The sequence below is a fragment of the Lepisma saccharinum genome, chromosome 29 (assembly GCF_977018435.1).
Source record: "Lepisma saccharinum chromosome 29, izLepSacc3.1, whole genome shotgun sequence".
In the NCBI taxonomy this organism is placed as follows: Eukaryota; Metazoa; Arthropoda; class Insecta; order Zygentoma; family Lepismatidae; genus Lepisma; species Lepisma saccharinum.
In genome coordinates, this window is record NC_139257.1 from 12,632,331 (window position 1) to 12,704,419 (window position 72,089).

The 72,089-nt window shown below is 36.9% G+C and overlaps 2 protein-coding genes across 4 annotated transcripts; both read left to right on the forward strand.

Moving 5' to 3' along the window:
* Positions 1-20,806: 20,806 nt before the first annotated feature.
* LOC145981357 (uncharacterized) lies at positions 20,807-55,719 on the forward strand. Of its 3 annotated transcripts, none has more exons than XM_083114587.1 (3): positions 20,807-21,045; positions 42,091-42,510; positions 55,151-55,719. In XM_083114587.1, the coding sequence occupies exons 2-3, from the start codon at positions 42,491-42,493 to the stop codon at positions 55,668-55,670; spliced, it is 540 nt and encodes a 179-aa protein (XP_082970713.1). In that variant the 5' UTR covers positions 20,807-21,045; positions 42,091-42,490; the 3' UTR covers positions 55,671-55,719. The 3 variants fall into 2 exon arrangements, with proteins under 3 accessions (XP_082970713.1, XP_082970714.1, XP_082970715.1); XM_083114589.1 differs by lacking the exon at positions 55,151-55,719 and adding an exon at positions 47,847-47,901.
* A 311-nt stretch (positions 55,720-56,030) lies between these two features.
* LOC145981356 (uncharacterized) lies at positions 56,031-57,646 on the forward strand. The gene has a single exon (XM_083114586.1). The coding sequence runs from the start codon at positions 56,167-56,169 to the stop codon at positions 57,469-57,471; it is 1,305 nt and encodes a 434-aa protein (XP_082970712.1). The 5' UTR covers positions 56,031-56,166; the 3' UTR covers positions 57,472-57,646.
* Positions 57,647-72,089: the final 14,443 nt, after the last annotated feature.

A 72,089-nucleotide genomic window follows, 5' to 3' on the forward strand; every position in this document is an offset into this window, starting at 1 on the left:
GCATCTCCCACTTCATCATTGTCTCCATGCTGATCTACACAAAGATCCTCCTCGACTAAGCATACCAGCTATAGGAATTGAGTACTAAAAGTGGTAAACGTTGTAAGTGCCAAAAGCGAAAGTGTTGGGAAATCGCATCGTTCCGCACATCAGCCCGTAAGAACGTGCACACTAGTGACCTCTTTACACGCCCTTTAAACTACTTAGAGGGCTACCAGCCACATTTCACGTTTACCACATTATAAAGCATGGCACATTTCACTGTTTAACATGGAAAACTGTGTTTGAGGCCTCTTCGATGGCGCAGTGGTAGCGTCGTCGCCTTGTAATCAAGGGGTCCCGGGTTCGATACCCGGTGGAGGTACATAGTGGTTCGGATCCCACTTTAAACTGTAGGTCCAGTCCCGATTAGCCTTACTGTGCATAAAGTGGACTTATAACACCAAATCAACAACAACAAACGGTGTTTTAATTTTTGTGGCACTTACAGCGTTTACCAATTTTAGTCTTCAATTTCCACTTCGAGCACTGTAGATCATAAAATAATAACACACTGGAAAAGAAGGAAATGTTCACAGAATTTCAATATGGAAGAAAAATGAACTTCACAAAATGCCCCCAAATAATGGTAACATTTAACCCATGCGCTGTGAAAGGAATAATTCGACTCTAAATGCTACTGAGTTTTGGGGCCACTTTGAAGTAACATGCAACAGGCGGAAACTATTTGAGAATTTTTTACAGCTCTTATTTTAATATAAAAAAGCTTAGAGCCATCTTAAAAATATTTGATGGGAAGTTACATTCAAATACCACACATAAATTTAAAATTAGTGATTTATCAAATTTAATTGTTTATATTGAGCAGCAACAAGGCAACGACTGGTTGAGTAACTGAATCTTTCCACGTGATTCATAACTGTAGACAATTTATGCATACGCTCACCACAAACGGTATAGCTACAAAGTTATGAAATAAGATATTTGTTTCCCTATAGATGTTCATCTGCGAGCAAGGAAGTTAATTTTGCATTTCGAAGGGGACTATGTCAAGTTACCCGAGCCGCTCTGGCCGAACCAGAACGCCCCTGCTTATTATCGAAGACGTCGTATGATATGTTGCTGGGAACCAGATTACTGTCTCGTAAATTCAATTATTTTGTAAGCGACACTGCCTGTTGAATTTCTAAGGTTTATAAAATTTAAGAAGCAGAGAGAGAAGAAGAACATTGCGGGGCTGGTTCTACACCTCGCCACACCCTGCATTGCCGGGCGGCCACTACGCCACTGTCTCTAATTATCATGATCAATTGAGCTTTCGTAGCTCACTTCAGTAGCTGTTATGTCAATCTTTGCAGGTTATAGTTTCAAATCTTCTGTGGAAAAATAGCGACACATTGGCTTCTAGGAGAGGGGCGGGGGTGTTACGACCAGCCAACCACCCATGGCCATGCCTTTTGTCTGTACTTTGCGCTTCACAGTCAAGTTTACGACCAGGGCCGGCGGAAGGGGGGGGGGCGAACCTTGCAGAGCGGCAAATTTTCAGGGCGGCAAAATTTGAAGAGAAAAATAAGCCTATTGAAAACACGAAAGTTATAATATTATATTATATTAGATAACTTGGAAGTCAATATATGCCAACCCACAGTTTTGAAGGAACATATCGGTAGTCACTTTAAAACCACTGAGTGCCACAATGCGGGAAAGCAGATTCGATACCTTAACTCCGTTGAGATGTCAAATGGGAGAGATCGATGGTGCGCTCCTGCAAATAATTGGCGACAATAAATCTGTCCAAATGGTCGCACATGAGGCTCAGTGTATTGCAACCCAGTTGTGTGACTTTACATTCCTTTGCTCACTAGTTATATGGTACGTATGACTTCTTATTCCACGTAATGTAATGGGCAAATGCCTTCAAAACATTAATCTACGATGTGTTAGATGCTGTTACATGATGTCTTGCAAACATATCGGCGTTTTGAAAAAAGCAGGAGTGCTGAAAATTTCACAGTTTCTTAGATGCCACTTGGCAGCCTAGCAGGGCCTCTCTCCCTCCACTCGTGGAGAAGTCGGGGTGGGGGCGGTTATGGCGCAGGCTGCGCCATAGAGATTTCCGGGGGGGGAATTTATCCCCTTCAAATAACATAAAATTCAACATTTATTGTTTTTCCAAAATATATGTAAAATTTTACATCTTAAATGCACCATATTTAATCCATTAAATGAAGAAAAGAAAGTGTTTAAGGGTATTATCGAAGGGAGGGGGTGGGAGAAATATCCACCTGAAAAATATTAGACCTTATTTTACACGCGGGTTCTGGGGGTGGGTGGATTCTGAATTAAACGTTGGGGGACAGTATCCAACTCTAGGTCTTGTCGACTCCCATGGCGGAGTGGTTAGCACATCGTGCTGCGACGCCAGCGGTCCCGGGTTCGAATCCTGGCCTGGGCATGAACGTTTGTGATGTCTATTCATCAATTTCATCATATCATCACTCATCCCCATCTTCGCAAATTAGCCAAAAGTGGCACATGAAGCAAAGTAAAATAAATCAAAATCTAGGTCTTGGATTATGGCGGGTATTATATTTAGAGGGAGATTGAGTATTAAATGTAAAGGGAGAGATAGGAAGATTTTGATATAGTGTTAAATCTTAGATTGTCAAGGGATTTCTGTAGAGGAGAGAGAGTTCGGACATTAAATTTTGGAGACTGTACTCGTATTTAGCGACGTTTTGACCCCAAACGTGCCAAAAGAATAGCTGGAAAAGACTAATTATCTCGGAATCCTAAGAGAGTATTGACACCTCATAAAATTAATATTCTTGAAAGCCTGCAAAGAGATGGATGTAAAAAATTTGTTGCCCGATTCTCTCGCAATATTATGTTGCAAGAATTCGTTTTGTTTGGCGCTTTACTGAGGTGAATGTGAAGTTTTATACTATAGCTGCATTACAAGACATAATCGATATTCTCGATATTCATTAATTAAGGCAGGTGCATCATTTGGGACAAAAATATATCGAATCCACATTTCTAACTTCTTGTCACAGGAAAATTTTACTTTAACAAGTTAAATTTGCATTGAACATAAAATCCACGTAATTATTGTTATGGGTTACTAAAATGATTATATTTACCACAAGAAATGGAGGAGGGTGAGTTCTTTGAAAGAGGATCCGTATTATATTATCGCCCTGAACTTTACTTTCTGGCGATTATTATATAGTTTGAGTGCGCCAATAATATAATTTGGGGGGGCGCATGACATGATTTTTGGGGGGATTGCGCCATTGGCCTTGGGGGTGATGGGCACCTCTGTGACTTTCATAGTGTTTCTGGACTCTTCTGATCAACCTTTGATGTTAGTCCTACGCTGAAATTGACGAGTGCCTGAAGTATTTAGCAGAAGAACCCATCTTTTTGAGAACAACTTTATTCTTCACTAACCGTTAATAAAACTCCCCGAGAAAGTTGCATCGAATATCAATATCTAACAAAAGAACGCGGGATTTGTCTTTTGAATTTCTGTCAATGGGGTCTCCCCGATGGCGCAGTGGTAGCATCGTCGCCTTGTAATCAAGGTGTCCCGGGTTCGATACCCGGTGGAGGAACAAGTGGTTCGGATCCCACTTTAAACTGTAGGTCCAGTCCCAATTAGCGTTACTGTGCATATAGTGGACTTAAAACAACAAATCAAATCAAATCAATTTCTGTCAAGACACAGCAATTAATTATTTTTAAGATGTCTCTCAAATTTAGACTATTATAAAACGGACAAATAGTCTTTTTTGTATAATATCGACGGGACGACCGGGACACACCTATGAAACGGGACTGCTCCGGTCAAAACGAGACAACTGGTTACAATATCTTAAAGAAATGATTTTATTTCGAGCAAAGTGAGACTAAATTAATAAATTTCACGTTATTCATTTCACTTTCATTTCTTGTGCGGCGGGCCCGATTAAAGATTGTTGCAGTCAAGAAATGATTGTTGGGCCGGTGCTATCGAATTCGCCGCCCCCAGTCTGGACTTCAGTTATGATTTATGGTCATTTTTTCTTTTTGCTCAGTGCTGTTGAGGGCCCTTATTTATTTGGAATTCCAGTGCAAATTGCTTGGTTAGGAGAATGAAGTTTCCCGCAGACGGGGAAGGGGCATTTTGCAACTATGCCAGAGTGCCAACAATTTTCAAGTCATTCTTGCTTGAGACAGTAGTGTATGCGAATGCGTAGAATTGGAATTATATGAAGAAATTAAATATTTAGGGAACGAAGGAAATTTCGTAAATTTGAATCAGAATTCCGAAAGGCTAGAAGATAAGGAAAGAAGAGAGATGTTTTAAAAAGTCAAACGGGTGTCTTCGAAAAACTGTTACTACTTTTAATAACGTTTCAGATTTCGTCACTACTGATAAATGAAAATAATGGCGATGCACTTGAAATCATGGGGTGCTAGTGATATGGTCGAAGATTTACTTTCAAGTAAATTTCAAGAATTTATTGGAATGTTTGTTATTCTGATTTAATGATACACGTTATGCAGAAAACACACACTGTAACTCGTTTCTTCAAAAGTGGTACTTAATGGAAATTTTCACAAGCGAAGTTGAAATATTTTTTTAAAGAACTAGATTTTTGAGAACTGAATTTGAAAATTCAGGCGCCAGTTGAAAATCCCTACATTTTACATTCCCAACTTCGCCTCCAAATAAACACTCGAAAGGCCACTTTACGTTCATGTAAAAGATTCTGAAGAACTTTGCGGTGGCGGAAACACATCAACCATCCCATCCCATCGAATCCCGCCCCACCCATATCAGCGGTGCTGGAAGGGAACCAGCGAAAAAGAAAACCTTGCCATTGGTAACAGCCTTGCTGGGATACAAGAGATCTGACCAATAAGGACGTTTTAAAACCCACATGACTGTCACCGAAAGAGCTCTCCTCCAATTTGTGCTTTTTTGTCAGTGGTGGGACATTAAAGCCCCTATCACACGGAACTGGATTTCTAGTAGGAATGCCCTAGTTGGCGCTGAACTAACTTTCTAGGTAGCAATCATGGCCGCCTGGCTGACTGCTCGACTGGTTTGGAGGAATAGGACATGTTCTAATTGCTACTAACTCTTCGACTAGATTCTCTGGAACAGCCAATCTGAGCAAAGTCTCGCCATGTGAAGATAATCTGTGAGTTTGCAAAGTAGCGTTTTTTGTCTGTGGTTTCCGAGTGCATACAGCACGAAAGGCATGTCGAGTACCCATAGACATACTACTACAAGATGTTACAGCTGTGGGTTAAAAATGGTTGACAGTATGGCGGCACTGGAAGGTCGTTTCCTCGCGACCACCGACGGCAGCACCGTCGGGTTAAAAACAGAAGATGAACGCTATGCGCAAGGACTCGCGGATTGCTCGAAACGACAAAACACTATCGTGTTCCGTACCATTCGCGTTCCGATTACTTTCTAAACGCGTACAGCCGATTTGCGCGTATAATAAATTATACGCGCAAATTGACTAAACGTAGTTACAAGTGGCGGAAATTAATTATATGCAATGCTTTCGTTTAATTACAAACTTTTCGCATTAAAATTGATTTCTATCAAACAAAAATAAAAGTATACGAAAATTATATGGAAAACGTACTATTACCAAAACTTCCTGAAATTGCATTATTACTTTGAGCGGAAATATATAATTTCCTCTAAAAGCATTTTTTTAAAAAAAATCTACATCATGCGAAAATGACAGTCTTAAAATAGGTAACGTTTTTTTTCTTGGGTGGAGAAATGGAATGAAATAAGTATACAAGAATTCAGAATGATTTATGTCATGTTAATCCATATTTGCAAAAAAAATATTTTCCTGATTGATCCTTCGGCTATACAGGATTGTATTGCAAGATTTTACACAGATGAATAAAAAATATTTTCTTTGCCACACATTAAAACGGAAAAAAATGACTGCATACAGCAACTACGCTCCATTCGATAATAAAAATTCCAATACTGTCAGGGATCAGATCCAGTGGCGTGACCAAGGGGGGGTTGGGGGTTGGTGGGGTAAAACCCCCCTTTGGCCCAGTATTCCTAAAAAAAAGAACATCAAATGCAGGTAAAAATGGCAAAATGAGTGCTGACTACTAAAAAATGTATACCTAACCCCCTCCTTTCGGAAATCCTGGGCACGCCACGGATCAGATCACATACCTTAAGACTCTTATTAGAAATAGGTTAGTCTGTACAGAAAAAATATAATAATTACTAAGAGAATGCTCGAAAGTTTTCTAAAAAATCAAATAAATAAGAAGTACCAGGTTGAATGCTACGAAAAGGTTCAGCCTTTAACACAAATTTACTGTAATGAGAATGACCACTAAGTTGAGGTGAAATTTCATACGTTATTGTAGCAAGTGCAGCAGCACCTACTATACATATATGCTTGAAAGAAAAGTATGGAAACATTTTGGAAACTTAATTGTTGTTCCTTGTAGACTTCTTTCAACATTTAAAGCAATTGAAAGAATGGAAACCTCTTATATTGAAAATTAATATTTCTACTTTAAAAATACTAAGAAAATATTAACAAAAATAATATCTACATATATATAAAATAATATCTACAATATCTCTTACATACAACAGATTATTTACAAACCAAATACTCATCATTTACTAAATAGCTGAACATGAATGAATAAATGTTGATTTATTTCCCTCGCCACGATGAACTTTGTGCCAGCTGATACGAGACTTAAACAGAGAAGTGCCATATTTATTACACTTCCCACGTCCAAGTCCCATACCGGACTTTGCATTTGTATGTCTTCTATCTTGATGTGTGCATAAAACACGCACCCAGTTGGATAATTCCTCGAAATTAAATAAATGCTCTATTATATTAAAAAAAATATATGAATTCCAGATACCTCATGCGTACAGCGGGTTACTTAAATATAAGGAGAAAAATTGGCTGGTAACAGTTTCATAGATCGGAGACACATTAATATCCGATATTTTGTGTTTGGCATGGTTCGTACTTACCAACTGTGTATTGCGAAACATAGTTCAAGGCGCCATTATGCTTCTTACATGAAAACAAACACAAGGCTTTTTGCATGAAAACAAACACAATTTTCCACATTCTGAGTGCTTTTTTTGTTATTCCTTTCTTCGCTTTCGGAACACACAATATGGAGGGCACTTCTTGACTCATGTTGTGGGTATGCAGTGTTGCAACCTTCTGCACCGAAAAATACCTACTATCGCGTTCGTCACCGGTGGAAATTATGCATTATGCACGGGTAGCTGACAGATAGCCCCACAAACCATTTTGCATGGTAGCTGACCGATAGCCCCACGAACCATTTCCGATAAGGTTAGGTTTGGTAACGTTAGGCAAGCATAGTAAAAAAAAGGGGGACTTGAAACACTGACAAGGGCTTACGTCATGAAACGTACGCAGCATCCGGTTGTCATACGGCAAGCAAATGAAAGCAGTGGCAATTTTGAGTCGGTGAGATATTTCTCTTGAAATACATCATTTCCTGGTCAAATATATTCCACCATGAACGTTGTAAACCTTGGAAAAACTCATTTCCGTAAGTAGTTTCTTGTGTAAAATTCAAGAAATGTGTCTCCGATGTATGAAACTGTTACCAAATTGGCCATTACCATCTTTCACCACTTTTTGTGTGCAAGTTAAGTGAAAGAAAACAATTGATACCTAATGCAACTACAGACACATATCAATAATTAACATTTCTTAAAACCAGATAGAATGCAAGATGTAAATGGGAGAAAATAAAGATGGGCACTGTATCTCCTTACACATTTCTCTACACAATAAAAATAGTATTATGTCATTGATCACAATTCAATATTTTCATACATTCTAATTACGTGTCAGGACCTCCGTGACTTATAGTGCTAAATTTCAAACATATTACAAACTTGCAAATTTTAAATTTACTTTTAGTTAGGTCCAAGTAAAAATTATATTCATTATCTTCAATTTTCATGTGCAAATAGAAGAAAAATGGCTTTACTGGCATTTGCCCAGGTGGCTAACCTGGTTTCCGAGGTACAGGTGACACTAACCCTTCAGTAGCCAACATGCAAGATTGCAAGGATGCTCACCACATAAAAAAAAAAAAAATCAACAGACTGAAGTTGTGGCATACACTTAATGTATTCAGAAATGGATCAATGTCTTCATTACCAAGTATTGCTGCTTAGAGTTGTTGTACCTCTTATTCTAAAAACACATGAGCACCTTTGCAAAACTGAAAGACTCATGCCGTACCTTGCCAGTTTGTACCTCATGTTAGTAATTGTTAGTATAACATGCACATGCAACAAATATCTATTCAAATGAAGTTTAACCACAATGACTGAAAAACTGGATCAATTAATGTTCAGTGTTTGAATTCAAGAAACTTTAGATCAAGATGTCAGCACTGTACTTGCTCATATTATTTACGTGTTGTGCCCTACCTAATAAAAGTAAAAAATAAAAGTTTTCATTATATCAGTGATAAACCTAATACATAACGTATAATTAACAAAATGTGCTATAATAATTCTTGAAGCTTTCCTGGCGGCGAATATTGAAAAGGTTTTCTCGGGCAATCAGCCAGGTGATTTCCGGAAAGGCTTCCGAGCTTTCGAGAGCTAACGTCACTCTCATCTTCAGGGAATGAAGTGCAGAGATGGGGCAATAAACCTTTTCCTTTTCTCGAGCAAGGCCTCACCTCCAGGAAGCTATTAACTCGGGGCAAGCCCCGGCACCTAGCGACCTGTTGAGTGAGATGAGTCAAGGCAAAATGGATAATAACCTTTTCCTGCTCCCACAAAAATAGGCAATAATTAGGCTGGAGAGTTCAATGAACTAACCGATCTCTAATTACGCACAGGTTTGTGTCGAAATGCAGAGATAAGTCAGGGTGACGTTATAGGGGAAAGTGGGGCAAAGCGAAATGATCGAATTGCCAAGCACACACGCAGCGCCATCTTTTGGTTTGCCGATGTATTGTCACCATCACGTACAGGTGCATCTCCCTCATAGGTGGCAGCACGCGACAGCTTTTCCTCCGGCTTCAGTAACAAAGAAAGTGTTTGGAGCACATGGTCTTGTAATATTGGCACCTTGCTTCGTTGCACACTGAGAGGTATGCATTTTGTTAACATTATTCTTTTGATATTTTTATCATTACAACTAATCAGCAATCCTGGACAGAGGAGTCTATGGCTCTAGCTGTAACAGCAGTAAAGGATAATATTATGAGTTTCCAGAAGGCTGCTGACTCATTCGCCGTTCCTGTTGCCACACTGTACCGTCGAGTAAAACGAGATGGTAAGATTGATTGATTGATTTCGTTTATTTTACTTCGCGTTTTGTGCCTCTTGGCTAATTTGCGAAGTTGGGGATGACTGATTAAATGATTAAATTGATGAATGGACATTCACAAACAACCAAGCCCGAGCGCGATGTGCTAACCACCTTTTTTAATTTTTTTAAAGGAATACCGCTATTCGGAAGTATCCCCGTCATTCACACATTTTTCACAATCTTTCACGCATGTCACTGTATTCACATTGGTTCTCATTATTCAGACAAACACAAACTTCCAAGCCCCAGCAGGATTCGAACCCGGGACCCCTAGCATTGCAGCGCGATGAGCTAACCACTCGGCCACAGGGTCCGGCGAGATGGTAAGAGTTTCAAATTGTATTATTTAATACATTTTATTTTTGTAGAACTACAGCTTATGGATATAGCCTAGTGCATTTTAGTGTGTAAGGTACTTAGTTTCTCATTGTTTAATTTAAATCAAATCGTATTGTAAATGAGCAGAAGGCCTAAATAGGCTAAAGCAATTATGAAGACATTTATCCTCACTGTGACACCAACTTGAAAACATTAAATGCGTGACCTAATTTGAAACAGTATTGGATTGAAATAGAAATAATTAATATATTAACTTTATTTTTATTACTTTATCTGCTATTAATGAACATTATTATACAAATTATTGATAAAAGGCCTACATGTGATGAATAATGTAGCTGATAAAACTTATATCCCCCCCCCCCATTTTTGACATCAGAAACCCACGGTGGGGACCGCACCCAGGACCATCGGATTTAGAGACTAGTTTCCTAACCACTGTGCCATGAAGCCTGCTGTGCAGCTCAAAAATCCCAGCTGATTGGGCTGTTAGTTTTTGATTAAAAATTAGCTCTTAACATTGTATAAATTGATTCATGAATGGTCAGTAGGCTACAAACATTCCATCCGTATTTGAAAGGACCTAGACGTGTAACACAGGATAATGTTTGAAAACTTTTCAATCTTGTGAAAATTGAATTGTTATGAGTGTAAAGAGAACTAAAGTAAACCAAAATAGACATATTTGAAGGTTCGAATGACAAACGTAATTACAAACAATAGGCTGTAACACCATTTTTTTTTCTTTATTGCAGTGGACGTTGACCAGTCATGTGAGAAACGACTAGGAAAATTCAGGACGATTTTCACAGAATCAGAGGAACATGTCATTCTTATGGAATCATGACTATTCGGACTCACGACGAAGGATCTTCGCTGCCTGGCATTTCAGTATGCTGAGTGTAATAATATTACACATCCATTCTCTAAGCAGTCTGAAATGGCTGGTGTAGACTGGCTAAATGGATTTTTGAAACGTCATCCTGCTTTAACACTTCGAACTCCAGAGTCTACTTCTCAAGCTAGAGCCTCATCTTTCGACATGGTAACTGTAGCTAAATTTTTCGATCTTCTTACAGCACTGATGGACACCCACAAGTTTTATCCTAGTCGCATTTATAATGTCGACGAGACAGGTATGAGCACTGTTCCCAATAAAACGTCCAAGGTTATCAGTTTAAAGGGTAGGAGACAAGTTGGACAAATTTCATCAGCAGAAAGAGGAACAACAACAACTGCTGTGATCTGCTTTAGTGCAGCAGGACACTACGTTCCACCTCTTCTAATTTTGCCACGTGTTACAAATAATCCAGCCTTTCCCCATGGAACACCTCCAGATAAGATTGCTCATTGCCACCCTTCAGGCTGGATGCAGACAGATATTTTTACAAAGTGGTTCGATCATTTCATCCATTGTACCAAACCTTCCGTTCATGATCCTGCACTCCTCATTCTCGATGGCCACGCGACCCACACAAAGAACCTTCAATTGGTCCTAAAGGCACGCGACAACCACGTGCATATCCTGTGCATCCCTCCTCACACGAGTCATAAACTCCAACCTCTAGATGTTGCCTTCATGGGCCCATTAAGCACATTTTATTCTCAGGAATGTGCAACGTGGCTACTAATCACCCAGGAAAGGTAGTCTCTATAACTGAAGTTGGTGAACTTTTTGGGAAAGCGTACATGAAGGCAGCCACCACAGTAAATGGATTCAGGTAAACTGGAATCTGTCCTTGTGACCCCAACATCTTTCCGGAAGAGGCTTTTGTGGCTGCAGAAACGACGAACAGACCACCTCCAGGTGAGGACGATGAAATTCCAAACCAATCGGCAGTTCCAGGAGAGGCATCAGCTGGTCCATCAGGAGTGCAAATAGTTCGCGATGAGCCAACAGTTCGTCCATTTGACGTCCTAACAGTACAGCCACAACCTAGCACTTCATCAAAAGTGTGTAAACAGGTGAGCCCTAAGGACATCTTGCCTTTGCCTGCAATGATAAGAGACAACAGTATCTGAAAAACATCGAGAAAGACAGGAGTGACAGCAGTTTTGCCTTCTAGTCCTTACTTGACAGAGCTGAAGGTTCATAACTCTTCAGCTACAGGAAACAGCAAAGATTCATCATGTAAGAACAGGCCAGCGCGTAAACAATTGTTTGGGGGTCGAGCTCTAAGCAAGGGTAAGAACAAAAAACCAAAACTACCAGTAGGCCTAGATGATGAATCTTCTGATGAGAGTGACGAAGAAGAGTGCATGTTTTGTAGTGAGCCCTTTTCAAGATCGAAGCCAGGTGAGGGATGGATCACGTGCTCCAAGTGCAAGAAATGGGCTCATGAGGAATGCACAACATTTGATAATGAGATTGATGATTCTACAGGATTTGGAAGTCTCTATTCACCCAGTGAAATTTTTGTTGATTTTGTAAAGCAATGTGAGTCAGAGTTGAGACATGAATTTGAAGGAAGTTTCTGTATGACAGGTCTTGGTCAAAGAATTTTACGTAGGATCAAGAGTAAAGTTTTAGTGCCTTTCACATGTTATTCTTTTCCAGTTGATTTCCTAATCTGGCTTTTTTTTCAGAGTGTGTGTATTTGCAAAGGTGAAGAAGAGAAATCACATTTTAACATCTGCCTCAAATGCTAGAAGCAAAGCAAAGAGACCTACAAACAAATTGTAATTACTTTTTCCAGTTGTGAAAAATTGAAAAAGTAATAATTGAATCAGTCACACAAACAACACAGTATCCAACATTGTGGCACAGAAATAGCACAACAGTGAACCATGTTGCTTTCTCTTATACATTTTTCCTCAGGCAGGAGGTACCATTGTGTAGAATACTCTTCTGTCTGTTCACAAAATATATCTATTCTATATTCTAGAAGCCATAAACATTTTTACTCCAATTTTACGTCTCGGCACAACTATTGGTTACAACATTATTCATGTGACCGATTCAATTATAAAACGCATGCTATTCTTATTTTGTAAATTTTTGTATTTCTTTATCAAAAATTATAACAGTACTGACACACTCAATAATTTTTTTCAGCTGATCGAAACATCTGATTCAATACCATGTAAATATAGCTCATACAGTACAGTAGCCACTGACGTACTACGTCATCTAGCCCATTAACTTTCATGAAAGTAAATGGACCAAAAGTTAGTTTTAAATGTTTTGTATTTTGGCCATGTCCACTGTGACTTGCTTCATTTTTATGTTTTTTAATGTGTAATATTTTGAGGTTATTCTCACATGTCTGTATGAAGTACATTTGAACATGGTATTCTTGTACTGCCATAACGATCAATAATTTGAACAATTTAATTTTTATGTGTGCATTGAATAATTATTAGTTTATATTTAATTTGTAGTTTGATACAATTATTGTATTGTTATTTGTGTTTACCATGGATGTGTAGGAGGGGGAGGGGCAAGTGGAAATGAATTTGAAACTAAAATTTATATTTCACACATATAATTTCATCTCACAGTAATTTATAAATTATTATAAGGCCATCTCAGGAACGTATGTTCTTTTGAGGGGGACAACGGTATTATGAGGCAAGGGCAGAATACCACCTGGAAAAAAAGATACTTTACTTGCCCCTCACCAGAAATCCAGCAGACTTCCATGGTCTTTACTATGGACAAAAGAAAATAATAAAAAAAAAATCCTTTTTGTTTGAGTTAAATAAGAATACACACTTTTAAGTTTAATTTACATCATCAGTGTTTGAATTGAACAGTGGAAGGGGAGCCCGGAAGAATCACTCTGTCTAGATTTTCTTTCCAAAGTTCTGAATTCAGTTGCAGTGTGGGAAGAAAACCTGTAATCGTTATTTTCTTATAATTCACAAGGAACTTCCAATGTCAGAACTATATTTATAGTATGGAATTGATAGTTGTGCTACATGCAGTTTGAACTTTGTTGATAATTTATGAATTTACAAATACTTTTTTCATGTCAAAGATAGCACATTTTGAAAAGTTTTTCTCGGGCAATCAGCCAGGTGATTTCCGGAAAGGCTTCCAAGCTTTCGAGAGCTAACGTCACTCTCATCTTCAGGGAATGAAGTGCAGAGATAAGTCAGGGTGACGTTATATGTATTTGGTGTGGGAGGGGTCCGGTGTAGGTGGCGGGCCAATCAGGTGGCGTTTCTCCGACGTCCGTGCTCCCATATATGGGGCAAAGTGAAACATTCTTCACATGGGTGTTTCTCTAAAACCTTCCTTAATAAGTAACCACATGTGTAGTGGAAAGCATTCTCATTGCAAACATCTGTTAATTCATTTTCTACACATGAGGTTTCAAATTCCTGAAAACTTGAAGGTATGGGAGACGAGGCAGTAGATGAAGATGGCTCTTGTCCTTAGCATGCTTCCTGTAGATGCTGCAGCTCTAAAAGAAAATTGCTGTCATCTGGTTCACAGTTTCCCTGCAAAGAAGGCTGGATTAAACTTCGAAAACACAAGGATTTTGCATTGGCCTGAAACTAAAATGGACTTGGATTAGTATTGCAGCCACCTCTGGCTCTTATGCAAGAAAAGAAATTCTCTGCTGGATCCTGATTCAATCTTCTCGTCTGTAAATGGGTTATGCCATACTGTTCTTTGAGATTTTTCCACAGTTCCAGAACTGCAGAAATTGTGATCAACAAGCCTGCAATAAAGCGCACAGTTACTCCTGTTACCTTCTGGCCACTTTCTTGGTTTAACAAGGTGAAAGATGAAATCCAAGGCTGGCACTTCTGGAGGAAATCCACATGCTTTGATTTGTTTGTAATGGGTCTTTTGAACTCATTGGTTTCGGAAAACGAAGAAGAATTCAAACAGTTGAACAATTTGTCAACTCTACCCACAAACTCTGCTGTCCCAGATGCTCCTGCACAAATAACCCCACATGAAACCTGTGTACAAATGCCTGCAGCCACAGAAGCACTGAGAACTTGGGTAGCTCGGGAAACCTTCATCTTGCTAAAGCTAGAGTTTAGAAGAAAGTGATGATCTTTTAGTGAAGGGGCTAATCTCCAAACCTGTAATTTATCTTTTTCATAAAACTTCACTATGTCTTGCCACCTAGCTACATAAACAGATCCATCTACAGTATGCTGGATGTTATACACTAATAAGTTATTCCTAATGCTCTTTATTAAATGAGGTGGATCAAACAAGTACACAACATTTTGTCCATCACAACTAAAGTATGGTCTTTGACGAGACACCTGCAAAAGAGAGAGAGCCAAACTATAGAAATTAGAACCTTGATCTGAAATAACTGCAACTGGAATTAGACCAGCACTTCTCATCTTCCGAATACACTCAAAAAGCAGCTGTTTTATTTTGTACTTGTTTCCTTGATTGGATACAAGGGCATATTTAATAACCTGTTTCCATCGACCACATAGAGACAGCAATAAAAACTAGTGCTGCATTAGCTGGTATGTTTGAACATTCTTCATCCCCATAATCCTGGAAACCTTCAACCTTGTCGGTCTTCGGACTATACTGGAAAGATGATTTCAGATGGATTTCATCAACACATATAGTGCACAACCTTTCTTTAACCTCTCTTCCTTTGAACCTTTTTTCCATAGCCTCCAGAACATGGTCTGAAATGCCTGGTTTAAATGGCAAGCTCTCCAGCCATCTCCATAAGCTGACCCTGGTGGGCAAAGCACATATTTTGGACCACATTCTGTACGATCTTGGACCCTGATGATAAAGGGACAGTGCTAACATCTTCTCTCTAGGAGACCATCTGCGACTATGAGGACTTTTAACAGAAAGTCGTAACTGTGCATGCAACAAGGACACGAACTGTGGAGACAAATAACTTGATGCTTCCTTGATGATAAATGTCTTTTTTCTCTTGTCTGAATTGAGCCTCAGGTAACAATATTTTTTCTTCAACTTACTTACATAGCTTGTCCTAGAATGCAATTTTCTCCGTAATTTAATCTTTCTTGGTGTATAGTTGCTGTTAATTCCTAAAATGTCAGATTTGGATGTTTTTGGTGTTCTTGGTGATGTCATTCTATCTTCACTTCTGGACGTTTTTGGTGTTCTTGGTGATCTCGTTCTACCTTCACTTCTGGACATGTTACCTGTAGAATGGGATTTATTACTACCTTCGGCTGATGTAGCATCTGAACATATGTCTACATCTACCTGCAATGGTAAAGCGTTTGTCTCTGAAAGAGAAACTTTGTTAGTAGGGAGAGGGTGATCTGCAAAAGAAACTTCACGGAAACATGAAGCATAATTGTGGTCAGTGGAACTTGTTTCATGCAATTCCTTAGTTCCTGACTTCATGGAATGTGTGGAAGTTGTACCTGTAAAAATGGTTGGCACAGCATTAGCTGAGAGTTTTATTCTTTTGTCAGTAGTGAGAATCATTGATTGTGCAAAGTGATTGGAACACATATAATACCTGCCATAACGATCATTATTATTTACCTGCAGCAGATCCTCTCGACCTGCATTTACCAACCACTGATCACACCTGGAAAATGCAGAAAGTATGTCAGAGGCATAACAACAAATGTGTTATAATATAATAATAATAATATATCTTTATTGAGCGGGCGAGGTTCAGCGTACGCTGTTCTCCCACCTAACCCTTGTCAGAATACAGTCTACAGTTACAAACGGTATATATATCCAATAAGAAAAAAAGAAAACAAAACAAAAAAAGAATAACAATAATAATAATAATAATAGTAAATAAGTAAGAAAGATGAGAAAAAAATGCATGGACAATTTGAAATCAAATAAGAACTGTAAAGATACAATTAATGAGTATATGTATACACAAAAAATACATAAAACTAAATTCTAAATACAATTTTAAGTATATATATATAGGCACACACACATGTACACATAAATGCATATTTGTTAATGTTTGATGGTGCAAGAATAGAAATATTTGACATGAAGTAATATCAAATTCTTACATTGACATTAATACATTGTGGGATGTATTTTTATTCGTGTGTGCTTCTAGATTCAAACTGTTTACATAGTAGATAGTCCTTTGCTGTGGATTTAAGAGCATGCAGTGTTGACTGGTTAGTTATTGTTATGAGCAATTTATTCCAGGTTGAAACTGCATTTACCGACAATGATGATTTGAAGGAGGCGGTACTGTGATGACATGTCAAAAGTTTGTTATGCCCTCGTGTGAAGTGTGAGTGTATTTGAGTGCCTACTTTAAGTTTTCTAAATAGATAATCTGGTTTACTTACTTTCAAAATTTTATTTATGAAGGTGATATAGTGCAGATGCCTTCTTCTGTCCATTGTTAATATTTTCTTTGTGTTCAAATGAGGCAGGATATGTTCATATTTTCTTATGTTCAATGCAAATCGTATACAAGAATTTTGCATCACCTGAATTTTCCTTTTATCTCTGACTGAGACCCCAGGACCATAAACTACATCACAGTAATCAAAGAGTGACCACAATAAGAGCTCAACGAGCTTCAGTTTAACTTTTTCTGTTAGATAATTTTGAGACCTATATAAATTTCTGAGAATGTAGAATGATTTTCTACACAGTCCATTGATGTGTTCTGTCCAAGTGAGAGAACTATCAATCAGCAAACCCAGGTTTTTAGATGTTGTTTTATGTGGTATGCACATCCTACGTATCTTCAAGACTATGTCTAGTGTCACTATAATAAGTCGCTTTAGTGGTAAAAATTTACTATCCTTCGGACACCCCTATTTTTTTCGTTTCGTCAATTTTTGACATTCTTACTCACCTATGTGCTTCGCGGAACATTCCTGAAGGTGTATTAACGTTGTTTTCATGAAATTAATTCCAATTTTTCACATTACCAGTACTTCTTGCTTCAGACACAATATGCCGAGTACACCTTCCTATATAATCACGCGTCGTGCTTGTCTTTTGTCAAATTTTTGACATTCGTACTTACGTACCTGCCTCGCGGAACATTCCTGAAGGTTTATTGACGTTGCTTTGATCAAACTAATAGCAATTTTTCACATTACGAGTACTTCTTTCTCCTACCTTTCCGCTTGCCTCACACACAATATGGCGCGGATACCGTCGTAAATAATGACGCGTCGGGATGACGCATCGGCCTTCTCTTTTCTCGATTTTCAATTGTTATGCAGTGTTTCAATCTTCGGAACCCAAGAAATGCCCGACAACAAATTTTAAGGAGCGATTTTACAATACCGGGAATTTCTTCATTTTGTTTGAAATTCTGTATACTCACCAATTTTGGCCCCGTAATCACGTATCTGCAGTTAAAATTTGGCGCTCACACGTGGAAATAGCAAATTAATCTCAATTAAGTTCTTATTTCCACACCCTCGATTTCCGAATTTCCCGCCGGTTCCGGGCTCCGCTCCTAGGGTAATCGACTTACCGCCCCCAACCGCTATCGCGGCCCCGCCTGTTTCTATAGACTCCCTGTTAAGGGCATGTTAGAAATTGGCCGGATTCACCTGCCCCCAAATAAGCGCCAGCAGTTAAAATTTGGCGCTCACACGTGCAAATAGCAAAATAATCTCAATTAAGTTCGTATTTCCACATCCTCGATTTCCGAATTTCCCGCCGGTTCCGGGCTCCACCCCTGGGGTAATCGACTTACCGCCCCCAACCGCTATCGCGGCCCCGCCTGTTTCTATAGACTCCCTGTTAAGGGCATGTTAGAAATTGGCCGGATTCACCTGCCCCCAAATAAACGCCAGCAGTTAAAATTTGGCGCTCACACGTGCAAATAGCAAAATAATCTCAATTAAGTTCGTATTTCCACATCCTCGATTTCCGAATTTCCCGCCGGTTCCGGGTTCCGCCCCTGGGGTAATCGACTTACCGCCCCCAACCGCTATCGCGGCCCCGCCTCCGCTCCGGCTACCCGCCTGTTTCTATAGACTCCCTGTTAAGGGCATGTTAGAAATTGGCCGGATTCACCTGCCCCCAAATAAACGCCAAATTTATACTTGAGCGCCAAATTTTAAGTGCAGATTCGTGATTAAGAGGCACAAAATCAGAAACTTCACGGAATCCTCCACACCCGGTACAAACTTAATCACACATCCAGCAAACGTCATTCTTCTACCTCCCGTTTCACGTTCTAACGCTAGTCGCAAACGCAGACAGTTCGAAACACTGCGTATCAACAAAACACAATCACGACCCGTCATGATAGTCACGACGGTGTACGAAGGTGATGTTGTACGAAGGTGTTGCCAAGTTGGCCCTTTTGGGGCCAGAACTGGCCCTTTTGAGTACGTACTCAGCCCCAAAATTTAGCAAAAGCCCCAAGGGGCTTTTTAGCCCTACAGAGAGAAATCTTGCTACAAATCTAGCCCTTTCAGTAATGAAATGTTTTTTGGTATTTTCAGTAAAGTAAACTCATATTTTCAACTTAATAAGAACCATTGCAACACTGCAAAGAAGAATTCACTTAACCGACCCTCCTCTGCACCTGCAAGCTTGTCCTGCGACCCCTCCTGGGGAGCAGCTAGCAAGTGCACATTGTCACATCCCCTTGTTTCTGGTTTTCGTATGCTGTGTAGCCCGAGGCGAATTACGGATAGCATCGATTCCAGTAAATGCGAATATTTGTTCAGTTGCATTGCATCTGGTTCTTGAAAGTTCACAGAAATGCGAAAACCCCTTTCAGGATTTGGCATCCTTTGCTTTGAGAATGTTGACGCTTCCTCACTCAAATGGAGATCTTGAAAGAATTTGTAGCGTCATGAATCAAGTTAAAAATAAGCAAAGAAACAGTATGCACAATGCAATGCTTTCGTCAGTGCTGACAATTCGATACGGGTTAAAAAGAAACGAAAAAACTTGTTACAGTTACATACTGCCTGAAAACGTTGTCTCTGCAATAGGAACGAAGGCGGCTTACCAGAAAAATGAAGAGACAAAATTTTCCGAAGTTATTTCTTCAAAGTGCAGTTGACTGGAGCTACTGGAAGGTCTTACTGAGGAGGATGCTTTTGTGTAATCTACTGCACCACAATTTACGGGGAGTGCAAGAGGACGAAATAAATTATTTAAGGTAAGAAAATTTAATTTAGTTGAGCGTATGCTCCTCATCTTGACAGTTGATTACTTGTGGTTCTTGAGTTTCAGAAATTTTGCACCAAAACACCCAAGAATTAAGAACCAGATTTTTTTCAGTACGCAGCCGCACCTTTGTAAATCTAGCCCCTTGGATGTGAATTTTAGCTCCATTTTGGGTGCGATTTAGCCCGTTTTTCTGTCGTGCTGTTGGCAACACTGACGAAGGTGTACGAACGTGATGGTGTCGGAAGATGTACGCGCCAAACGCTATCTCCGTCGCAGAATTAATTTTCATCGAACAACATAAATTTCAGCTCTGAAACATTCCCAAATCACACAAAACACCTTCCCGATGTTCGACAATGCTACAGGAACTTATTACGGTAAGTAGTTTCTTCTGTAAAAATAAATAAATGTGTCCGAAGGATAGTAAACTAGTACTCTATTGGATACGACGCGATATTCCTCTCGGTTGAATAGTTATCGTATTTTAAAAGTGTGAAGTGATACGTTGTTTACATCCCACGCAGCCGCCATTATGGGAACGAAAGACTATCGACAAGTACGGGGTTAGTACCGTGTGAGGCGAAAACTAGCAAATGGGTAGCCAGTCAAGCGTCAACTAGAGCATTCCTACTGGATATCCAGTTCCCGCTTAAGGTTATGAAGAAATTTGGGTTCTCAAAGAATTGTTTGTACTTTTATTCTGTTATGAATAGCTTTTATGCTTAAAAGAGTTACTATGCCATTGCTTAGCATGTAGTTTTCTTTTTTTTTTTAAAAAAAATGACCATTAAATTTATGATTAACAAATAGCATTTATTATACACGTAAAATACTTAAACGCAACTAGGGGGGGGGGGGGGTAAGGAATAGTCACGCACGCAAAGTGATAGTGTTTTGTCAACCTTGGCCAGTTGTGAGCAAATCGTTCATCTTTTGTCTACGATGGTGCTGCCATCTGTGGCTGCGATGAAACAACCCTACAGTGCGCCAGCCATTTGTTTTATCAACCGTTCTTAACACGGACTTAAACATCTTTACGTAGTAATAATCTGTGGGAACTGCTTGCGGAAGTGCATTCATCTTGATCTGCGCGTGAAAATGATCAACAAAGTAACACTCACAAAGTAGGGGAAATTACTGAACATTATGGAGGCGCTGAGGAAGGCAGGTTTAGAAATGGAAGCATATGAAGAGGAAATACTAAAAAGATATTCGACGAAATATACTTAAGTGCCACCAATTGTAAGTAATATTAGCATGTCTTCCAGAATAGAGTAAGGCCTAAGTTCGTTTTGTTTTATTGCGATTTCATCATGCTACGAATGCAATTTTTATATGGTTCGTTTTCGATGTACGTCTGTTAACACATACTGCGGAGGGTAACACTTTACTATACCGGAGACGGATTTCTTCAAATGTACAGGGGAAAGTACGGTAACAGTAGTATAAGTCGGATACGGATTTCTTAAAATTTACAGGAGAAAAGACGAGAAAGTACTTACGGAATTGTGTTCCTGAGGACTTTCTAAAGCCGGAGATATTATTTTTTTAGAATCGTGCTACGTATTTTGCCTGTAAATAAGGTATGGTACTATTATCGTATGGGTGAAACACCTACGAATCATATATTTCGGACTTCTTTACATTGCTAATGGGTTGCGGAACATTCCTTAAGGCGAAATAATGCATTTCTAACTAAGATAATGTTTATTTTCTCTATTTACGAGTACTTACTGTTACTTGTTGTTTCGAATCTGTAACACATTATGGCCGTGATAGCATACTGGTTTAGGGGGCGTTCTGAGAGTGTTTTGTCGGTTTATGCAGTGGTGCAACCTCGTTCACCGGAAAATATCTACTTTCGTGCCCCTATTTGAAATTATGCTAATACGTCGCATTTACGTGTAGAACTTGTAAAATAACCTTTCGATTTACCACGTTCATTGTCCATACACAGCAATTCGGAACCATCTTTCTTTCGCAATTCGGATCGGAACCATCTTTTTTTCGCAATTCGTTAATGGTCTTCCTTTACGCACAACTCTCTTGCAACCTTGAATATTGACGTCAGACGAGGAATGCCTACGTGGTTAGGTTAGGCCTGTTAGGTTAGGTTCCATTAGCATACATACAAAGAAAAAATAATATTTTCGCTAAGAGACGCGTTACCTTTGTATTGCCTAAGATGAAAAAGGTCTCTCCTGTGACGTCAGAACACAATGTTGCTAGAGTGTTGTGCGATAAGTGACACCTATTCGGGTCGGAACCATCTTTCTTTCGAAATTGGTTAATGCTCTTCCTTTACGCACGACCATCTTGCAACCTTGAATATTGACGTCAGACGAGGAATGCCTACGTGGTTAGGTTAGGCCTGTTGGGTTAGGTTCCATTAGCATAGATACAAAGAAAAAGTATTATTTTCGCTAAGAGACGCGTTAGCTTGTATTGCCTAACATGAAAAAGATCTTCCCTGTTACGTCAGAACACAATGTTGCTACAGTGTTGTGCGATAAGTGACACCCATTTGGGTCGGAACCACCTTTCTTTCGTAATTCGTTAATTCTCTTCCTTGCAACCTTGAATATTGACATCAGACGAGGAATGCCTACGTGGTTAGGTTAGGCCTGTTAGGTTAGGTTCCATTAGCATAAATACAAAGAAAAATTGTAAAAACAGCTCTCTCCTGTGACGTCGGAACACAATGTTGTGCGATAAGTGACACCCATTCGGGAAAAATGGCTTGTTCCGAACTCGACAGGTGGTTCTAGTGAAAACACGGCGAGGCTGAAACACTGGCTACGGGGTTGCATCGTCTTAACACACGGAACATTGCACTCTCATGCAAAAAGCAAATGGCGTGAGCAGAAACAGCGTGTCGGACAGAGATTTTCGCAGAAAACAACACGCATTCACATTAAAATGGATCAAATCTACATTCAGGAACTTCCAAAACGCTCAAGAAAATGATTTCCGTAAGTACTTTCTCCTGTAAATTTGAAGGAAATTTGAAGGAATCCGTTTTACCCATACGATAATGTTACCTAAAGTATTTTTCGTCAATCATGCATCTCCGTTGTGCGATAGCTCGTGCCGTCATTACCGTTGACTACGTGAATCAAATGTTCGGTGCGTTTGGTTATGTAACCGCCTCACAGTGTAGCAACCACGCGGAAGACAAGATGACGTGTGAGCTGTTTTTTTTTCCAATAAAAGGTAAGACTCTAGTTTACGTCCTTTTCCTAAGGAATACGTGTCATATATCGTTGGAAAGCTTATTTTATAAGGAATTCAACAACGTAAATCCCAAAGCGAGCAAAAATTTCCTGAAGGAGTAAATCGAGAAAAACCGATGTTGTCCGGATATGCGCAATTGAACGTACTGAGGTATTTTTTAGATGTTTAGGGGTGAAATGAGTGCTAATGGAACCTAACCTAACAGGCCTAACCTAACCTCGTAGGCATACCTCGACCCCGTGAATGGATAGTGGGGCTATCGTGAACAGAAAGTGTAAAAAGAAAAAGGTACACGTACCACGAACGCAAAGAAGCAATCACCATGCATATAAGGACGTAAAGTAGAGTCTAGCCTCAATTTTCGCTTAAAAACCTTTTGTGAATAGTGTGTGCGCCATTTAACGGTTCATAAGTTTGGAAACACTGCACATCAGCTGACGATAGACAACGTGACTCAAAATTTGCCCACCGAATTAGCAACGACCAATAAATGATTATAATGTTAAAAGTAACGTGTTTTTCCGCTATGCATATGAGGTAAGTAGCAATGATTTTTATTTGAAAACAACCGAGTTTAATGTGTCTCTGGCTTATACTACTGTTACCGAAAGTACTTACGCAAATCATTTTCTGTAGCGTTGTTGATATTCGGGAATGTAGTTTTGATCCATTTTAATGCGAATGCATGTGGTTTTCTACGAAAATCTATTTCCGACGCGCTATTGCTGCTGCTGCCATTTGCTTTCTCACGAGAGCACAATACGCTCTCGTATTGTCCTTATATGCTAAATTGAAAGAAAGGAGTGCTAATGGAACGTAACCTAACAGGCCTAACCTGACCTAGTAGGCATACCTCGCCCCCATGATGGTTCGTGGGGCTATCGTGAATTTTTGGGCTAACGTCAATGGTTTTTGGGGCTACCCGTGTGTGGTTTGTGGGAAATAAGGAACAACAGTAAGTTCTCGCTAATGTAAGAAGTAGAGGTAACACTTTACTATACCTGAGACGGATTCCTTCAAATTTACAGGAGAAAGTACTTACGGAATTCATTTTCTGGAGTGTTGTTGATGTTCCGGAATGTAGTTTTGGTCCATTTTAATGCGAATCCATGTGGTTTTATACGAAAATCTCTCTCCAACGTGCTATTTCTGCTCCCGCCATTTGCTTTTTACGAGAGCACAATATGCGATATTGCTGCTGCTACAAGCCGATGTTGTCCGTATATGCTAAATTGAACGAAAGGAGTGCTAATGGAACCTAACCTAACAGGCCTAACCTAACCTAGTAGGCATACCTCGTTCCCGTAAGTAAGTAAAAAAGTCAATTTAAAATTCCTAAAGTGTTATTAATTTTTTAAAAATTATTTCCGACGCGCTATTGCGATCAATGGTAAGCTACCACCATGTTGTGTGTGGAAATAAACAAGAACAGTAAGTACTCGTAAATGTAAGAAATATAAATTATTATCGTTACGAATTCCATTATTTCACCTAAATAAGTGTTCCGGAATGCAGAATAGTACGTTAGCAATGTAAAAAAGTGCGAAAGGAATCTCATTTCAAGGTGTCTCAGGTATAGTAAAGTAGTACCGAAGTAGACATTATTTTCGTTAGAAATTCATTATTTTACCTAGAGAAATGTTCCGCAATGCAGAATAGTACCTAAGCAATGTAAAAAATTGCGAAATAAATCATTGATAGGTGTCTCCGGTATAGTAAAGTGTACCCTGCGGAGTTTTAGCGATTACTTAAGGTTTTGTTCAATGTATGCTTTTGTGGTTAGGTTATCTTGTTAGGTTTGGTTCCCTTAGCATTAAAATAAAGTCCCTAAATGCATTCTACTAAGGTTCCGATTTACTTCTACAGTCATTCCCACACTTCTAGAATATTTACTGACTGTCACTTGTCGACAGGGAATATCTTGTCCATGAGAAGTGCAGTGCGTAAGGTAATTTGGGAGAGTTCAAATTTCGTGTGACAATGATTTCCAAAATTCTACGATAATTAGTCTTTGTGCTAGGAGAAATCATAAAACAATCTGAACCGGTACCGGGACACTGGTTTTCGTGGATTTGTATGCAATGGTCGAATAGGATTCTGTGCTCGAGACCAGATATTACGTGATCAGTTGTTTAGCAAGTTCTCTGCTGGGGTGATTTCACCAATTTTACCTCCTGCGCCAAAGGGTTTATTGTTTCACAAATTCGAAAATTTTGCTTTTTATCATGTAAAAAACAGCACTTGACTCCCACACCTTGTCGGTCATGCCTTATGCACAGCATTGTTATACTCAAGACCAAGGGCACCCTAGGAACAACAAAGTGAAGCAACATGTGGTTGTAATGACCAATATGACGTGATTTGTATGTGCGCCATTTTGGCCAGATGTCGGAAGTAGCATGCTTCTTGAATCAGCGCTACATTTTGAAAATTGTAGCTGTAGCAAATTCTACAAAATTTCTGTAGTTCTAGCGAAAAATTCTCTACAGTTACATTTCTTCTCATCATTTTGAGGTAAATTTTGAATGTGGCAACAGTGAACCAAAAAAAAAAAAACTTTTGCTGGAGGTTCATAAAGACAAAGTCTATTACGTGGAAAATAGGATAATCTAGAGTATAAATATCTTGATATCACAGATTGTAGTTATCCACGGAATTTTTATTTCATTAGGATCTGAAAAATTATAATATCCAGATAACTAACCGACATATATGAATATATTCCAGCTAACAGCTTCATTTTATTGAGCTGCATCACTATTTTGGTGAGAGACATGCCTCGTTTCAGAGACCCCTGAAATAAATGCTAGTGTTCACCACCTCCAAAACAAATCCTGTGGATATCTATGGTGCAAGGGAGCAAAATGTCCTTAATTACTGTGTAAAACACAACTTGCAGTGCGCCTGACCCTGTGGCTGAGTGGTTATCACATCGTGCTGCGATGCCAAGGGTCCCGGGTTTGAATCCCGCTTGGGCATGGTTGTTTGTGAATGTCCATTCATCAATTTCTTCATTTCATTACTTGTCCCCATCTTCGCAAATTAGCCAAGTCGCACAAAATGCGAAGTAAAATAAAATAAATGAAATAAAAAATTTTGCAGTGTGAAAACGAGTGATTAATTTTCCACTACAATGAGAAAGCAATCAATGGCTCAGTATATTAACATCATTGATTATTGTCAGTATATAGGATCTCACCAGCAAGAAATTTATGATATACATATACTTTCTAAAATTACAATTATTTTCGTCATAATATTTGTTCACATTTCAAAATTTCAATATGCTCGGGTTTACACATCGGTTTCCTCTATATATTTTATGAGATTGTAAAAAGCACATACGAGTTATTGACTATCCTGCAAAAATGATAATTTTCTTTAGTTAATATACAGCTTCCAAATTTGTTTTTTGCCTACTTTTACGTCAATTTTCTGTAACTGTTGCTAATCAAGACAATAAGGGTGAATGGTTTATTTAGTAATTCTCTTATCTACAGTCGCTTTGTGCCACTTTTGGCTAATTGTGAGAATAGTGAATGATGATGAACAGTGTGGGGAATGGAGGCGCAGGAGGATTCCATCCTTCCAACTAGGCATCTTTCCTAGTTTTTGTTTTGAGTCCACTTTATGCACAGATAAGCTAATTGAGACTGGATCTGAACCACCATGTGCCTCTGCTGAGTATGAAACATAGGGACATTTTACCAGAAGTAACCCCCAGCTTTCCACAAAGTTTGAGCAACCCGCCCCCAACTAATATTCGGTTTTTAAGGGCCAAGAAGATAAAATTCATAAAAATCACATTCTTATGTTGTTTACCTTCTTGCAAAGCATGTTAGAGTTAATTTTGATGCATATGATAAATTCCAAATTTTTAAGAAGTACTCAGTGACAGAAATATTTTTGGTATGGCTTAATAAAAACACGCAAACGTACAAGACCTAGTTTCATTAATCTTCCACTTAGGAAGCACGAATGTTTAATAAGAAAAATGATCATTACCCTCCAGTTATTGCTCTTTCTTCCATTATTTCATTATTTAAATCTGCACAAATCATAAAACTGCCCCACATGTTGTCCCTCCATAGACATAGTAAAATGGGCACTTGAGGAGCAGATGATAAAGCAGATAGGAACCAGTAATATATCAACATGATGGACTAGGTTTTGAGGGTGTCGCTGGTCTTGCAACTTTGGATGTCTGGTTTTTTACCTTAAATTGAATGGACAGAAATGCGAGAATGGGCAGGGGTAATGTTTCTATGGTGTAGTTTTAAAATTGTTGTTTAGTGGAAATGTAAATTTTTGAAGAATTGTTATGTCCATGATGGATATCAGTCATAATTATAGGGGCTATCCACGAGTAAACAAAAACATATCAAACGGCACAATCGATTGTCGAACTGTAGCACAACAACTTCCGGTTCACGGCGGCTGGGTAATTCAAGCACGTACTTGTGGCATTTCTTCTCGTTTTGTATAACCGGATGAAATGGATCATATAAAAGCACTTGACGACGAGGAGAATAAGAGATATCAGGGCAAAGTAGAGGCCTTTGCATATCAATTGGATAACCAACTAGGAAGTAATACGGCATTATTCCAAGATGAGATCCATTTGCTGATCGTCGTTTCATTGGCGATATTTGTAGCCTACATATTAAATAGAAAGTAATTTTTCCTACAGAGCGAGAGTGCTTAAATGCATACATTTATGTTTTAAGTGAAAAAGTGCGAGATGTACGAACATATAAAAAACGGAGAAAGGAGCTTCTTTTCTTCTTTCTTCAGTCAGGACGAGTCAGAGGGATGCGATAATGCACACTTGCTGGTTTCGTTCTTGTTTGAACGCAGAAATACAAAACGCTCATTGTTATTTTAAGTCAATTTTCTGCTATTTGTGTTAAACATGACGATGAAGATGAATAATAAACTGGAAAAATTAATGATGGGACAAACACAATGACACACCATTGCCTCACCATGGTGTTCAAACCTAGGACCTCCTCTCCATCAATGTTGATTTGATTGATTGAGTTGGTGTTTTAAGTCCACTTTGTGCACAGTAAGGCTAATCGGGTCTGGACCTACAGTTTAAATTGGGATCCGAACCATATATATGCCTCCACCGGGAATCGAACCTGGAACCACTTGATTACAAGGCGACGAGCCTACCACTGCGCCATCGGGGAGGCACTCTATCAATCAATGTTGAAAAGATTTCCATTGCAAAAGACGAAAATTAATAATAGTACCCGCACTTAATTTTCTGGCTACACAAAAAAATATTTCCTCTGGTTACACACACAAAAAAAATCTGGTTACACAAAAATTTCATACAGTTCGTGTGTACTTCAAGAACTTAACGTGTAACCTATCTGGCCATGACCAATCATCTTTTGAAAGGAAAAGTAATATTTTTGGTCATATCACTAAAACAGAGAAAATCGAGATTTGAATGATTTCTCTTCTACCTTTAATGGAGTGCAAGGGGTGCAGGACGCAAAATTTTTGGTAGGGAAGGAAACAGGACGGGGTATTTTTAAAGTCCTGACGTTCAAAACGGGAAAATTAATGTTATTTCCCGACTAAATTGGGAGATTATAGGAGCAGAAAATATTCAACATTACCCGACACTAAAAAAAAATGTTAATTATACACAAAATTTTACCCTCGGGTGATGATTTATTTTGCATTTCTGGAATAAAAACTGCTAATTTCAATAAATTTCGGACATTTAGTAAAAAAAAAATGTAGGGAATAAACTACTTTTAAACTATCATTTTTTCCGAAGTCTGGATCGGAATGGGATTTTTTTTTTTTTTTGAGGTCCCGACTTTTTGGGTTTTTGCACATCCGTTGTCATTACTGCGCAGTCTACTCCTGCTAATAGTCTTCCAATTTTCACGCCTGACAGCTTGAATGCAATAATTTGGTGCCTAGATCTCGAGGAAATGGATGAAGAGAGATCCGTGAAAGATTATTTAGCCGTGATCGTAGTTTACATCCTCCTTGTACACACTCATTCGTTCCTTTCATACATGACACAATCTCAGCTCCCTTTAGCGGCATGTTGTGACCTAATGAACTGGAAGTTGTTGTGCTACAAGTATGGCATCCGCGCGAAGGCACTTCCTTCCGGTGGATAGCCCCTATATTCAGAAAACTGGGTATCTAGCATGTTCACAGCAATTATCATCCTTGAAAGAATCAATGAAATATATTTTTCATATTAGTTTATTAAAAATGAAATATTTATTCGCAAGAAAAATATGTTGATACATAAACATAAATAATCCTACAAAATTGTATTTGTGTATATATGGTCATTCCATGCCAAATGAACAATTTTTAAAATAATTGGTTGCATGACCATTTTAGAAAAGTTTCATTTTTAGTACATACGTTTGTACATGTTTATAGATATGAAAACCAATGTTAAAGAAATAGTATTGTTTTTAGTTCTACTGGGGCAGCCATTTTTCCAACATGGCGCATGGCTTTCTTTGCTAAATCAGCACTTTTCAGAAACCTCAATATCTCAAAAACCATTAGAGCTAGAGACTTGAAACAAAATTCATTTTGTATCTAATGAAGTATACTGTCTATGATATAAGTATGTTTTGCTTAAAGTTGCATCGTAAGTACAAAAATTGTGGTATCGATAGTTAAAAAATTGGATTTTTAAACCCGATATTTTCAATGAAGAGGTCTAGTCTAAGGCATTATATTTTTTTGATATGTACACCTGCCTACAGGGTGACAGTATATAAAATATCAGTGCTTAGAAATTCAACCCTTTTTTACAGCATGGGCTCAAACATGACCGTTCATTGAATTTTGACAGTTTTCGGGGTTAAATATCTCAGATGGGTCCTTTTAAGAAATACTGAATTTTGGCATAAAGGAAGCCCTGCATGAACCTAACTCACAGCAAGAATCTCAACTTTTAGATTCAACTCGTTTTTTATCAATATGAGGTAACGTGTATCACCTAATTTCTGACATTGCAAAGTAAGGTTAAACTACATTCCATACTTAATTAATAATGAAGTATTTTATTTCTCTTTTTTAAATTTGGTTTAAATAAAGCCTCAAAAAATATAGTAACATAAGGTTTTAATACTTGACTTACCAGAAATTGAAATTAGAAGGTATGATAATTGAAAATCTGCGAAATCTCATTGCAAAAAATTTGACTTATTAGGTACCAATGACCAGATGGTACCTAAAAAACTGAGCTTCCCCCCACATTTTTTTAAAGTAGCAGTATATGCAGCTTAAGATAGACAGTGGCATGCTTAGGAATTTCGAAACGGAGGGCATGGGGGTTACATATTGGTCATTCCACATCAAATCAATGCAAAGAAAACTACGATTTTGACACCCACCAACTCCGATTTCGATGAAATTTGGTATACACCCTTCCATTATGGTTGAAAGAAACCCCCTATTTTTGTTCACTCTCTCTCAAACGGTTTTCATTTTAGAGCACTTTGAAATGTCATCAAATCAGTGTTGTCTGTCACTCTTGAGACCCTCGACACAAGATACCCTTGCTTACATTTTATTTCTTTTCTCCTTAACCAATCATCAGATCCCTTTGAAATTTTACACAAAGTTCAATGAAATAATGAGGATTTCAGAAAAAGTACATTAGCACTCAAAAAATTTTACAAATGCCTATAAAAAGACTAATAATGGATTTGCAGCCTACTTTTTGTGATGAGAAAACTAGGTTACAAAAATCTGAATTTTCATCATGTGGGTATGATGGAACCTAAAACATTTGATGTTGGAAATCATTGCAAAGACATGCTCTTTCTCTACAAATTTTTTTTTGGTTTTTTTATTCCTTCTAATGAAAATTTTACGTTTCTTGGAAATTGCCTAAAATTTCAGGGTCAATCTGTACCAAATGGTCCAACTTGGACCAATTTTAAATTTTTTTTATTTGTTTGTCGTTCTAACCCCTGAACAAGGGTAGCTCAAAACAGGCATTATTTTTCTAAAACTAGACTTTGCTTGAAAATGGTGGCCATTTTTGTTTCATGACTTGCAACATTTTTGGCCTATGCAAACAGTTGCGAAAATTATGATAACTCAGCTAAGAAATAATATAGAAATCTGGAGTAAAAAACATTGTTTTCACTACATTTCAGGCTACATTTTATGTTCCATATCTTTTTTCACCACATCTAACGCAAATGGCTGAAATTTAGGGTCAAAAGTGGAACATAAAATGTCGCAACTGTCTGCATAGGCCAAAATGTTGCAAGTCATGAAACAAAAATGGCCGCCATTTTAAAACAAAGTGTAGTTTTAGAAAAATAATGCCTATTTTGAACTACCCTTGTACAGCGGTTAGAACGACAAACAAATCAAAAAATTTAAAATGGTCGAGCGACCAGTGTTGGACCATTTGGTACGGATTGACCCTGAAATTTTAGGAAATTTCCAAGAAACTTAAAATTTTCATTACAAGGAATAACAACATCAAAAGTTGTTTTGGTTCCATCATACCCACATGCTGAAATTTCAGATTTTCGTAACCTAGTTTTCCTACCACAAAAATTAGGCTGCAAATCCATTATTAGTCTTTTTATAGGAATTTGTAAAATTTTTTGAGTGCTGATGTATTTTCTTCTAAAATCCACATTATTTTATTGAACTTTGTGTAAAATTTCAAAGGGATCTGATGATTGGTTAAGGAGAAAAGAAATAAAATGTAAGCAAGGGTATCTTGTGTCGGAGTCTCAAGAGTGACAGACAACACTGATTTGATGACACTTCAAAGTGCTGCAAAATAAGAACCGTTTGAGACAGAGTGAAAAAAAATGTAGGGGTTTTCCTTCAACCATAATGGAAGGATGTATACCAAATTTCATTGAAATCTGAGTTGGTCGGTGTCATGACCTTGTTGAAATGGCATGGAATGACCCATATACTTTTTCAGAATAAAGCCCTGTTTTTGCCACATTATCCTGCCTTTGACGTAATTGTTTATGGAATACTAGGCTAAAGGTATTGGATTATGACCCGCAACCAACCCCTCCTTGGGCACTCCACTGAAAGTGGGCTATTTATTTTGAGGGTCAAAGCTGGTAGATATATATATATATATTCCTCAAGAAAAGACATTCATTGAAGTAGATGTGAGTCATGCATAGCAGAAGATTCAGAGACATGTTTTGATAGGATGTGAGGCAAGCCTGAAACTGATCTGTGCTTGGACAATCTCTGCTGTCATTCTTCCTTTGCCTAATGTGCCGAGAGTAGTGACTTGTGAATGATCGTTTTCTGTGACTGGAAATGGAGTGTTCTGTAGAATTTTTAACTGGAGAGGACTGTCACAAATCCACTTTTGGTAAGGTTCCCAAAGACCTAATTAATCTTAACGAACTCAGTGATAATGATAAAACACTTCTTAGGTCAAGACTACAGGTGGATGGCTTAGAGACAATATGCAAATACCATTGAAAATAGATTTTTATATGGTAAAGTATGTTGTGCCTACCACTTAAAGAAAAAGTGAAGTAAAGAAATTTTTAAAATCAATTTGCATCATATGGTAAGGCAAAAAAGTGTCAGGTATGCCTTATACCAGTTAAATCAATATGCCTGACATGTTGGAGTAAAATTTTCATATCTGGAGAAAGTGACTCACTTAAATGCCAGAATGGAAAGTCATTGTGCCAACACAAGAAAAACTAAAGGAAATGCATGAAGTCTGTTCTGTGTTTGGTGTGTCTCCTGTTTCAAAACTGAGGAGGCTGATTGCAGAAAAACAATGAAGTGCTCTTGCTCGAAAAACTATTCACATCATACAAGGAGTGGAAAGGAAACTGGAAAGTTGTTTTTCACAAAGTATTAGAACTGAAGAAAAGGAAGGCAAGTGTGATAATCCTTTGCATGGCTAGTACAATCATACAATTCAAATTATAAGAAGAAAAATGTAAATTAGCAAAAACTAATGTTGAAAAGGTCAGAATCATCAGTTTGATTGCTACCACTTGGTCAAGAATTCTGATAATTTACTTAGGAACTTAATGAAAGAACAAAGAATTCTGCCTGATTTAACAAAGAGAATGAATAGGAAACTGGAGCTGACAACACCAACTGACCATTGGTACCTAATAAATCAAACCTTTTGCAATGAGATTTCGCAGATGTTCAATTGTCATACCTTGTAATTTCAATTTCTGCTAAGTCAAGTATTAAAACCTTATGTTACTATATTTTCTGAGGCTTCATTTAACCCAAATTTAAAGAAGAGAAAGAAAAGACTTCATTATTGTAAGTATGGAATGTAGTTTAACCTTACTTAGCAATGTCAGAAATTAGGTGACATACGTTACCTCATATTGACCAAAACGAGTTGAATCTAAAAGTTGAGATTTTTACTGTGAGTTAGGTTCATGCAGGGATTCCTTTGTGCCAAAATTCAGAATTTTTCAAGAGGACCCATCTGAGATATTTAACCCCGAAAACTCAAAATTCAATGAAGGGCCATGTTTGAACCCATGCTGTAAAAAAAGGTTGAATTTCTAAGCACTGATATTTTATTTACAGACACCCTGTAGGCAGGTCTACACAGGAAAAGAAAAATCAAGCCTAAGACTAAACCCCTTCATTGAAAAAATCTGGTTTAAAAATCCAATTTTTTAAATACCGTTACTACAATTTCCACCATAATTTTCGTACTTACAATGCAATTTTAAGCAAAACATACTTGAATATCTTAGAAAGTATACTTCATTGGATACAAAATGAATTTTGTTTCAAGTCTCTAGCTCTAATGGTTTTTGAGATATTGAGGTTTCTGAAAAGTGCTGATTTAGCAAAGAAAGCCATGCGCAATGTTGGAAAAATGGCTGCCCCAGTAGAACTAAAAACAATATTTTTTTCTTTGAACATTGGTTTTGATATCTAGACACATGTACAAATGTATGTACTAAAAATGATTTTTTTCTAAAATTGTCATGCAACCACCTTTGGATTGTTTTACATGGAATGACCCTGTAATGTAAATCACCAACCCTGAGACCTTCTGTAAACAAGCCGTCTCACTGATTCGATGTATCACTCTGCGTCAGCTGATTACTGGTTTCTCAGGATACCACTGACAGAACGTTACATAAATATTAAATAGAATCTGTTTCTCGCCCCTTTTCAAAGGCTGTTCTTGCTGGTGCTTTGAAAACAAGCTCAGAGAACACGGAGACCTTCCTGCAAGCGTAGAAATCACCATGTTGAAAGTGGCACTACTTCCTTGCTCTTCACATGATTATTTTTAGAAAATAACCAATGTTATAAAATATCATTATGTACACAAATCTCTTAAGCTCATTGAAAGTTACAATGCATATTCCTACAAAATGTTCACACTTATCTTGCCTTGCCATGTCACCAAGTTATTTTATGAAGTGCACTATATTTGCAGAACAAAAATTGTTATGTGATGCGTGTCAAAGTTTCCAACTGCAATAAATTTACGAACTTTCTTTGTCTTGTTTTGATCATCATCATCAATATACTTACTGGACTTACAGCATTGCATAAGGCTGTTTATACCCATTATATATTTTATTTACATAAGATACAATTTACATAACATCTAAAAACAAATTTCAAATACACACCTATCTATATCAAACCTTAGAAATATACATTACCATGTTATATCATTTTGTCTAAAAAAAATGGAAGTAAAATATATTCAATTTGCTTGCAAGAAAGAAGCCAAATTTATGGGAAATGATTACTGGTGCAAAGAGTTAACCTTAAAGGTGAAGCAATAAGTACAAAAGAAAGAGCATTGGGTTTAAAGTGAGACGTCAATTGTATCCCATACTACAAATTGGCCATTGTTTTACCTTACGTAATGAATCCTGTAACAAGGCTGGATTTTCATGTGGATTATTTTACTTCTATGAGTTTGCAATGCTTTTTGCATGCACATGGTTTTGTTTACAGAACAAACATCCTTCCTCAGGGTTGGTGATTTGAACTCTAGTTGTAATTAATTTGGATAACACCGTAATTGCAATACTCACATATCAAATTTGAATTGATATGCCATTTACATAGCTACGTTATTCTCAAAAACTATAGCTAAAATAAGTAACTGAAGTAACACTGCTATCAGAATTATCGAATGACTGGAATCATGATAAGAAATAAGAGAATCTATTTTTCAGTAAGTACAACTATCAGACTAGGGGCTTCTTAGAATATCCATGTGGTTGTTTTAAGATTTTTATGCAGAAGTAATGCAAAAAGTATCGAAGTAGTAAGTAGCATAGCGAACTAGTTTTTTGCAAATGTAGCTGTAGCTGTAGTGAAGCTACATTTTGGAAGAGAAGCTGTAGGTGGAGCGAAGCTACTTTTAAAATGTAGCGTTCGAATCACTGGTTTTGGTCATTATGAGTGATGTTGCAGTTAACATGTTAAAGCATTCAGGGTGTTATTTAAATTCTAAGAGCCCTAAACGTATCCTGCCTAACCTAACAATGAAAGCATTTAGAGACCAAATACCCCTTTGCACCCCACACACGTAAAGTATATAGCATACTCCAGAAAATACAAAGTAAGTGTTCACTAACACTGTGAAGTATGTGTTAACAGACATAATTATAAATTGAAATATGTAAAAAATGCCTCTGCAGTCTCATAATTTTGGAATTAAGCAATCGGAACTTTTGTCAACACACCTGTCTAATGTACTCAAGAATGCATTTTGGATGTAGAAGGCTATTTTAGCGAAGTAAAATAAAGCAAATCAAATCAAATCTTACATATTTCAGCACAAAAGTCATTATTTTTTGAAGATTGTTTATGTAGCTATCTCACGCCCTCACCTTCACTAACAGATAATTAAAAATTGAACTGTTTTTTTTTCCACATATTTTTGAAAATAGAGAAACCTGTTGATATATATGTTTTGCACTAGTACTTGTATTTATGATATAGAGAATAACAACAATTTATTTGAATTTGATTTCAAAATTTTAGTAACAGCTGCAAATTCCTTTTTCATGCATATTGTACACTTGCATCCTATAGGAAAATTATGATGTGAATATGGCAATTTGTGATATTCCAATATGAGAGCACATAACAAATTCGGAAGGAAAGATTTTAAACCTTTTTTTTTAATGTTTTCTACCATTGCCAACTGTCATACCTAACAACAAGCATTGCAAAACAATTTTTATGTTTGATTCTAGTTTTTTATGTATTTTATGCATAAATTACGTGTCATGTAGAAACTTTTTTTTTTACACGTAATTACACAACCCTGACTCACCTACCTTTACTTACTGCCCAAAATTCACAAACCTGGCAATGCTGGCAGATACATCGTGTCCACCCACCAGAAGAATTTCAGCCTTTGTGGACTTCCACCTCCAGTCCCTAGTGAAATCTGCCCTCCTAGCTTAGTGGCATCAACCACTTCTTCCAGTAACTCAACATCCTTCCTCCATTGCCCCCAGACACCATCCTTGCTACCATCTTCCCTTTACACCAACACACCACCACTGCCTCTGCTCCATGTAGTTCCTCAGCAGCAGACTGAAAGCACCACAACCCCAGAACTAACTTTCAGATCCACCTATCCCACCTTGTCCTCACATGCAACAATTTTACCATTTGAAGACCAACATGATTACGTGTTCATGGGAAAACTCTAACATATGTTCTTGCAGACCCAACCCCTAGAACCCCTCCTCTGCTTCCTTTTTATAGACATCTTCATGATGTGGATAAATGGAGAACCATCCATATCCACTTTCCTGGACCAACTGAACCACTTTTGCTCCCCGAAGTTCACCTGAACCCACTGCACCATCCAAATCTCATACCTTGATGTACACATTCAGAAAGGTCAAAGGTAATTTGAAGACATCTATTCATGCCAAACCCATGAACCACATACAATACCTAAACTTCTCCAACTCCCACCCATTCCACACCAAGGAAGGAATCACATTATTTCTGGCCTTCAGGGGACAACACTTCACATACCTCCTGACAGAAATACAACCTGCACCTACACCAAGCCCTGGCCATCCACCCTCATCACCAATCAAATATCCGGAACTGCATTATACACCCCCACCAAGAAACTTGCCACCAACTCCCCTGTACTTGTCACACCCAATATCACCCCCATCTCAACAAGAGAGACACACCCTAAGCTCCCTGCTTCCCATTCTTCACAAGGATCCTTAAACCAGAAACATCTTTCCTGACACTGTTTTCCAACAAATACACTCCAACCTCCAAAATATCTTCATCAACAGCACCTCCTTCACCACACAACCAATATCTCTCCATTCAAAAATACAAGCATTCAACATGCCAAAACCTGCCCCATTGCCATCACTTCTCACACCTCTACTGGCAAATTTACCCTCTACATTTAAAACCTTACACTGGCCAACACTCATTTTGCTGCCTCAAATGATAGACCTGTTTCTGGGTATATTTGTACTGCTGATTCCAAAAATTGCACCAGTTTTCCACTATCAGCTCTAGGTTTTGAGATGCAGAACATATTCCTCATACCACTTTTCACTCTGCTCGCCTATAAAAAATACAAGGGTCAAATCATAAATATTGCACAAACTGGCAATACTGCGGAATGGTTTATACAATCAGAGTAAACATTATGCCACTTGCAGTTGAAGGCTTCTGGAAACAGCTTGTGTGTTCATCACTTCCTTGCTGTCAGATTGAAAGTTCTAGATACTAGAGTTTGGACTCCAATTAAAATTTAACCAGTAAACCTACATAAAAATTTAGCTTATTAATTATTTGTAAATTTATACTAACCATTTTTTTAATATGCCTTCTATTTTATATCATGAGAACAAAATATAAACAGCTGCTGCTTTTTGTTTTTGTAAAAGATCGCTCCTTTTGACATTCAATAAATAAATAGAGTTGATCAAACGTGATGAAATTTTAGTATGGTGCAGTCAGAATGGCTTTAAATACAATTCTTAATTTTCACATTTCTTAAAAAATTGTGAAATAATCATTCTTATAAATTCTGTGAAACAATTTTTTCTTAGTACTGGATAGTCCTAAAAATACAATATTGGTCTTGTTTTGAAGCTCTTTGAATCTGTTTTTAAAATCTATTGTCATTGTTAATTCACATTGCGAAACCGATTTTATGCAGATTTTATTCAAGAGAGCAAAGATGTATGTGGAACATGTCAACACCATACACACTGACTCGCAGTGACTACCCAGATTTTCAAAGGTTCAACGGACATCGATGTGTGTGGTGTTGCCACGTTCAACATCCATCTTTAGCCTGTAGAATAAAATAAGCTGTGTAGAATCAGTTTTGTAATGTGATTGACAATGATGAATTTTAAAAATTGTTTCAGGGAGCTTCAAACAAGACCAATATTGCATTTGTAGGGTTACCCAATCCAAAGAGAAACATATTTTAAGAATTGTATTTTAAACATTTCTGCCAGCACTGTACTAACATTTCATTACGATCAGACAACCCGTTTCTTATTTATAGAATTTGAAAGAGGGCCATCATTTGCAAAACTAAAAAAAAATCACTTTTCTCTTCTCATGACGATAAACAATAGAAGACATACTTGAAACAAAAAATAATCAGCATAGATTAATTCAGAATTGAATGAGTTAAATTTTGATGTAACTCGTTTATATGTAGTTAAATTTTCATTGGAGTCCAAACCCGAGTAAATATAATCATTTTTCTGACAGTAGTCAATGCCAATTGAAAGTGACGAGTGTTCGCAGAGGCATCTGCAGGCACCTTGGGTATTATGATGGTTTAAGACCAAAGAAAATTGAATGTTTACATGGCAAACACTCGACAGAAACTCAGTTCTTTGTTTGAAGTTTGTGATAAGCAAACAGTGGACATTCCCAACATCCCCACAACCAAGAAATTCAACAAACACAAGCTAAGGGTGAAGCAAATTATTGCCTTTGCCTATGATCACCAAGAAATTATAATGACTGATAAGAGTTTCATGTGAAACTAGTCATAGCAGCATTTTATCATGTCTGGATTCATAAATTACACAGAAAAATGCACAGAAGATAGGACCTGGGTTATTCGGGATGAGTCACTCATTTCGCATGCCCGCACCTTAGGAAGGTTGTGAGCAATTTGCTGAGCAATTGTGAGTAGAAAGTATTGAGTCACCAGACATACAGTCCAGACATGAGTCCACCAGACTTTGATTTCTTCCACAAGTTGAAAGAGCCCATGCGTGTACAAGGTTTTACCTCCCTGGAAGAGTTTGCTATGTTCCCCATTCATCTGCAGACTGAACAACAGTGGTTACCTAACTGGCACATCAAATCTTCTGAGACATTGAGATACGGTTATTGAGAAGCCAGGAGACTACACTGAAGGAATGTAAATAGACACTCGTTAACATACAATGAACATATTAGAAAAAAAATAGTGTGCATTATTCATAAAATGGCCCTCGTTCATAAATAATCAGGATATGTTAATGTAGTGTTTAAATTAATGTATTTTAAGTATGAAGGAATCATTTAAAACCTTTTTATTTCATAACAGAAGCATAGATTTATGATACAAATTTCCCAATCATTCGACATGCAAGAAGCTCCTTCTGTAAGATTTCCTAGAGTGGGAAGTGCCAGGAAAATCCTGCATATGATTCCAACAATGCCATAATGTGTGCATCCCATCTTCCTTGGTATCTGGCTTCCATTTTTTTATGTCCTGGCGATACCTTTCACCTTATTCTTCCCTCAAGTCCAAGGTTCTCTGGAAACCGATCTGTGACTGTGCAGATAATGGAGTTTAACACTCATGTTACTGCCAAGCCTGTTGATAGAGCATATCCTCTATTAATTGTGTGTAGTTGTCTGCCTTCTTGTTGCCAAGAAAGTTTTTCACAACATAAACAAATGAAGAACAGACATATGATTTTATTTCATTCATTGATGGGTGTAAGTTTTAAGTTGTGTGATCTGTGGACCATCGAAAACGCCTGCTTTCAGTTTCAACATGGTAAGTCCAGGTAAATTATGTGTTATGTATTCAATGCACCTTTCTTCAAAAACTTTACAGATTATTTCATCAGTGTGTGTGTAGTGGTGACAGTATGATTTTATCTCATGCAACCAAATATTCATTGATTACATTTTGTCCTCCAACCACCATAAACTCCCTCGAAGGTCAATCTTTTATTGCCCAATGTTGATGTTTGGCTGTACTATTCCAAAAATATAAGAAGCAAACATAACTTCAAGTCTACACAAATCACCCATTGATGTTCTTGGTACTGTATCTCTTCCGAGACTAAAGAGATGACCTTGTACTCTTCTTTCATCCTGGTGGAGTGACCAATTGGAACAGAAGAGTTGCCGTTATTTAAAAGAACACATTTCAAACTATGTTTTGAACTGTCAGTGAAAAAACGCTGCTCACTTGGGTTACATTCTGAAAGACCAATTTTCTTCAGAAGGTTTCTGATGTCATTGCAGAATACTAAGTTGTTGTGTTCGGTAAAGAATGACAGCAAATCCATTTTTATCGTTTGATAAAATGTAATTCTTGTCCCTGGCTAAACTACTTTCTTTTCCTGTAATCTGGAGGCAAGCAATTCTAAACACTACTTGTATAGATTTAAGTCCTTGATCAGATCACTCAATTTATTCTGGTCAGAAGGTTCATTATGTGAAGTTGTTTGTAAATGAGTCACACTGCCCCACTTTCTTTACTTTGTGCAATATCAGACATGCAAGACTCATCCTCTGAGAACTGTTGTAGTTCACGGAAGGATGGAATGGGTAGTGTGGAAGAGGTCTCCTGGCTGAAGGTAGCTCAGGGTAAGACCACTTGTCACGATTATGTCGATTGATGCCTGTGATAGCAGTACAAAAATAAGTCTTTGAAATGCTTTTTTTGATTCCCTCAAAACCATTGGTACTCCAAATTTCAGGAAGCTTATCTTTCAATTTTTCCATTGGCACAAATGCTCTTCTGTACAAGATTTTCATACAGTTTCAGCAGCCCATGGCTTATCCTGATCTCCAAGCTTCACACCAAAATTAGCTACATATGATATTTTTGAAAACTCAGAAATAGGTTTCCTAATTGCTTTCAGTGTGTACTCCCCACAAATATAGCAAAATATGTCGTGATGATTCAAGCAGCTCCATCTTGAAGTAGCCATATCCTCGATTGAGTTTGATCTGCAGAAATGAAATGATATGAGTGGGAATAGTTGTGAAACAAAAGTCAATTATAAAAAAAAATTGGCTAATTTAAATACATAAATTGCCTAATCAATTAGCAAAGCTTGATATGATATCCCTATTTTGCAGATATTTTTTAAAGAATGGACTAAAATTTTATGCATTCCTATATATCGTATCATATCTGTATCTATGAAATTGGAACTGGTGCAATCTATCAGATGCAATTTTCTGAATCAGCCCTCAAAACCCCCAGGAACAGGCCTAAAAACCAAGAGACACATACAAACAAAAAGTTGAGCAGTTTTATCTATATCTTCACCTGCAACATCTTGGGGGGGGGGGGGTCATCAGCATCTACCGCAGGATCAACAACAACTCCTCCTCCAACCACAACCTGGATTAAATCATTTCCTTCACTACCAACCATCAAAATATTCCTTTGATTGATTGCTTCTTAGTAGAGATCACCCACTCCTTACCCCAATCTGCTAACACCTCGGTACGAAAAAGATGGGAGATTGCCTGCATATCAGCCATGAATACAACCAACCCCTGGCCTGAAAAAGACCACCCAGTAACTTTCCCAGTTAACCCATCACCACCGCAAAACCCTCCCTAACCATCACTTTACAACTTTACACAGCATCTTTTTCTACCACTGGAGATGCAGCTGCGGCAATTTGAATTTTTCCAGTGTGTCGTGAGTGTTTCCCTTTCCCTTTTTACTTGTTACACACTCACAGGTATCTTGTCTTTTGTCTTCTGTTTGAGCACAATCTTATGTTCGTGTGTAAAATGTCTTTTCAGATTGCAAGTGCCTCACCCTCATCAACACAGATGAAGTTTCAGGATGGCTCTCTGCCCAACCTACTGAAGGAAGAACCTGACCTCATGAGTTGTTCAATCAAGAGTGAACCAAATGAAGAGTCAACCAAAAACACTTGGCAGCAAGCATCTTCATCATCAGTTATTAAATCTGAACCAAAGTTGGAACAAATGAAAGTCAAAGAGCCAGGGGATGTTGCCTTTCACATATACTTGAAGTCTGGTGCTGGGATGAATGAATTTTTACAGGAGGATATTAAAGATTTGGATGCGATTGCACAGTTTGGTGCTCTTGCATGCACAATTGATGACAGTGTCAATGTTAATGTAGAGCTTGAAGATGTAAAGAAGTTGTAAAGAGTGAACTCACAATTGAAGATGAATGTCTGCAGAGACAGAAAGGTGAGTGCATGAAGTATTTTCACATTGATAAAACGGAGTACCATAATACTTTGATCATACAAATGTAAAGTGCTCCCCTGTGCATAGCACCATGCCATGGAGTCGTATAGGGAGTGTGTGGGTAACGCCCCACACTTTCAGGTATCTTGTCTTTTGTCTTCAGTCCACATGGTAGCTACTGTTTTTTTAATACAACATTTTAATGCAACTAAATATTAACATTAACAACTATGTGTTAAGTGAGAAACAAAACTGATTCATCCACATAGTATTCAATTTTAAAAATGTTTTAAACACTTGTAGAAAAACAGCCAGGTGTTTTGAACGTCGCCGACGGGTATTCATCATGATGTGTTTCTTTGTTAATTCAATGTACATTTTCAGCCATTGAACAGATATAGATACACAATAAACAAAATGACATGGATTGAATGAAAAGTTGAAGTTATAAAAATGCAAATAACCACAAACTTTCAAATATCGAGTATCAAAATATGTTTTAAACCAGACTGAAAAAACATGTTTAAAACACTTTTTTATTATTTTTAATATATTTTTTTTGTTATACTATTTATCATGTCATGACATCATTGTCAACTCCTTGTGATGTGTTCTGCATGTGGAGGATAACTTATTATACACAGGGCAAAATTTTGTCAATAGATGCTAGCAGCATGTGCCTAAATATTTACCATATATTTACAAGAAAGTCACAATTCATAATTTTGCATGAAAATGTGACTTAATTTAAAAATTCAGTGCACCTGGCAACTCTGTTTTGTTGCCACATTCCAGCTAAAATACTTCTTCTGAGGTACATTCCAAAAGTCACAACCAAACACACAAATCTAAATGTTAGTGGCCTCCTGAACCTGGTGAATGTGGGTTTTGTTTGGAATATTTAAGAATGGCAGACAATGGGAAGGCTGCAATATTAGCAACTCCCACCCCCCCCCCCCCGACCTGGGAAATTGATGTATTACACATATTACATTTAGTGTCAGCCACAGTAATTTTGTTAATATTTGGAAGGGTGTTGCAGGAACCTTATATTTTCAGTCTGAAAAAGTGTTTTTTTCAAGAGGCTACACTATTATGTGGGGAAGGGAAATATGCCTTATTTGCCCCTCCCTAAAAAAATCATGCAAATGGCCATGCCACTATACAAATAATATATAAACTGCACACCTTTGTACACCCAGATTTCAAGCACCTCGTAAATTCATGCTTTTTAAAGAAATCATAAATTTTCATTCTTTACTTGAATATTTGTGCGAATTTCACTAGCTCCTGTCCACAAGTTTCAGATGCTTTGCTCTGGCCAAGAACCTGCTATGCGTGTCTACAATACTACCTACGAAAATCATCAAAAATTATTGTTGTTTATTGTGCATGCTGTTGGCAATTTTCCTACGAGATTTGAAGAATTAGATAAACAATGCCTGTGCTATGTGCATTTTGCCACAAAATTTCCTGCTTTGGCATCTATCTTTGGTAATCTACCATCTCTTTCTACAAGAAAGAGAAGAAGTAAAATAAAAATTGTGATACTTGCTGAAAGAACTAGCATACTGAATAATTTACTTTTCTTTCTAATTACACACTTATACATCACACATTTCACCCATGCTCATCATCCTAACAGCCCAGCACTTTCTGCAGCTTGCAGAGGCTTTTGGTCTGTGTTTGTTTGGTTCAGCACATGTTTTCCTGCCTTTCTGCAACAAGCAGACGATTTTAACAAAACTAACTTGCCTCAGAGCTCGTATGTTTTTTGAAGTTCTTTCTCATCTGAAATATGGGAAAGCACTTATGGAATGGCCAGTTGTCATAACTCCTTCACGTGTTAAACTCATGCAACTTTTGGAACATGCCCATGAAATCGAAATATGATGTGTCTACTAGACTGTATATTCCTTTTAATCCAAATGCAAAGATATGCAGAAATTTAGGAAACTTTATTCCAACCACAATGCTGTTCTTCTCTCATTCTCTTCTTTTTATTTAAGTGTTGGTCAACTTTAGTGAATTGTATTTACATGTTCCTACTATGAGACGGGATCGTTATTTCTTCGTTATTTCTTGTTTGTGTCAATTAGGCAACGGGAGCATGTACCCAATTTCCTAATTTTGAATTTTTTTTCCAAAATGTGGGGACATAAGTAACATGTTGTCAGATACTTCTTTTATCCTGATTACCTCCTAAAGGTTAACCTAATTGCATCCTTTCATCCCATTGCAGAGCCCAATATAAAAATAAACAATGAACACCTTCCAATGCCTGCATCTGTTGACAAAATTTCGGCCTGCTATTGTTGCCAGCTAAGGAATTATTGCCTTAAAATTGCACTTTTTCACTTAACACGCTTAATCATCAAAACCCCAAAACCATCAAATTCTGCTCCCCATGCAGCATGCAAATATCCAGAAGATATCTAATGTATATCTTCAGGATATTTGTGCCAAAATTCTAGTTATCCAGGAATGTACAGTAGACATCCATTGAATATCCTCTGAATATCCATAAGTCCAACTAAGCGATATCCAGGAAGGTCATGTTTGGACATTCTATGGATGGTTTCTGCTTGTTTTAGGGATTCTGTGGATCATTTTTAGACTTTCTGTGTGCCATTGTTGGATATGCTTTGGACATTGTATGCATGACTTTTGGACACATTTCGGATATCAATGTCAATTGCTTCCCGTGATTGGGACATTATCTGCATGTTTCTATTTAATTTTGTGCAAGGATATATCTGGACTACAACTGCACTTAATCTGGAAATTATCCTGATATTTTTCACACGTACTTTGGATATGAAAAGAACATTCCTGGACTAGATTTATGTATATCGAAGGCCTTGTCTACTCGTTTGATAATAACAAGAAATTCTCTCTCTCTCACACACACACACAAATATGCAGATGGACACAACAAATTCATATTCTTCACTACCAGGAGCAAGCACACTGCAATGAGGGTTGGCATGTTTGACACAAATTTTTTTACATCAACTTCCTTTAAGCATTTAATAAACACAGCTTTGTGTTTCACAAATGTTTAAAACGATAAAGACAAAGTGCTTTCAACATGTTTTTTTAGACTTGTTCAAAAAACACTTTGATACTCGATGTTTGATAGTCTGTGCAGGTTTTGTTAAATTTGTCTTTGTTTTCATTCAGTGTTATTTTGTTTACTGTGCACAGAAATCTGTTCAGTGGCTGAAAAAATATATATATCCAGTTAAGAAAGCAACATGCATTGAGAAATACTCATGTTTTCTATTTAAAGCACTTGACTACATTTGTTGTACAAGTGTTTCAAACATTTTTTAAATTGAATATTATATGGATTAAACAGATTTGTTCCTCACTTAATACACTGGACATAGTTGTTAATCTCAATATTTTGTTGCATTCACAAAGAAATGTATTTCAGAAAACAGAGAAGTCCTGTGAGAGTAGCTACCATGTGAATAGAATTGCGCCTGGTAACTGCATTAGTTGAAGATTCTTGAATAGCCTTCATGTGAGATTTAAGATTAACAGAAATAAGTATTTTAAGAAGTTAGTCAAACGTTTACTTCATAACTAGGAACATAGTCCTTCCTTGGCATTATTAACAGATTCCTTATTAATCATTTTTCTTAGAAAATAAGTCTTCTTGGAATTATGTTTTAGATGTTTTATTTGTTTAAAACGTGCTTTTTCGGATCTTTATTAAAACAGTGTTTAAAATGTTTAAAAAAATGTCTAAAACAAGAAAACTGTTTTTTTTTACCAAAAATAAAGAACAACAAATTTTGCCAACCCTGACTGCAACTATGCCCTCAATACAACCAACCATGCTTGGTGGGTGAGGCAGGTGAGCCCAAGGCTGAATCTCGCTCTGTAGTAAATAAAAAGACTTTTCAATTCAATTCAATCCAATTCAACTCCAGGAACATTCTCCTGGCCTTGTGCATATGCATGACTAGCTTGGTCAAATAATAACCTATGTACAGGGCAATCGCTTTGTGCAATGTTTGCGAGTTACGAATTACGAGTTACTAGATCACAGAATTTGAGTCCTAACATAACTAAATTGAGACTAGACACTATCAATGAATCTTTCCACTGGTATCAACGCGTTTACATATTTTTTTTAATAGCATGTAGACATAATACTGAATATCCTATAGATTTTTTTCGATAAAAAGTCAGCTTTTCTGAAGAAAAAGACCCGGAAATTTTGGCAGACAAAAACACATATTGGCCATTTTTTCTGCAGGGTGTTCGAAAAGTCACACAACCAAGACTTAGAACGTTTGTAACTTTTTGTACAAAAAGCTCACAAGAGAACAAGGGCTCAAATCACATTTTAAGCTGTAGGTCCAACCAGAATGAGAATATCTAAGCATAAAGTGCACTTAAACAAGATTTTACTGTCAGAACCAGATTAAATAATAATAATGTACTTTATTTTTGGCGAATGTATTTCAGTTTCTGCCTCAGTTTTAGGGCCATGGTGTACTAGGGCACTTTTTCCCAACTGCCAGGCTGTGACCCGGTAGTTTTATATTTGTCAACAAGCCTAGACAAATACCATGTGGCATAATTTATTTTATTAATATTTAATTTGAAGGGTGCATATTGACATACAAAGCAGTAAGAGCATGGCATTAACTTTATAAAATGAATTTACCACTCTTTGGCCTCATAATGGTTGAGAACCACTAATCAAGGTTTGCTTCATTTGCAGATTTAGCAGCTTTTACATCAAATTATACATGATACACTTGAAAGCCAGAATACACAAAATACAAAAAAGAATACAAAAAAAGGTATTACTGAGGGGACAATTGATAAGTGTGTTAAAAGATGTATCAATAGTTTCTTTGTCTTCTTTTCTTTTTGCTCTATGCACATATTCGTATGCCAGATATAAACATTGAAAATTATATTTATATATTATTAGATTTTATTTACAAAATATATACAAAACTATAAGTTATGTGGGTGTGTATATACTATGTAGATATATTTGATAAGCCTACTGAAATATGAAGTTAACACTTGGTTAAAACCTTGCATTCAAAGAAGCCAGAATTTTTGCAACTACTGCTCATGTCTAGCTGTGAATTCCAAGTTGAAAGTTGTTCTTTAAATTTAGATATGAGTGTTTTTCATAGTAGAGAGATAAATGAAAGCTGTGGAACAAGAAAGTGTAGTAAAGTAATGTAATTTCATAGATAAGAAACAGTTTTTTCCCAAACACTTACAACTCTAGGTAGTAGTGCACTTTCTCTGATACATCCTGTCCTAAGTTGTCTTTAATAATGCATATCTTCTTCCAGGTTATTACTGGTATATGGGTGAGTCACCTAAGATTGCCACAGCAAATATTTCGTGAACAAAAATGAATTTTGGAAAACTACTTTCGCAGATATAAAAGTATGCGAGAGGCTCATCAAATTAGTAGACACAATACGTTCAAATACGTAAGGAAGTACGATTTTCGTTTTTTTAATGGAAACCACATATTCTTTTAGTGCAATTGAAAGTAGGGAAAAAAATCATTAAAATGGCATTTGTTACATTGTAATACGTCAATTAGTTCTCAAGTTATTGTAAACTGAAGTTGATGCTTGAAACAAACATCTCAGAAGTAGGGCTATGTGATATATCGATGTAGAGTCGATATTTTTAAAATACCAATGAGTCGATATAAATAATATCAATGTCGATAATATCGATATTATTATTTATTATCTCAATAGGGTTATAATTAAGCCATACAACATTTCATTTAGAACAATATTAATACAAATAATGACTTGAAGCCCTATGTTGTAAAAAGAAATATATATACAAATGCTACATCTAAGGAAGATGACATTAATTTACATGAGCATGTAGAGTGTTACATAGTAACAATGAAATAGGGAAAGTTTGAGTATTATTTAAAAAAAGAAGGTGTCTGGGTTTGGATATGAGTGTGTATGGAATTACTGTTTGAAAAGGATAGGGATCAAAATATAAATCATATGTAGGGGGGATTAAGCACTGAAAATAATATTACTGTGAGTTATAATTTATAGGCATGACAGAACTGAGCTTTGCTGGTACTGAGTTTGACCTTTGTCGCTAGTGAATTCCAGGATACCGCTGCTAGGTTACGAGAAGGACTTCTGACCAAATCTGCTTTTGTTAGGTTTGGGTATTACTAGGTCTGTATGTAAGGAAGATCTTGCGTTTCGGGTGCTGAACTCAGAGTGGAGCTTAAACCTATTATGCAATTGAGATGATTTGTTATGAATACTATGGAATACCTTATTCAGGTAGATGCAATGTATTCTCGAAGTTACTGTGGATATGTTGTAAAACTTGTCCAATTGTTGGGAATTATTTTGTTGGGGGTGCATGTGAATGGTTCTTGAGCAATTGTTTTGGATAGATTCAAGTTTCTTCAGATGAGTTATGTTACCGCCAAAAATAAGACTAGCACCTTATTCAAATACGGAAGGAATAAAGAGAAGGTATAAATGTCTACTAAGATTTCTATTCAGATATTTATGAAGTTTTCGATATATATAAATATGGTGATAGATTTTACGAATATAGTTATTTATTTGGAGGTTAAAATTTAGCTGTGGGTCGATAATGATTCAAGATACTTTAAATGATTGCTCAAAGGTACTCTGGTGTCATTAAGGTTAATAACTGTTGTGTTAGCTGGGATTCCCTTACCATGGCATTTGTCTTTGCAACATTAAGCTTCAGGTTCTTGTTGTTATACCAATTTAGTACTTTGGGGAATGAGTTTTCCATTTGCTCCTTTACATCCTGGTATGTTTCTCCAACATGGACTAGAAGGCAATCATCATCTGCATACAGAGTAATCGATACATCTCAATTTATTAGTGTGATATTGTCAATAAATAGGCTGAATAATTATGGCCAGGTATAGAGCTTGTCTTGTGTTGTAGTCGTGCTGTCAAGTACGTGTGTCTGTTTTGTGTAGTAGTTGTGCTGTCTAATTTGTTTATGTTTGTCTTGTGTAGTAGTTGTGGTGTGTAGTGTGTTTGTGTTTATATTGTGTAGTAGTTGTGGTGTGTTTGTGTTTATATTGTGTTATAGTTTTGATGTGTTTGTGTATGTCTTGTGTAGTAGTTGTGCTGTCTAATGTGTTTGTGTTTGTCTTGTGTAGTAGTTCCTCCATTCATATTGGGGGTTAGGCGTAGAGCTGACAACTCTGCACTGTAAAAAGACATGTCAAGAAACAGCAATATAAGGCCATGGATGTTCCCAAGGTAAAATAGTCCCCCATTCGCATCTCCGGGTGGGGACTACTTTGGGAGGTCCCTGGACTAAGGATAAGATCTACATTAGGAATAAGGATATTAAATTAGGCACCTGGAATGTTCTGAGTCTTTACCGGCCAGGGGCATTTCAGTGTACAGTTAATGAGATAGTTAAGTATAAATTAGATGTAGTAGCTGTCCAGGAAGTTAGGTGGCCAGGAGAAGGGAATTGTAAATCTAAAAATTATACTTTTTTCTATGGTGGTACTGAAAATCAAAATGTTGGAACAGGCTTTTTCATAAATAATATAATTATCTCAGCTCTTAAAACAGTAGAATTTATTAATGATAGGATATCATATGCAGTTTTACAGGGTAGGTGGTGTAAAATTATTTTAATAAACATACATGCACCAACGGAAGATAAAGATGATAATACTAAAGATGACATTTATACAGAGTTAGCACAGGTCTTTGATAAATTTTCTCAGTATGATATGAAAATTCTGTTAGGTGACTGTAATGCACAGATTGGCAAAGAAGAAACATTTAAACCCACGATTGGTAAAGAAAGTCTTCATGAATTAAGTAATGATAATGGTATAAGATTGATTACTTTTGCAACCTCAAAGAATTTAATTGTGAAAAGTACCACTTTTAAACATAAATATATCCATAAATATACCTGGTCTTCCCAAGACGGTAAAACTCATAATCAGATAGATCATATTCTCATTGATAAGAGAAGGCATACTAGTATCATTGACGTTCGTACACATAGAGGTGCTGACTGTGCCAGTGACCATTATTTAATAATTGCTACATTAAGAGAAAGACTCGCAGTGATAAATCATAAGAAACAAAATCTAAAAGTTCTAAAATTTGATACAGGAAAGTTTGCTGATGAAAGAATTAAGAAGGATTACCAAATTAAACTGTCAAATAGATTTGATATTTTGCAGGATTTAAATGGTGATGAAAATATAAATGAGACAGACGTAAATAAGAATTGGGAACACATATGTAATGCAATAGAATCAGCAGCTAAAGAAAGTATAGGATACCATAAACCAAGAAAAAGTAAGCCATATTTTGATATTGAATGTCATAATCTAATAGAAATAAGAAATCAGGCTAGACTTAGGTGGTTAAATAACTCTGATGATACAAATCTAAGCAATTATAATAGAATAAAGTGCGAAGTTAACCCCACGTTTAGAAGTAAAAAAAGAGAGATTACTTGAAAAGCAAAATTAACAAAATTGAAACAAACAGCAAAAATAAAGATATCGGAGATTTATATCAAGGTGTAAATGAATTTAGAAAGGGGTGGCAACCTAAAGTAAACTTGATAAAAGATAAGGACTGTGATTTTCTAGCTGACCCAAGCGATATTCTAAATGGATGGAAGAACTACTTTAATGACCTTTTAAATGTCCATGTAGGAGATAAATCAGAAGTAAATGAAGGCCATACAGCAGAACCTTTAGTTCCAGAACCTAATTTGACTGAAGTTAAAGATCCTATTAAAAGGCTAAAGAATAACAAAGCACCTGGCATTGATTTAATACCAGTTGAGTTAATTAAATATGGTGGAAATTCATTAATATGTCAAATTCATAAATTAATTTGTTTAATATGGAATAAAGAAGAAATCCCTCAACAGTGGAAAGAATCCATAATTGTTTCTGTGTTTAAAAAAGGTGATAAAATGAACTGCAATAATTACCGTGGAATTTCTCTACTCTTAACAACATGCAATATATTGTCTAACATTCTTTTAACAAGACTAACCCCATATGCTAATGAAATTATAGGTGATTATCAATGTGTATTTAAACGTAACAGATCAACTACAGATCAAATTTTTCACATCAGACAGACTCTTGAAAAAAAGTGGGAATATAATCAAAATGTCCATCAGCTATTCATTGATTTCAAAAAAGCATATGATTTGGTCAAAAGAGATAAATTATATAATATATTAGTAGAGTTTGGAATACTTAAGAAGCTTGTTAGTATGATAAAAGTATGCACCAATAAAACAAAGTAAAATTCGTGTGGGTATTAATGTGTCTGACAAATTTCCAATTCATGATGGGTTAAAACAAGGAGATGCATTATCTCCATTGCTCTTTAATGTTGCCTTAGAATATGCTGTTAGGAAGGTAAAAGAAACTAAAGAAGGACTAAAATTAAATGGTATGACACAGTTGTTAGCATATGCAGATGATGTAGACTTACTGGGGGATGATGTGAATACAATTAAAAATAATGCTAAAATATTTTTCAAAACTGCTAAAGAGATAGGTTTGGAAGTTAACAAAGAGAAAACTAAATATATGCTTACATACCGAAACCAAGTGTTAGGTAATAATCAAAATCTAATTATTGATAATAACTCGTTTGAACCAGTTTCCAAATTCAAATACTTAGGAGTAATATTAACAATTGAAAATTATATTAAAGAGGAAATAAAAAGTAGGCTTAATTCAGGAAATGCATGTTACGTCTCTCTTCATAAACTTTTGTCTTTTCGTTTAATATCTAAGAAACTAATAGTTAAAATATACAAAACAGTAATTTCGCCTGTAGTATTATATGGGTGTGAAACTTGGTCCCTTACATTGAAAGAGGAACATAAATTGAGAGTATTTGAAAATAAGATCCATAGGAAAATCTTTGGACCTAAAAGGGATGAGGAGACAGGTGAGTGGAGAAGGTTACATAATTTAGAACTACATAATTTGTATTCATGTCCAGATATTGTTAGAATAATTAATTCAAGAAGACTTAGGTGGGCAGGCCATGTGGCACGAATGGGAGAAGAAAGAGGAGTTTACAGGATTCTTGTTGGGAAACCTGATGGTAACAGACCTGTAGGAAGGCCAAGACGAAGATGGAGGGACAACGTTGAGATGGACCTGAATTAAATCAGTAGAGATGGAAAAGAGTATATAGATCTTGCTCAAGATAAGGACAGATGGAAGGCCTGTGTTGCTGCAGCCATGAACCTTCGGGTTTATGAAGGCTAGAGAGTTAGTTATAGAGCCTTGTGGAATGCCAGAGGCCACTGACTGCTCGGTGGAAAGTGAACATCCTACTTTCGTTGAGATTTTTCTATTCAAGAGAAAACTTCCTATTTAGAGAATTATTTTGCTATGGCACCCAAATCTATCCTTTAATTTTTGTAGTAATAACTTGTGGTCATCAGTATCTAATGCTTTGCATACGTCCAGGGAAATTAATCCAACCAGGGGACTCTTTTTTCGGTCCAGTGCTCGCATCATTCATTAACTAAACTAAGTAACAATAATTCCGAGTACACACCCTTTCTGAATTCAAATTGTCATTCAGACAAGATTATTTGTTTCCAGGAAGGTAGTCAATTGCCTGTCTATTACCCTCCCTAAAACTCTTCTCAAAGTAGGGGTTAGAGAAATAGGCCTACACTTAGACCCTAAGGTAGGAGATCTAGATTTGTGGATTGGTGTTATTATGGAGTGCTTCCAGCTTGTTGGAAACTGGCCACGTTTGAAGGACATGTTTATTATGTTGGCAAGAATATGAATTCTTCAATTTGCTTGACAATAGTTGAATTGGGGTCTTCTCTTAGCATATTTACACCTGAATTGTCGACTAGCAAGTGATTAATTGTTGTTTTTGATTTTCTACCCGTGATCTCATTGATAACCTTCCATTTGCAGCTGTTATTGCTAGTGGTCTGGTTCACCATATCTCTGTAGTAATTTACTTTTGCCTGCCTGTGCAATGATTCCTAAAGATTTGTATTGCTCCTACATATAGTCGCAGGAAGGGTCCACGGCTTTCTTGAACAACTGGTTCTTCTGTGATACTAATTTAATAATTTGAGGAGTAATCCAGGGCTTCCTGCTTTCTCTAAAGGTGAGAGTTTTCAAGAGAGCAAATTCTTCGGGTGCAGTGAAAATGAGAGACTGCAGGTGACTTACTTTTTCGTCCATGGTTAAGTCAGTAGATGTACTTTCGTAGAACAGAAGAGAGGATGCGAAGGTGAAAAAATCAGGTTCATATATGTTATGAATTTTACGGGTAGTAATTAGCTTCCTTGGCGTGCATGTTATATTAATTTTGAGTGTTGTGTAAACGAGAACATGGTCACTCATGTGCTCACAGACAGTTCGTGTAACTGTGTGCAAGTGAGGGTTCGAGGAAACGATTCGGATGTCTACGTAATTCTTGTAGGCAGAGTAATGAGTTATTTGTGTCCTAAAGCTGATAAAGTTTCTAATAATGTATTTGTGTCTTGGTCATCTTTCAGTAGATTTACGTTCATGTCTCCTAGGAATATGGATTGTTGGCTTGGTGGTAAGCTTGTGATAATCGTTTGCAAGATTTTGCATGCTCTTCTAACCAAACCACTAGGAGGTCTATATCCATAGCCAACAATAACACTTTTGTTTTAGAACACGAGACTCTCGCCCAAAGCCCATCAAGGTCACGTTCATTAACTGAGGCTAAGTGAGAGGCAAGAAAGCTGTTCCTAACGAAGATAGCAGTGCCACCTGCTAGGGTATCAGTCATTTCAAAACAGATTGAAATTAGGGATGCTATATAGAGAGGGACGACTGCAGCCACATTTCGCTCAATGTGAATTTGTTGTTGAGTGATCGGACGTTCCAGTGGCATATGCGAATGTTGCCTTTCCCGTCCCCGAGCCAGACGTCTGGCAGGGTAAGGTACAGTCACAAAAGCACTTGCTTCAGGTCTGTCGGCACCTTGGAATGTTGGCTGGCGAACGGGGTGGGGGTGTCTTCGAGGGTTGTTACTTGCGATGGAGAACAAGTCATTCCTTGCAAATGTCAAAGACTTGTCTTTTGCTGCTAGTGTTGCAAATTCAGTATCCGTTTTGGCGCCCATATCGATAATATCTATATTGACATGTCGAATATCAGTGAATCGGATATGGAATGTCGATATTGAATATCGACATATCAAATATTAATATCGACATCAATATTATAGATTTCCATATATGGACTTGGATATTTTTTTTATCAACTTACAATTGTTCTTAAAACAATATGGGGTTTCCATTTTTAAAAAAAGCATAAGTTTGTGTTGTAAATCATACATATTGTGTCTACTAATTTGACGAGTCCCTTGCATACCTTTATATCTGCAAAAGTAGTTTTTCATTATTTATTTGTTGTTCACGAGATTTTTCCAGTGGTAATTTTAGGTGACTCAGCCTGTATACATTGATTATATGTGCTTTTCAATAAAAATATTTGTACAACGATATACATTTATATTTTAAGGAGACCAACTCAAAATTTCAGACCCAAATCACTTCCAATAGGATTTCTTTCTTGCAGCTCGACACCAGCGAAAACATTCTGCTCTGCAACAGAGAATAGTGGAACTACTCTAGATACTGCAGAGGAAGGAGAATCTACAAAATCTTCAAACTCAAAAGGTTTTGCCATTTGGAATGATGAAAGTAATTTGTTTAATGATAAATGTGAACTTGCGGTTCATGTGCAAAATCATACTAGAACAAAATCTTTTGAATGCTCAATGTGCAAGGAATCATTTAAGGAGGTAAAATGTCTCACGGAATGTACAAGAGTTCATAGTGGTGGAAAGTCCTTTCCGTGTTCAACCTGTATCAATCCTTTTGCATTGAAACAAAATCTTAGAAAGCATTGGAAAACTCATAGTGTTGTGAGCAAAGAGGATCCTGGAAAACATTCCAGAACTCATACTGGAGACAAGCCTTTTGTATGTTCAGTGTGTAATGATGCATTTGCACTGAAGTCATTTCTTGTAAAACATTTAAGAATTCATACTGGAAACCCTTTGCATGCTCAGTGTGTAATAATGCATTTACAGTGAAGTCAAGTCTTAGGAAACATTTAAGAATTCATACTGGAGACAAGACTTTTGTATGTTCAGTGTGTAATGGTGCATTTGCACTGAAGTCATATCTTGTAAAACATTTAAGAATTCATACTGGAGAGAAACCCTTTGCATGCTCAGTGTGTAATAATGCATTTATAGTGAAGTCAAGTCTTAGGAAACATTTAAGAATTCATACTGGAGACAAGACTTTTGTATGTTCAGTGTGTAATGATGCATTTGCACTGAAGTCATATCTTGTAAAACATTTAAGAATTCATACTGGAGAGAAACCCTTTGCATGCTCAGTGTGTAATAATGCATTTACAGTGAAGTCAAGTCTTAGGAAACATTTAAGAATTCATACTGGAGAGAAACCCTATATGTGCTCAACGTGTAACAAATCATTTTCACGCAAGGAAGTTCTTTCAAAACATTCTAGTCTTTATAGTCGAGAGAAACCGTATCGGTGTCCAATATGGAATAAGTCAATATGTTGAACTATCTTAAGGTACATTCAAGAATTCATAGTGTTGAAAAACACTTTGTGTGTTCAACATGCAAGAAATCATTCGATCAGAAGTCACACCTTCAAAGACATTTTAGAAATCATACTGGAGACAAGCCCTATGAATGTTCAACTTGCAACAAATCATTTACACGGAAGGAACATCTTAAAAATCATTTATTAATTCATGCTGGAGAGAAGCCCTATGTGTGTTCAACATGCAACAAATCATTTACACAGAAGGAAAATCTTAGAAAACATTTAATAATTCATATAGGAGAGAACCCCCATGTGTGCTCAACATGTAACAAATCATTTGCATGGAAGGAATATCTTAAAAATCATTTAAGAATCCATACTGGAGAGAAGAACTATATATGTTCAACATGCAACAAATCATTTACACAGAAGTACAATCTTAGAAAACATTTAATTATTCATACTGGAGAGAAGCCCTATATATGTTCAACATGCAACAAATCATTTACACAGAAGGACAATCTTAGAAAACATTTAATTATTCATACTGGAGAGAAGCCCTATATATGTTCAACATGCAATAAATCATTTACACAGAAGAAACATCTTGAAAAGCATGTAATAATTCATACAGGAGAGAAGCCCTATGTATGTTCGACATGCAACAAATCATGTACACAGAAGGAACATCTTGAAGAGCATTTATTAATTCATACAGGAGAGAAGCCCTATGTGTGCTCAACATGTAATAAATCATTTGCAAGGAAAGATGGTCTTAAAAATCATTTAATAATTCATACTGGAGAGAAGCCCTATGTGTGTGCAACATGTAACAAATCATTTGTACGGAAGGGAGAACTTAAAAATCATTTAATAATTCATACTGGAGAAAAGCCCTATGTGTGTGCAACATGTAACAAATCATTTGTGTTGAAGGTAGAACTTAAAAATCATTTAATAATTCATACTGGAGAGAAGCCCTATGTGTGTGCAACATGTAACAAATCATTTGTGCGGAAAGTAGAACTTAAAAATCATTTAATAATTCATACTGGAGAGAAGCCCTATGTGTGCTCAACATGTAACAAATCATTTGCAAGGAAGGGAGATCTTAAAAATCATTTAATAATTCATACTGGAGAGAAGCCCTATGTGTGTGCAACATGTAACAAATCATTTGTACGGAAGGGAGAACTTAAAAATCATTTAATAAATCATACTGGAGAGAAGCCCTATGTGTGTGCAACATGTAACAAATCATTTGTAATGAAGAGAGATCTTAGACGACATTTAGGAATTCATACAACTTAAAAGCCCCATTTATTTAAAACAATATCCAATTATTTCAAGATATTCAATATTTCATATTTTTTGTTCTGACATGAATTTAATGTGCAATAAATAATTTAAATGATAAATTTTTAAAAGATTTTATGGTGTAATGAATTTTGTGTCAATCCGTTAGTTCTTTCAACTTAGCAAGAGGTCCTTTCATCAGACTCCAATTTACCTTGTTTTGCCAGGTCCACTCCAATATCAACAGCCACTATGCCACGTTATCCATGGAGACCCTAATTATCGGGCTGTCCTCATTGATACTTCAGCGTGTAGGTACCAATTTCGTAGAAAAAGGAATTTTCAACTAGTTTTTTAGGCTCCCACCATCTAGCATAATGGATAGAAACTAATTACACCTATGTGACATCTTAGAATTTAGTTTAAATTATTAAAACTTTTCGTGAATGTAACATAAGTTGAGTGGGTTTGATACCCATAGTGGTTCGGATTCCACTTTAAACTGTAGGTCCAGTTCCGTTTAGCCTTACTTAAAACACCAAATCTACCAACCAGCAAACATATGTTGAGTAACATGGAGATTTCCATGAATCAGCTGTTTTTATGTTTACATTATATGTCAAAACTTCCAATTAGTAAATGATTCAACATTGGTTTACAACTCCTTATTTTTTTTTGTAGTCAAAATGTAGGACATATCAATTGTAGTAAGTAATATGCATTTCTAGAACATGTTCACTAACAATGTAGAATTGACTCATTTCATTTTTTTAAGAAAATTTTTTTCTTGCCTTACTAAAAAAAATCACGAATTTGAATTCAATACTAAGCCACACAGTTCCTACTACATCTGTTTTTAGTTTTATTTCTCAGAGGAGCCAATTTTTCTCAGAATTTCAGGTTTGGTCATAAAATACTTGTGAAACTGAACAAACTCTTTGAAATTAAGTTGAACCAGTACCGCACCTTTTACAGAATTAACAAAAATGTATTTGTCTCTACAGTCCATTGTGTTGTATTAAATAAAATACTTCCTCAACTTTGTATTATGACTTGGAGCAACAAACAAATATTCAGCAGTTAATATAACTTGAAAACAGTGGGACATGATGAGTTCAAGACCTGAACAGTCTCACCATACAATAGCATGGGGAAGGAGGGTGGAGTCTGTTCCTCCTTCATGGTTTTGTGTTTCTCAAGTGAAGTGATATTCTGTCCAATTTTTCGCTTCATCTCAAAGTTTCAGCGATTCCAATGTTTCAATCAAAATTAATTTCACTATTGAGTATAGAAGCGTAGTTCATAGATTTGTACTTTCCATGATTTAAATTTGCCCGACCAAAACACACATTTTCTGAATTCAAATTATGTGATGCTCAAAATGTAGAACATTTATGATCTTTTATAAATTCCTCCTGGATGCCGCGCATAAAGCTAATGATGTAGGACTTTTCCAGGAAAACGAGGACTTCTGGTAACACTAATTGTGTAGGCTACAGTTTGGATATTAAGACCCACTTTACATGAAAGCATTTTCCTTGAAATATTTCTTAACATTTCTGCTGCTATCTAACTTTACCATCTAAAATAAAGAAATCTTATAGTATTTTGATGCTATGGCATATTCCGTGACATTTTTCTCGGATAGGATCTATTTCTTTAGCATTTCACGTAACATAACCAATCAGAGGCCAGCTCTAGGTCACGAGTGCAGTTGCAATGGTATCCAAGTGGGATGTAAACAATGTATCACTTCATTTGAAGCTTCTCGAACAGCCTACTTAAGACTAACATAAATGTGTATTTTAAGAAGTTAGTCAAGCGTTACTTTATATCAGGAACTCAGTCCATCCTGGATGATTAAGATTCCTTATTAATAATTATTCTTAGAAGAAAAGTCTTCTTGGCTTTATGTTTTAATTGTTTTATTTGATTAAAACATGTTTTTTTCTGTTCTTGTTTAAAACATTTAAAACAAAAAACCTGTTTTTGTTTCTTTCAAAAAACACAATTTTTGTCAACTCTGCCATTAAAACACTTACAGAACGACCAGTTCCCATAACTCGTTTAATGCATAATACTCGTTCGACTTTTGGAACGCACCCATAAACAACTATTTAAGACGTAGTCAATTGTTTACTTTATAACTAGGAACAAAAGTGTTCCCTTGGATGTTTAGCAGATTCCTTATCAACCCTTATAATTAGAAACTAAATCCTCTTGGCATGTTTTAGACTTTTTTGTTTAAACATGTTTTTTCTCTTGATTAAACACTGTTTAATACATTAAAAAAAGTTTAATTGGTTAATTGACCATGAGTTCCTTTGAAGGGAAATGCTGTAACAGGCAGTCGCTGCCATTAAGGCAGTTCCTGCGCCAGATATAAGAGCGATGCACCTGTGAAACCGTGACATGAATGAAAAGCATGGGAAAATAAATATACTAAAAACCAGTGTGTATTAATGTATTTTCAAAGATTTAAATAGTTGGAGATGAGAACTGAAGAAAGCCCCGTCAAATATAATGCATCAATGTTTTTTCTCTGCCAAAGACCCACTATTTAAGATCACGTCAAGTGGTTTTGCTCGGTCCCCGATAAACACAAACCATGTGATGCATGTGCATCTGCCAGCCTTGCAAAGCAGGCACCGAACTGCGAGCAACGTTGTCTCTACATTGAGTGCATTCGTCGTGGTGCTTCACTTTTGTGAAAGGAACAGATAATCTCAGTTCGTAAGTTCGAACCCTGGTAGGATCAGTTATTTTTTTCATGCCGTAGAATGAAATGCCTAACCTGAGTAGACGTTTTCATATGTGTGTAATTTTCGATTGTCTGATTGCGTGACCAAACGTTTGCAACAGATAAGAAATGGCTTTCCCCTTTCACTATTTAAAATAGTGTTAATTAAAGTAATGCAGCTGACACAATATGCATATCACTGTGCCACAGAAAAACAGCCTCCTGCTATAGTTGCTTAAAACAAAAAATGTGCAAATTCAATTCGAAATTTGATCTTACAATGTCACATTACATGAATAGTTTTGAACACAGTGTAAATTTTGGACAGTGAAGTAATTATATAGAGAGGTTGCATTTATAATTTTAGTTCATGAAATTTACATGTCTTCTTCTCTCTTCGCCTTCTTCTTTTACAGGAATAAAGCAAATCTCCGTTTGAGTTGAAATACCTTAATTATAATGACATAATTTTAGAGCTGCATTTCCTTTTAATAATCAAATAATCAAAGAGAATATATGCTTCAAGTGCTTTTGCAGGCTGACAAATACAAATTACATTGTAATCGGTTATTTTAGTTACAAGACAGCTTTGTATACTTGTAACAATCCCCCTACAACCAGAGGGAAAGGCAACAACTTCCGTACAAGGCCTAAGTTAGATCAGCATGTGTTTCCTAAATTGGACCAGGGAAAGTATGGGCTGTGGACTGGACAGAGATGGAATTGCAAATGGCTATAGCAGCTTACAATAATGGGGACTAAGGCTTGAACGAGTGTAGTAGAAGGTATGGTTTGTTTGGTTTTACACCTGACCGAATATTCAACGTGGATGAGTCAGGTTTCACCACAGTCTAGAAACTTCCACAAAAAATTGTAGCAAAGAAAGGAAAATCACAGGTAGGTGCTGTTACAAGCAACAAACTGGAGTAAATACCACAATGGTGTGTGCAGCGAGTGCTGTAGGTGTCTACATAATACATGCATGTCTTTTGTAAGCAGTCCAACCTAAGCAACCTGTGGCCCAAGTTAGGAAACCTGTTGCCTATAATGGACCGAGGTCAGTACTTTCGTTTATGTACCCTATTATATTGGTTCCTGCATTTTTTGTTGGAATACATATATGAAGTGAAAGCTAATAGTTTGTGCTTCTCATACCTACAATTTCGTTCTTTTTCTGTGTCTTGTTTTTGATGCAGAACTGGTCCAATTTCGGAAACTCTCCCCTATAATATATTTGTGTGTCTGGGTGTTCGATGTGCTGACCCCAAGTCACCCCATTACTGGTTGAAGAACTCCACAACTCTAGGTGGGATTGTGGGAGGCAGACTGGCAGTCGAGAGATAGACCAAGGCCCTTGCAGGGCTGTCGTGCCAAGAAGTGTTATTATTATGTTTGTGTGTACGTTTACGCGAGGAGAAGGGCACATAGATAATGTACTGGGTTCTATTGCTGGTAGAGGAAAATGTGGTTCGGATCCCATTTTAAACTGTAGGTCCAGTTCCGATTATTCTGTTGTGCATAAAGTGGACTTAAAGCAACAAATCAATCATAAAGTGGACTTCAACACCAAACAAACATGCATGTTGATGAAGAAACAATATTTCTATGTGACTCAAACACCTTCCAAAGAATAATAAACTTTTCATCTTCAGTTGTATTTCACAATGCGTTTTTGGTATTGATTATTGTAAGCACAGAGTTTTAGCCGCAGCTCGATGAAGAAAATAAAACACGCTTTAAACTCAAAAATCTCTAGACATGCCCAGTCAAGGCACATAGTGACTCGCATTCCACTTTTAAAACACTGAAATACAAAGACAATGAAATAATGAATGTGCCACAAGTTCGTCAAAAAAAGTGACCATGAGGGGATTCAAACCTAGGTTTTTAGCTTTCAAAGCTGACCTTTAACCGACATGGCCACAATCCACAGTGAGGAAAGTAAGTTATTTGGGTAATTTCTCCATGATATTGCATCTTCTTTTGTCCAGCTCGAAACTTTTGATGCCGGTTCTCGCTATTACATTCATTTGAAAGCAATACGCTTTATATGCTGTGCACATTGCTGACAGAATACAAGTGAAGCTTGTGCATGAAAATTAATAAAAACGTTGGGAAGTTGTGCTTTTGTGGAAGGCTAGTGTTTCCAACCCTAAATGACCATCGTGGTCTACCTTCCATCAACATAGCATATTCTGCTATGTGACGACGAATCTAATTAACCAATGCAGGGTGGCGACAGACCTGGAAAACCGGAAAAAGTCAGGGAATTTGAGGTGTCAGAGAAATGTCAGGGAATTTCGTCTTCATTGACTTTTTTTTATTTATTTATTTAAAGGTATCGTTATGGAACTCTGCACGGGAACAGGAAATCTCGTTCGTAAGTTTCGGCCTCAAATTTTAGGTCCCTTTTATGCGCAACACAACCATGACGCCAGAAACCAGTGATGGCAGGAGGAGAGAGAGAGAAATTTCTCTCGCCCGGGCTTCTCGGCGGGAATTTTAAACTACAACACTCTTTGGAGGAAAATTGTTATTACTCTGGCACTGTGGAAGCAATCTACTTCGGATAACTTTTGTTTTGCAGCTAAAACATTAGCGCATGCAACCGTGTACAGCTCAGAATGCCGAACCGAGGAAGGGGGGTTTGGAGGGCGCGACCTCCGAATTTCAATGGAAAAAAAGACAAATCTGGAGTTTGCCCCTCTTCTCCCACTATTTTGGAGAGAAGGCGCGAACTTTAGTATACTAAAAATAGGTAATTTGCATTTTTGGTGGGAAATTGTTATAACTCGGGTACTACGGGAGCAATCTACTTCGGATAAGTTTTGTTTTTCAGCTTAAACATCAGAGCATGCAACCGTGTACAATTCAGAATGCCGAACCGAGGAAGGGGGTTTTAGGGGGCGCGACCCCCGAATTTCAATGGAAAAAAACAAAAATCTGGAGTTTGACCCCTCTTCTCCCACTATTTGGGGAGAAGGCGCGAACTTTAGTATTCTTTTCAAAGAATGGAAATTTCTCAAGATAATGAAACATGTTTCATGTTCTTGGGTGCCATACAAGTTGAATAATGAGCTAGAATGTGATTATTTTTTTTACGAAAAATAGGTAATTTACATTTTTGGAGGAGAATTGTTATAAATATGGCACCATGGGAGCAATCTACTTCGGATAAGTTTTGTTTTGTAGCTATAAGATCAGAGCATACAACCGTGTACAATTCAGAACGCCGAACTGAGGAAGGGGGGTTTGGGGGGCGCGACCTCCGAATTTCAATAGAAAAAAAACCGTGGGAGTAAAGGTTAAGGCTCTAAATATTACGTGCAAATTTCATTGAATTATCATTTTTTCTTGTCCATATGGGAGTAGTAAGGGGACTTGTCAACAGATGAAGGGGATAAGAGTGGGTGGCGCCGTCCGATAGTTGTCAGACGTCTTTGTAAACCATTTTGTTGGGCAAACTGAAGGAACATGGAAACACATAGGTTCCATATATACGATTTTTGTCGAATATCGCCACCCGACAAAGTATCTCACTACAACATCCAACAAAAATCGCATGCATAAACAAGAAGAGCTTTAGACTGCAAATATGCTGCTGGAATTTTATTACTCTTCTGGCTCACTTCACCTTATTTAATGTAGCAGTGCTTACGAAGGTTTTCTTTCATCATCCTGACGTATTACTGGTTTCGCACAAGTTAACATACGTTTAAAATGACATTGCACTATTCTTAGATATCAAGAACAATCCAACCAAACGGGATATATATTGAATACTATCACGAAAAGTAAAACATAAATCTGCATTGGTGAACGTTATAAAAATTCGCAAGTGCATGCTCCCAACCTCAAATTTACTGCAACACTAGTATTGCAATGAAATTAACGCCACTCTCTGTCCTGCCTGTTTAAACTCGTGAGAGATGGACATTAATCTCTCACTGAGTAAGGCTAATGTCCAATAATATGAAATAAAATACTAATAATAAATATGTAAATATTTTAATATCATATTTACTCGAATCATTCAATCATAAAAGCAAATCACTTTCTTCAAGAATTGACTTTTCTCTGCCAGCCCTGCTACATTTTCACGTTCCATCTACTGATTTATACGAGGGGTGGCCAGAAAGTAATTTCCGATTAGTAGGGACATTGATTTTTCGCAAACGCCAAAACCGTGCAAAATGGTAATTGCTGCGAAGTTATGTTTAGGAATGGGCAGTGATGTCTGGACACATTTTTTGCCCTTTGAAATATCGAAATAATGCAAATTTGTTGGCTTTATTAGCGATTTTTTTAAAGAAATGTACTAAAACAACAAAAAATTTTATGAAATCCAACATTCTTGTCTTTTCTAGGACACGTTTGTGTAAATAGAACATGCAAGTTTTTCAACATTTTACTCAAGAGTAGACTATAGGGTTATACGTACATGGAATAATTCCGACAGCCACATTAAATCATGTATTTCCCACGATTTTTTCAACTTATATCAAAACCATTTGCATCACAGAGCAAAGTGACAGGGTTCTAACAGGAGATCGAGTGCATATCTACCGTCACACGGGAGCCACATCTTCGTATTTGTCGCACGAGATATGTTTTGAATTACCAAGCTAAGTGCGCACCATCGGAATTTGTCGACCGAGTAATAATGGAGCTCAGTCGTTAGGGCATTTGACTACTATGCGAGAGACCCGGGGTCGATCCCCTGCGGGGAAGAACCGGGATGTTTTCCATCTATTCAAACTGCTCCGGTACCCACCCAGCATCATATGAAGCTGGTATCTTGAGGAAACTTTGAGGGATAAAGGTAGTCAGGAGCATGGTGCTGATCACATTATCCCCACCTTCGTCCATGATCAAGAAAGTGTGGGCCCCTAACTCCACACCCCTATACACCTTCATGGAAAAGTGCAGGGGAGCACTTTACTTTTACTTCCTCAAAAATCTGTTCCAACATATGAAACTGTCACGAAAATACGTAGACCATGTGACCTACAATTTAAAATAATAGTTTAAAAGCACAATGGAGTATTAAGTTTCGCTATATTTGGCAGATAAATGTTCTAAAACAAAAACGCGAATTTTGGGAAATGTAACACTAACAAGTCAAAAAAGAAAATGCCAATTTTTGGTGCCATAATATATCGGTATCTGTCACGTGAGATTGATTGATTTTAATGTTTTGGTTGCGTCACCACTTATGGTCATTATGCACCCTTCAGTATATATGGGGAAAATTCCATTATCTAAAATCCTTACCTTAAAAAAGTGGGTATGGAAAATAACTTTACCAAAATAACTTTCAAGATATCAAACTCTCACTAAGCCATGTGACTTACAATTTGAAACAGTTGTTTAAAAACACCATGAAGGTATAATTTCAGATACATGCCAGACAATGCGCTAAAATGAAAATTTGAATTTTGAGAAAAATAACACTGTATAGTAAAAAATAAAAAAATAAGAAAATACACCAACTTGAAAAAAAATAACAAAATATCAAGGTCCCTACCGATTAGGCATAAATAAAACAAGAATATCAGTTGTAATTTATTGCATTAGTATCAGTGAGTCCTAACCTAATAGTAGTTGTATTGATGATATTACCAGCTCGATAAATGATGAGCCCCCCTCCAGCAGATTTGCTTATACTTAAAACAAGCTCAACATGAGCATATGAGCTTTTTGCTCAAGTGTGGAACCCTGTCTAATCCAAGATTTTTGTAAAAATACCCTCAGGAATTTTCTGAGAAATGATGAGCCCCTCAGATTGATTTGCCTATACTTAAAACTATGCCAAGTTCTCTTATCATCTTATTGTTTATAGTATGTTTTTCTGTCAAAATCCCAGGAATCTTGAATTGATATTTATTGGGTTCTGAGAGCCAGTAGAGTGTGGTGCATGGTTTTTATTGCCTTGTAATCAAAAGGTTCGGGTTTAAGTCCTCATAAAATGTGAAGCCTCCCCTGATGGCAAAATGCTAATATTGTTGTCTTGTAAACAAGGGGCTCTGGGTTCAAGTCCTGATAGATTGAAATACATGTGGCAAAATAATATTTCCATACGTGAGATTTTGAGAATAATTACTGCTAGTTGATATACAACTCCCAGATCTGAAAACCTGGTAAAAGTGTTATACAACAGAGCCTAGTTAATAGCTGTTGTCTGGGTATAAAATCACATTAACTGCTGTTATATTTTTATGAAGCAAAACTCCCTGATCAATACAATGGAATAGAGGTCAAGCAAACATAATTAATTGCTTGCATGTTCTTCTAATCTTTTAATCAATCCTATGTTTTGGCCAGTAATAAATTATGCTTGCCCGGGAAAATTATATTTCTTTTATGCCAACAGATATAATCTACACTGCGTCTTTTCAGAGAGAAATAACATATTATTCATCATCAAAGAGTAATTGCCTTCTTTCTGTATGCCAGCAGATATAATCTATATTGTGTCTTTTCAGAGAGAAATAACATATTATTCATCATCAAAGAGTAATTGCCTTCTTTCTGTATGCCTGGGAGATTTTATCTGTTGGCTTAACCTGCACTATGTTTTTTCAAAGGGAAATTACATGTCATTTATCATGGGACTCAAAGAGAAAATTCTTATCTACACTGTGCACCCCTTCAGAGAAAATTACTTGCTATCCATCATATTGAGGAAATTCCTAGTAATAATTATATTGGCTTCTTGGATATAGTCATGCAAACTGAATTGTATTTTAGGTTTGGTCTTGTCGCAATAATATAAGCCCCGAGTCTGTAACTTACAGAATATATTTCTGTATTTCAGCTTTCCTGCAACAGGCAGATGTGGTATAAAATTTAGGTAAGTAATAAAGCTTTCCTGCTGCAAGCAGAAGTGTTGTAGACATAATTTTATGGCCTATAATCAAGATTTCAAACCTGGCAGAGTGCATAGGCCTCCCTGACAGCAAAGTGTGTTGTGCAACAGCATAATATCTTCTAGAATTGCTCTGTGACCCTCTCATTTCTTACATCATAAACATATGATTTTTCACCTATGAGAATAACACTACATATGGTGTCATCAGGTAATGCCTCATGGAATTCACAGATAATTTTAATATTTGTCCTGTCATTCACCACAACTTGTTTCCTTTTTGAAGTGTTGATTACAAACATGGGTCTCTGTGCTTTGAATTCATCTGGAGTGTAATACATATCAGTATTGCCTGTAGTGACACGTTTGAAGGAAGAAAATGCCTCATATAATTTGAGGAAATCATCCTTGGACATGTCTAAATTGTAATTTTCTCTAGGAAAAACCTCATTTCTGCCATTTTTAAGATATATGTTCTTGATGTTGCAGTTATCAAATTTACTTGAATTTTTTTCCTGATTATTGTGTCTCCCAGTCTGAAACAATACCACTACAAAATCAGGCATGTCATATTGAATACTGGAGAATGAATTTGTGGCATCAAATTCATAATATGTACCAGATGCGGGCTTCTGTACACATTGATATGTATAAAATTGCAGAGGAACCTGTGGATTTTTTATTATATCAGCTTTGTATTTAAGAGCATAACTGGCCTCATACTCAACAACAGGGATTCTTAACTCCATAGTCTGAATAATGCATTTGCCTGCATCTGGTAGGGTATTAGTCAGAGCTTCCCCTGTAGAGTTTAATGTGCTGTACCTCATCAAAGCATTGTTATCATTTGCAGCTCTTCTAAATGTAATTCTTAACCCACCCTTCCACATAATATCTTTGTAATCTGAGAAGAATCCTGGCAACAGGCGCATAGGAAACAGCACTGTGTGGTTTTTAGATAATATCTTATCACCAGCCTCAAATCCACCGATTTTGTAGTATGAAGCCTCTGTTTTGGATAATTTTAATGTGGCCAAAGCTGTGGAGGTAATGCCGGGATAATCCACTCTGTTTATAACAACGCCATGCTTTCTGATCTCAATTTCAGAGAATAGATGCGGCACAAAATTATCTACCAATCTTATATTTGAATTTGCCGGATAATCTGTACCATCGAGCTTTACAACATCAAATTTGATGTATAAATCTGCTCTGTGGGGGTGTATAAATCCATCCCCTACATCAAGATCAACCTCAATTTCTGTGTTGGGTTGATTTAAATTTGCAAATGTTCTCCTGTTTGGGGGGAATGATTGTAGCTCATAACTCTCAATATTTTCCATTTTTTTCTCGTATGTATTTTTATTTAAATGTTAATCTCTATGATTGCAGTTGTTGTGGCTCCAGCAAAATCAACTAATTCTTCTTTTTCATTAGTGACCATCAATTCAATATTATCTATTCTATTATGACACACAGGAAAATATAATGTTGGGGATGGATTGTAGATGATTGGCTCCATGAATTCAGAATTAGGTTTGAATGTTGCAATGATGCCGGTTTGTTTGTGAGTGCCTATGCCATTTGATTTGGTGATCATACCCTCAGCCACATTACAGTGAATATTCAGAGTCTCTATGGCTAAGAATTTAGGTATATTCATAGCAGTGTGTTTGATGCCTGGTTCAAGTTTTGTGTTGTTCTCAAAGCCCAACAGCTCTCCTATAGTACCCAGATCCACTGTTTCTGTGGCAGATACAATCTCTACTTTGTGAATGACAGAATTTTGACTTAACACTACACCTCTGGGTAATTGAGCATTTAGAGTGGATAGATTATACTGCCCTGGAGTAATGACAATTTTTTCATCCCCAACTGCAATTGTGTTGTTGTGGTGTGTAATATTAGGGATTAGGTACATGCCATAAAATGCCCTGAGAGCTATTGTTTTGGGATACACTATGTCATCATGTAATTTGAGTTTCAATATTGAATTTTGGCTGGTGAGATGGAATACCCCCATGATGTTTCAGATACCACAAGGCTTTTTGAAAATCTTCAATTGATGGTTTATTTATTTGAGACATATATCTAAGAACAGATAAACACAAATGTCCGCAATTAACATGTTTGAAGTTTTGAACACGGGCATTATTGTAATAAAGATTAGGTGAATTTAGATATTTTATTAAATTTTCAGGTGGAACACCTCCAAATGAATCAAACACAAATGCCTTATTTTTTAAATATTTAAGATAACAGATCCAGTGAGTGCCCTGATTTTTGTACTCATCCAAATTAACAATGCCACACTCTTTGTTGAGTGGTTGTTCTGGTAAAGAATCAGACATGTACACACCTCTAAAATGTTTGATGCCCAGTGGCTTGATTAAAGCTTCAATATCTTGGTTTGTAAGCGGCTCTTGTTTTTTTTAAACTTATTCATGGCTTTTTTAACACCTTTGCCCTGTTTCTCCATTGCCAGGTTATGGCGCTTCTGCTCATCTAATTCTGCCCTATTTTTCTTGGCATGTATTACTGTTTTTGCTATGGCGGCTGATCCCCCGGCCAAGCTCCCCACAGCCCCGAGAGCACCTAAGATGGCAGGGATAGTAAATATAAATCCCCCCACATGTGATTTTTTTCTTGATTGCTGTAATTTTTTTAATTGGGGGGTACTAAGCAACAATTTCATCCCATGCCCCTTTGCAATACAAGAATTTTTTTTCTTGCGCTGCTTTTTGGTCAAAAGACTGTCAATAGTTTTAAGAGATTTGAGACCTGCATAAGGTACTTGATACATAACACCCTTGGCCTTCATTGTAGGTTTATTTTATACATATTCACAACCCCCACCCCAGTTTTTGTTTGGTGTTCATAGCTATGGTGGTCACCAATGCTGCTATTTTTTCACTTAAAGAAGCATCTTTGCTTACAAATCTACCAAATGCAGCCTCTTCTAATTTCTTGTCTGCAACATGTCTCTTGTCAAGATCAGAATGTGTGTTGTATGCTATGTCATGGTCTCTACAAGCAGCATCTAAGGGATTAACACCAGGATCACCTCTGTTTAATCTATGATCCAGTTTTGTGCCTGGACCACAATACTGATAGCCTGGAATGTGTAGTTCAAATGGGAGCTTGTTTATAATGTCATTAACAAGGCCCCGACCCTCAGAAATATTCCAAAATTTGGGGGGTAGAGTGTTAATAATTTGTATGAGATATCCAATCCCCTTAGTGTCATTCACTATAAAATTAGACAATTTTGTGCTTATCATGTCCATAATTCCAACCTTTTCATTGTAAAAATTGTTGTTCCCAGCATTTCCCTCCCCAGCTATCACCAATAACCTATCTACAAGTTTCCTGACATCATCAACCCACACAAATTCTTTGGGCAGGGTGTTGTATTGTTTGATTCCACTGCCAGTCTTGATTTGTGACCATATGGGCTTGATTAAATTATTGTATTTTGCCCCACTGCTCGACTTGACTCTTTTTTGTGTGGGATCATTGTTCTGGTATAGAGCATCTGATTTTATTAATATTTCTTTGTAATCCTCATAATCTTGATCTGTATAGCTGCCAGGCCTTTTCCTAGTCATCAGTTCCCATAATCCAGGTGTTCCGGAGTACTTAACAAAAGCACCTTTTTCTCCAAGTCGAGATTCTGAATATACAATCAGATCATCTCCCATAAATGTTACTCTGAAATTGCCAATTCTATGTATGATGCTGCCATCAAGCTCTGTGTCAGCATATAAGCCAAACACCTCATCTTTATTGTCTTTAGGTGTGGTTAAATATTTTTGAGCAAGAAGACCCAATTCAATAGGATCCTGACTAGCCTCAATTCTTCTAGGAGCAATAGGACTAGGTGTATGAATACTGGAAAGTGGGGTGAATGGATAATCTAATATGTTCCTTGCAGCTACAGGTACAAGCTCTGTGAGCAAATTTTGATTTTGCTCTGTAACAGTTTTGATATTCTTACCTAAATTATTAATAGCATCAATTACAGGCTGTTCTGTTTGTTTGTGTTTTTCATAAATTCCACGGTTCTCTGATTTCCATCCCTTAAATCTTTTTACAAGATAATCTCTTAACTTAAGATCATCAATAATTGGCCTTTTCATGGTTATTTATTTATGTTTCAATGTCTAGAAAATTGTTGATTTTATTTCTGTATTTGCCACTATTGGGTGTTCTTGTCATATCAATTGTGACAAACCCATAACTGTCCTGGTTCCAGCACTTGCTGCAAATCTTGGAAAAATCATTGTAGCTCAGGTCCCCACCTACATATTCATCATGTATGTGTTTGAGGTTGGTATGGTCTTGATGAAACACACATATAAAATTGCTATTGTCTCGGATCAGCTGCTTGGGTATTTTTGAAAAAGTCTGTGCCAGGTAGAAGCAATCAATGTTTTTTGTGGCGGCCCTGTGTAAAGAAATTTCTAACCTTGTTTTGATTATCCAGTATAATGTCATCAAACACAACAACAGAATTATCGAGACAGTCATGAAGTGGCTTAACATCTGGTTCAAAAGTGGCAATATCCAATCCATCATATAGCTTCATCAGCTGCTGATATTTTAATTGTTCCAAGCTCTTAGAGAATATATACAAGTGCCTGTTTTTCCAGTCTAACCAGTTGGGTGCCAATAAAAAATTATCAACCATTAGTGTAGTTTTACCACAAGCAGATGGCCCAACAATAAGACACCTAATATTATCAGGTAGCAATTTTCCATTTCTCTTATTCTGTTGTTCAGGTTCTGGCAGCCTTTTTATAACATCCCAGGTGTTCATATTATTATTTTGTTTGCATCGATCCAGCTGTGTTCTGGGAGTCCTAGCCATTTGACAAGTAACTTGTTGCCTTTTCTGCGGATGATTTTTTCTATGAGATATGTGTCAGGCTGTTTAGTTTTGCTGAGCTCTTGTTCATAGAACCTGCCTTTGAGAATTTCTCCTCGGTGGTCTTTTATTATATATGTGTTAAGGGTCCCGGGTTT

What these genes read in the sequence shown, in the direction of transcription:
- LOC145981357 (XM_083114587.1), top strand. Translation starts at nt 42,491, where the DNA reads ATGTCTGCAGAGACAGAAAG. An exon ending in ATGTCTGCAGAGACAGAAAG is followed by an intron (nt 42,511 to 55,150) that starts GTGAGTGCATGA and finishes TCTTTCTTGCAG; the next exon opens with CTCGACACCAGCGAAAACAT.
- LOC145981356 (XM_083114586.1), top strand. Translation starts at nt 56,167, where the DNA reads ATGTTGAACTATCTTAAGGTACATTCAAGAATTCATAGTGTTGAAAAA.